The sequence below is a fragment of the Monomorium pharaonis genome, chromosome 6, assembly GCF_013373865.1.
Source record: "Monomorium pharaonis isolate MP-MQ-018 chromosome 6, ASM1337386v2, whole genome shotgun sequence".
In the NCBI taxonomy this organism is placed as follows: Eukaryota; Metazoa; Arthropoda; class Insecta; order Hymenoptera; family Formicidae; genus Monomorium; species Monomorium pharaonis.
In genome coordinates this window covers 6966289-7038377 of record NC_050472.1, presented here as the reverse complement: position 1 = coordinate 7038377, position 72089 = coordinate 6966289, and the positions used below count along the sequence as shown (strand labels likewise).

General features: G+C 39.6%; 5 protein-coding genes across 11 annotated transcripts; 2 read left to right on the top strand and 3 right to left on the bottom strand.

Annotated features, from left to right (window-relative positions):
• The first annotated feature begins 12375 nt into the window (after positions 1-12375).
• On the top strand, positions 12376-20152 carry LOC105830065 (zinc finger protein GLIS3). Its single transcript, XM_012669208.3, has 3 exons — positions 12376-14788; positions 17913-18056; positions 18144-20152. The coding sequence occupies exons 1-3, from the start codon at positions 14415-14417 to the stop codon at positions 19387-19389; spliced, it is 1764 nt and encodes a 587-aa protein (XP_012524662.1). The 5' UTR covers positions 12376-14414; the 3' UTR covers positions 19390-20152.
• Positions 20153-24074: 3922 nt separating this feature from the next.
• On the top strand, positions 24075-26766 carry LOC105830062 (autophagy protein 5). Its single transcript, XM_012669199.3, has 4 exons — positions 24075-24391; positions 24851-25056; positions 25284-25606; positions 26440-26766. The coding sequence occupies exons 1-4, from the start codon at positions 24236-24238 to the stop codon at positions 26550-26552; spliced, it is 798 nt and encodes a 265-aa protein (XP_012524653.1). The 5' UTR covers positions 24075-24235; the 3' UTR covers positions 26553-26766.
• Positions 26767-49152, bottom strand: LOC105830063. 6 transcript variants are annotated; one of them, XM_012669202.3, is made up of 3 exons: positions 49030-49152; positions 27074-27243; positions 26767-27007 (listed from the first exon to the last, which is right to left on the bottom strand). In XM_012669202.3, exons 2-3 carry the CDS (start codon positions 27167-27169, stop codon positions 26822-26824), a joined length of 282 nt encoding a protein of 93 aa, XP_012524656.1. In that variant the 5' UTR covers positions 27170-27243; positions 49030-49152; the 3' UTR covers positions 26767-26821. The 6 variants fall into 6 exon arrangements, with proteins under 6 accessions (XP_012524656.1, XP_012524657.1, XP_012524658.1 ...); XM_012669203.3 differs by lacking the exon at positions 49030-49152 and adding an exon at positions 48544-49014; XM_012669204.3 differs by lacking the exon at positions 49030-49152 and adding an exon at positions 48548-49014.
• LOC105830061 lies at positions 38848-43832 on the bottom strand. The gene has a single exon (XM_012669198.3). The coding sequence runs from the start codon at positions 42851-42853 to the stop codon at positions 40187-40189; it is 2667 nt and encodes an 888-aa protein (XP_012524652.1). The 5' UTR covers positions 42854-43832; the 3' UTR covers positions 38848-40186.
• A 1040-nt stretch (positions 49153-50192) lies between the features above and the next one.
• LOC105830066 lies at positions 50193-64132 on the bottom strand. 2 transcript variants are annotated; one of them, XM_012669209.3, is made up of 11 exons: positions 60341-64132; positions 59909-60178; positions 55704-55970; positions 55270-55608; positions 55077-55196; positions 54823-54998; positions 54112-54400; positions 53919-54000; positions 53676-53820; positions 53408-53597; positions 50193-53139 (listed from the first exon to the last, which is right to left on the bottom strand). In XM_012669209.3, the coding sequence occupies exons 1-11, from the start codon at positions 60426-60428 to the stop codon at positions 52988-52990; spliced, it is 2118 nt and encodes a 705-aa protein (XP_012524663.1). In that variant the 5' UTR covers positions 60429-64132; the 3' UTR covers positions 50193-52987. The 2 variants fall into 2 exon arrangements, with proteins under 2 accessions (XP_012524663.1, XP_036143864.1); XM_036287971.1 differs by having other exon boundaries at positions 54112-54385.
• Between the last annotated feature and the right edge of the window lie 7957 nt (positions 64133-72089).

Sequence of the window (72089 nt, the reverse complement as noted above, 5' to 3'; positions counted from 1 at the left end):
GCGTTTAGAAACATGCAATTAATAACAATGCGGGAAGCAGCCCCCCCTGCCAAGCGTACACCAAGACGATCCTCTCTTTGGCCCGCATGAATCCTAGCCAGATCTGCCACGGTTGGTCTTTGTCACTTTTGTCGTGTATCATCGCGACAGAACCGCAGTCCGCTTTGTTAACATCGACCAACGGAGAGATTTCAGGAAAGTATTCTACCCCCCGGTAAAACCGATAGAAATCTCGTCCCCCGAAAACGAGCAGACGCATACGAATGAATAAGTGGCTCTAAGTATCTTTAATGACGCCTTCGAAAAATTGCGAGCGTATTATCTGGCTCTTTCAGAACAGTTGGTAATTGCGGCATCGCCCTTATTAATGTCGAGTAGCAATTACGTTTTCAATTACGCGCGACTCGCGACTTTCCGTGCTGATTCTGTAACGAGGCGTCACAGACGGTTGCCGGAGCTGTTCTTCTTTTTTTTTTCTTTAAGGCCCCCTTTCGAGCGTGGTTAATGGCACGACGGTTAAGTGACTCCTCTCGGTTTTCTCCTCCGCGCGTTTCTCCACCGGTGCCGCTTACCCCGTCTTTTTATTTTTCCCGGGGAACAAGGAAGAATGGCGCGGAGAGGCAAGTGGCGAGGAGAAAGAGGGGGGTGGGGAAGACGAGGGGAGGGGCGAGATCCTTCGTGTGTGGTCCTGGCCGGAGTCCTCGGTCAACTCGGTCGGCCGAGGTGTCGCGTTGTGTGTGGTATGCCACGGTGTCTTACGTCGCCGTCGTCTCTCGAGAGACGACGTCCCATGCGAAACGCCATAAGCACGAGGAGGTGGCTCGAGGAGGATTCCGTACACATGCGAGACACGAACGTGAAAACGGCGGAGACTCTCGCGAAACCCCCTAGAGAGACGGTCCGCAAGTCCCCGTGGATCGCGCGTGCATTCCCGCGTTTTTTGCTCATTCGTCCAGATATCCTCTCAGACGTCGTTACCGCTCTTGACATCTGGAATTTAGTGCGCCGCTTAAACGTGTGTCATAAATGAAACTTGACCAACCTCAAGTCAGAGTGGTTCCCTTCACGAGACATTCTTTCACATTTGTCTAAGCGATCTTACGTCTCTCTCGCGCTGACAATACGAAATTTTCAATGGACGCGAGGAATTCCACGACTTCTTTGGTTCTCCAATTCATATCGTTGGTTGTACTTTCTTTTTTATATATACGTATATATTTTATTCAGACTATAATGTCGGTCTTTCAATTATTCGGCTAATCGCTTTTGTGAATTCATTAGCTTTCTAACAGGTGACATTACGCGTTGCTCAATTGCGAGCATAATGCGGGTGCAGTGTTTGTACTATTGTTAGGAAGACGATAATCTCATTGAGACACACTTAAGAGTTATTACGCAACAATGCCGCCACTCTTGCCACGGCTTTTTTTATTCTTGTAGTTGTGTATAATTGTGTTTAAAAGGCAACCAATTTTTTAACAGCAATACGAAAATTGTATTTAACCAAGTAAAGAAACGACTAGATGTGCGCAACTGCATAAGCAATTAATTAATTAACTTAAAATTATATTAATACCATGTCCAAGTAACGCAATTATGCTTAAAAACATTTAATAAACATTAAAAATCAATTTTAAGTGTACTAGTTGAAAAAAATATGGGAGAAATAATAAAGAAACAAAATCAAAATCTTAAAATATACAGAATTTCCTAAATTTCTGATTCAAAATGCTATAAAAAGTTTTAGAAATGGTTAAATAAAAAGTTATTATTGAATAGCTATTTCAAACAGTTATTCCTAGAATAAAAAAAGATTTAAACTGATCAATTTTACAAACTATGTTTAAATTATTATCTGTCACGCGATCACTAATATTACACACATTATAAGTTTTAAACATATTTTTAAACATTTATTAAAAATTTTTTGCTAATTTATAATCTATTTTAATGATTTAAAACATGGTTTTTATTTTTTATACGTGATATTTTATATAATAATTAATACGAGATATTTTTAATAATTAAAATTTATTGGCTAAACTAAAACTCTAACATTTATCAATTAACTGCCATTAAAAGTTTAATAAAATGCATTAATCTCTTTTATTGTTCATAAAAATTTATAATCCAATATAAATCATTAATTAATACAACAAACACGTTCAAGTAAAAAGATTATTATTAAATGTTTAATACTTTTAATGCGACCAAGTAAAGAAATATATCCCTTTTTTAATCAAGAATACTAATATTTATAATGAGTCACAAGAATAGAAGAGAAAGCATTGGAAATAAAAATTTCGCGCGAGAAAGAATTGCATCTATTTTCGATCTTGATGATCGTGTGTCATCTCAGCACGGCCTTAACCTTGGAACGATAGAAAGTGTAAAAAAAAATGAAGGATGGAAGAAAGGGAGCTACGAAAACGTACAACGGCAGCGTTTATTCAATGTGGGAGGTCCTACGGTTTCCCCGACACGAAATGTTCGAATCATTTGTCAATGCAGTCCAGTTTAGCGATTGGTCTCACTAACACAGAAGTTCTACAACGATGCCATGGGTGTTGGCACGGTCTAGAGGTATCCCCCTCCCCCCCTGTCCCTCCCAATTCTTTTCATTCCAGATCTCCCTTCGAGGCCCGTGGATACGGGGTGGGGTCCTTCCGCGTCCTCCTGAAATGGTTTTTCTTTCTTGCGGTCTGCTGAAGGTGTGAAATTCGTGATTAATTATCGGTTTTCGTAAGCGGGTTGAGAATCCGTGATTCTGTGAGTTTCCAGGGAAGATCATATTGGTCCCATATGGTTACATCGTCGTATATCGCGTGTAATTCGAGAATAACGATGGTAAACTTTTGAAAGGAAAGCTTCACGAGAAATATAATTGCTCTCTTTCATTGCCGGCATTCGACGTTATCGATTCTGCAAGAATAAATCGCGTGGTACGAAGGCGATTCATTCTCCGGGGAAGAATGCGCAGCTTTCGGGCCCCTGACGTGGCCGTGTTTGCAAAAATATTCCTCCAACCTCCCGTGTAGCCATTCGCCGAGACATTCCTGCGCGTCGTACAAACAGGGGGAAGTTGGCAAATATTTTCCTTCTCCTATGTTACAGCGCGCAGCATGCTCTTTTCAGAAACTGAGAAATGTGCAAAGGTGAGATTTCCGATCTTCCCCGATGGTCGGGCATTTATACAGCGCGGCATGACCTGAGAGAGAAACCTTTGTAGATACTACGAACTGTACACTGTTCTATTTATTTTTGACCTCGTGGACCTCTTGCCTGGATTTTTCGGGGTAAGGGTACATTTGCTCGGATCAGCAACTTCCTGTGAATCCCTTTAAACAAGCTAATTCTACGCGATGGAACAATGTTTTTTGCAAAAAAAAAAGTAAGGCCCGGCTAGCTTTCAATTCCTTTTAAAAGTATTAGAGAATAAACTATCGATAATTTAAATAATCCAATAAAATAAAATAAAAACGATATGCTCACGGAAAAATATTATTCCACTACTAAGAGAAGTTACTCAGCACTCTTACTCAATGTACTTTTTATCCTTTAAATAACAATTACAATTTAACAAATAATTTTTTTATATTTAATTGTAAACTGCTTTTACCACATCTCTAAGAAACTCATTATTGTATATACTAAATATTTTGAAAAAAATTTCCATTTTTTCAAAAATTGTTATAAAATTTAAAAGAAAAATTAAAATAATAAATAAATCGAATTTTTGCTTTAATTTAATATTCTTTTTTAAAGTATTAAATTGAAAATATGTATTCTTTTTTTCATAACACAATTAAAATCGAGAAGAAATCAACAATCATACAATGTTTAGTATTTAATCATATTTCTTGTATAATTTTATATGTATATGTATCTATTTTTTGTAGCTCCTCAAACTTTGTTGTTTTTTCTACCATTATTTTCAGTCTTGAAATATAGTTCAATCTTAGAGCTTTAACCAAAATAATAATATCACAATATATTAAATTTATAATCAATAATATTGATACTAAAATACCTAAAAATTACATAAGAAATAATATTGAGCCTTATCCGATAAAAATTCTGCTATTTAATTGTTATATGTATCGCGATATTTTATCTCAATTGTTTTTAAATAAATCTATTAAATAAATATAATGTATTGTATATAATAAACTCATAATAAATTTATAAGATTTTTTGGATATATGAATTTATGAAATATTTGAAACAAATAATATTTATTTAAGTAGAATATGCATTTTTCTGTGTATATGAATTTCTATCCTTATCTTTCTTTTTTCTAACTACAGGTCAATTCTGCTATTTCAGTCGTACTGTAACGTCATTAAATCTCGTCACATCTCGTAAACTTGCAAATATAAAATCCGATAAACATAAAAATGTTGCACAAAATAAAAATGTTTTCGTATAGAAAAGATTTGTAATAAGATCGATAGTAACCGCAATATAGTTAAATCACTGATCGAGTAACTGTGTAGAAAAGCGTTTACGTTTTTAGACATACATTGTATCGTTTGATTAAGATACGATTAAAACCGTGAAAGATACACTTCCTGCAATAAAACTATCGGATCACGCAACAACACCGCTATAAAGTTATAAACAAACAAACTGCGAATCTGTCTTTTAGACTCTTATCAGCTCTGCTAAGCAGAAAGAGCATAACAATTAATCTTTCTAATTTTACGACAATATAAATAATATGTATTTAAAAAAAAATATCTCAGAATAGCGCAAAGATAAAATATTCTGTTTATAAAAATTTCTTATCGTGCATTTTATCGGTTCATTGAAATCTTCCTGGATCTGATGTCGCGCTGCGATGCGTTTTTCTAAGATAGTATTGCAAGAAAGTAACAACACTAACGACGTAATATCACCGTAAAAGATACGGTCGCGTAATCGCGAAATTATTTAATTGGCGAACATTGTGTATCGCGCGCACGCGTACGAGATCGGCTTCGCGAGGAGGATGCAGGAAGGAACGGGAGACCGGGGAGCCCCAAGGCGGGAGGATTTAATCTTCAATTCCGAAAATCAACGTAATGTATTCCACCCCGAAGGAGGTGGTCCCTCTTGTCCGGCTTAGGAGTGGACGAGAGTAGGTAAGAAAATGAGGGGGGTCAAGAGGAGGGGAGTGGATAGGGAGCCCGCAAACCTGTAATTTCAACGCGAACGGACTAAGTCGTCGGTAATATGGGAGCCCGGAGCTGGAATAACGGCTCATTTCCATAATTCGTTCTTTAAGCATCATTTTTAATAGGCCCCTGGCGCCGAGCGAGCGGGGCCTGGCCTGCGCGGCGCTCCGCCGCCGCCGCCGTCGACCCGGGGCCCGGGGGCCTGGAGGGGGTTTCGTCAGACCCCCACAGTGTTTACACGACATCGGTCAGACTTCTGTTGTCCTTCGCCCTCTCTTCGTATCTCGCCGTAATGTCTTCATATTCCCACGAACGTGAATCGTAATCTTTGGGAGATAAGCTGAGATAATTGCAGGCAATCTTATCGTTTCCCTTCCGTTCGACACAACTGGGGTGGATTGTGGAGTCATGCTGAAAAGAGGAGTACGTGCGCGATTTTACATTCGAGCCTCATTTTTCTCTTTTTTTTCTTACCGGGCCGGTCAGTAGCGCGATTATAGCTCTCGAGAGAAGAGCGGGCAGACAGAGTGCGTGATTTCCTTAAATCTCTGTCGCGGCATAATCGCGTCCTTCTCGTTCCGCTCTTTTATGATTCACGTAAAATTATATTGGCGCACATATGCTGTTCCATTGTCTCCGTTTTTGTGACCGCGTGACGGATGCCGCTCGACATAATTATTACATCCTACAGCGGGGCGACCGTGCTACGCCCGCGTTGCACCAGTACCCCGAATTTCGGTTAGTTTGGGACCCCGCAAAAAAAAAAGAGAGAGAGAGAAACGGAAGTGCGGTGCAGCTCGCGAGGCGAGGCGCGGCAAACAAGTGGCGCACCGTCTGCCGCTGCTGGCCTTATAAACCGGTCACGTGACTGTGCGGGATCGACGAATCAACGCGTGGTAGCGCCAGCGAAGATCATCGGAAGGTTGCCGCCAGCGCGAGGGGGCAACCTCGCCGAGGAGGAGAGAAGGAAGGCCGATGAATGTATACTTGTACGGGAAGAGAGACAGAGGAAGAAAGAGAGAGAAAGGGCGCGAGGGGGGACGCGTGAGGGAGAGGAGGTGGAAGACGATGCCGGACGGAGCGAGATGAAAGTTCACTTCTTCCTCGGTAGCAAGGTTTCAAGTCGGCGCGGAGGTAGAGGACCCCCGCCGTGCTCTCCCGCTGCGACCGGTAGCCATCCTCCTGTCCCGTACGTAATACGCGTTACGTGCGCGCGTGTATGTGCGAGTGCGTGCGCGACTCACGTCCGTGGGGTGCACACGCCCGAAGACCCCGAGCCCGGCGCACGCCATTGCGATATTAATATTCCGTCTTTAAGCGCGGTAAATCAACGCGGGGAATACGTCGTTCGTCCCCGTCCCCCCCAGACCACGCTTGCCGTCCACCGTCCGTGCGGGTTTCGCGTTACTCCGTCCGGAAGGAAATTCCCCGGAGGGAGCGCCGCAGCCTCGTTTGCCCGTACATATACACGCATCCCACACGCCCCTTATTTTCACGCGTAACGAAGGACCCGAGCCCTCCGCGCGTAGACAAAGTGCGAAATTAATTTTCGCACGGTGAAGGAGTAGCCACGCAATGCGAAGCGAATAATACGCACCCTATCATGTCGTCGCTCATTCGTACGGAATCGCTTCTCAGAATTTTGAAGGAGCCTCCACAAAGAAAAACCCGAGGCTCTCGCTCTCCTCCATACGCTTCTCTCACGGCACTTGAGAGAACCCGCGCGACTATCAGCGCCGCCGTCAGCGGGATTTCGAAAGATGATAAAAAATAAAAGGGCAAAGTCTCCCCCTCCCCTTCCTTCCTCTACACCCGACAGCGCGACCAAATAAAAACGTACGGCGAGGAGCACCGAGGCTCCTCGACGACGGCTGCTTCGTGGACCGCGGGAATTTCAGCCCCCGCTGCGCGGAACCTCGGTGGTGCCGGCGGCGGCTGTGTCACGGGGAGTGTACCCCCTTCCCTCCCCCTTCGACGTATTTTTGTGACGCGAACCACACGCAAAGCGCCACGCGATCTGTATACCCCTCGGTTTCCCACCTCGGGTCGCTCGGCTGAAAGTGGTCTCTCGCGTCGGGCATGGGGCGATCCAATTTTCTCCTCAAGGTTTCTCCCTCGAAACCTCGGGCTTCCCGTAGGGCTTTCTTCCCATCGAGATGGGAAGCTCTAAGGTTAATGAATGTGAATTCAACGGAAGAGCTACACACTCGCTGGCGAGGTCAGCGGGGCCGTCATCTCATCAATTCAGCGGAGAGAGAGAGAGACGAAAAAAAAGAGAGAACCTCGCGTATCTATTTTTAATTTTTATCAATTAAACTCAAACGTGCCCGATGGTTTCTCGTGGGAAAATTAATTAATTAAGAAAATTCGACGCTATAAATAACGACGGCGCTTGTAACCGGCCAGATTTTACTGCCGCGCTGCCTGCGACGTAACTTTAATTAAGGGGACGCATTCGGAATGTCGAAAGGGAAATTATTAGTTGCGGTGGCGTTAAAGACGGAACCGCCGCCGACGAAGCGGAGACCCTGTACCCCGCGAGAGGCGGTACAATTTTTCACAATCGTCGTAAACAGGCTCCAACGGACGTAACAGCTACCGAAATGGTCGTCGCCTCGCCGCTGGCGAGCCGGGGGTCTCTCCGAGGGATCCCCAGGCCCAATGGGTGGGTATCCCCCTAAGGGAAAGCACGGGAATTAAATCTAAATGAACGATCTGCGGGGGAGGAGTGAGGAGAAATAAAAATCTCTTTCGGCATGTTCCCCGGGCGCATCATAAGTAGCGGAGGCGAGGATAGTGGGAGGCGGTCGGAAGGCGAGCGGCAAGCGGGAGAGAGGAGAGAGGGGGGGAAGTTGTAAGGCTATCTTCCCCGGATCTCAATCTAAAGACTCCGAACATATTTTCTCGAGTTTAGAGTCAGACCCGGCTCCACCATTGGCCGCGTCGTGGAATCTACGTCCGTTGGGGCCGGGGCCCCGGGATCCTTCCTTCTTTTCCCTTCCCTCTTCCGCCTCCCTTTCTCTCCCTCCGTCGCGTTTTCGCTCTCGCCGTCCTCCTCTCGATTTCTTCTACCTGTTCGCCGCGTTCCCCCCGCCGGAGATCAAAGCACGCCGACGCCAGCAGCCCGGTCCGTGGGGTGTCATCCGAGATGAAGGGTGGGAACCAGCGGTTGCAGGAAGGGTCACGAGGGGGGAGGGGAGGAGGGGGGAAAAGGGCCGGATAGGACACGCAGGAAAAAGGTGGCCATACAATATTCATTAATGCGCTAAGGTCGCTGGGGGTATGCCTCTCTCGAAGGATGAATCGAGAATTGAGTGTATCGCCGGCGTGCCCAGTATAAATCATAGCGCGTCTGTGAAATCGATCGGCAAGGGGAGGGGAAGGGGAGGAGGAGCAAGGGGGGCGCGGAGAGGAAAGGGAGAAAGGAGATCTCCGTTGCCTGACCCCATAACGACATCACGTAAAAGAGCTAAAAGTCCTTCGGGAAACGAGGTCGATTCTCGAACGGATGACTTATGCGCGAGAAAGCACGTTATTATAAATGACTCGGCATAAAAAAATTATCTTTCGCGATACCATATTGTTCGAACGGACGTTTCCTCGGTAACGTATGTAACAGTTCTCTCGCCGTCGACTCTCCTCGCTATCGCCGCCGCCGTCGCGTCGGACGATGACTAAGATCGTAAGCGACACGCCATAAAATTTATAAAACGCATCCCAGATGAATGATACGATACGATCGTTTAGGGACGAATACAACCTCGCCCCGGCGAGGATCATTTTCGAAGTTAAGATCGCGGGACAATAGCGTTCGTGTTCCACCGTCAATCCTACTTTTTTTTTTTCTTCAACCGGCTATCGACCGTCTGGCATCTGGCTTGTCGTCGGGAAAGATTATATGACTCCATCCTCATCTTTTGCCTTGTCAAACGGATCGTCCAATTATTTGAATCGACTTAACGGCCGGTTTCCCAAAAGTGTAGTACAAATTTTTCGGGGAATCTAATTACCTCCTGATTACTTGTAATTGCTACTTCAGTTTGCAATTAATTCCGCGCGTTCTATCTCTTATAAAAGATACATGCGATATTAAAGCTTCGATAAAGAAAAAATACTTCTGCAAGATACGACGGCACAACGGCAACAAATAACGGTAAATACGCGATATTAAGCCGCGATACCGGGAGTAATGGATGGATGCCATTAATTTTGTGTTTATTCGGTTATCAGGCGCGGTTAATGCAAGAAGAGACCCCCTCAGTGGTGTTATCGCCGAGCCGGCGCGCAGATGATAATGCGAACTGTGTGCGCGCACTCACGTATCTCCGCGGACCCACGTTTCTTCGTATTTCTCGGGGGGGAAAAAAATAGGACAGCGCGGACGTATCCCGTGCGAGAGATCGCTCGCGCGACGAATAAATTTATTAAACCCGCTAATACGTCGGAGAACGCGAGCGATTCGACGGTCGTCTTCTTCAATCGGCTTTTCCACGAAATTGAGAACCGCTCGCGCTGCGACAGCAACAGGTGGATCTTAATCCCGATAAGCCTGAACTTGTTTACTCCGAACCGCCAGACTCGCGATGAGATTAGATTGCCGTTCAATTAGAACCCCGACGAAGAAGCTTCGTCGCCAGACGGCATTTCGCTGTCGGAATCGTCTAGACATATCGAAGGGAAAGGGAAAAAAAACCCACTTCCCGTTTCGAAAAACTCTAAACGTCAGGACTAATTAAATGAAACGGGAGGCATAGGTAAACCGGGAAAGGGGAAAACGCGATCGTTAATGACTTCTCAACTTCGTAACGCAATCGGACGATCGACGGCCGAACAAAGCGCGGCTTGCGCAGCGCGATAAAGGGAGATTTCTCACGGATCCATCGTCCCCTTGTGATCGAGGAAAATCGACGGGTTTCCCGGGAGGTTTTGTTCGCGAGGCATCGGCCGCCGCGCCGATCGGCACCGATCGTCCTCCACGGACGGGATAGAAAAGCGGGACGAAGCTTGTCTGACTTTTCATCCGTGGAGAATGGACCCATTATCTCGCCGGCGCGTGGTGCGCGTTCACGACATCTGTTGTGTCTACGACGAGGAGCGTATTTTCCACACCCGAAGTGGTCTTTGTAAGTCGCTTTTGGCGTTACGATTTACAACCGGGGAGTTAGGCATCTCGATTAATGGCGCCGTCAATTATTTACATGCGCGTTTACAGCCCGCCGATACTGCACGACAAACAGACGAAACGGAGTGAAAATTAAGCGTTCTTGATCCTCTAAATACAGCGGGATGACATTGAACTTCATATCACGTGAAGTGTGTTCAGTTTTAGAAGTCTTTGAGAAAAGGTGACGCGAAGAAAATTTTCCTCTAAAATTTATCTTCAAAATCATGATGACTGTAAAAGAACATGAACCTCGAAGAATTTTACTAATACTTTTATTAAAAATTACTGCAATATAAACTATACTTTTATATTAAACAATTACATTAAATTTTAATAAAATTCTTGTTGTGTCTCCCACGCGACCATAATTTTGAGGACAAACTCCAAGAAAAAAGAGAAGCAATGATAACATGTACTTCTACTGTATACAAGATAATGATTCTAACAGTGTCGCCGAGAGCATGAAAACAATATTACCTTGACCAGCTGTCCCAATGATTAATGGCGATGCGCCCTCCCGAGATTAGTTGGCCAAAGGACACATCGTCGTCCCTTCTCCCCCCCCCCCTTTCTTAATTAGCGTTAATTCCGAATATTTAGATAAGGTCTGGAATTGGCCGATGTTTATACGAAAGTAAGACCACAAACCACCAATCGCGTGATTGCTCGGTGCAAATGTTGTCGCGACAAATGATTCGTGGCAAATCGGGTTATATAACGCTGAGAATTTTTCCTCTGCTGCGTGACGCGATACTTCACGCCTCAACGCATAACGGAGACGCGCCAATTCCCCTTTTCTCAACATCGCGAATCTCTACGTTGGACCCCGTCCCGTGCGTCAAGGGTCCTGTTTGTAGACGTAGCCGAGGATACGCGAACCACGCGAACTGAACGTAACCACACGGTAAATTTTAAGAGAAAATTCTCTCCGTGTAGTAAAATTCTTCAAGGTTTACGTTGTCTCACGATTACCACGATTTTCAGGGTAATTTTTAAGAGAAAATTCTCTCCGTGTATACTTTTGACAAAATTTACTAAAATTTTAATAAAATTTGGCAAAATTTTGTAAATTTTACTATACTTCTAACAAAATTTACTAAAACTTTGCCAAATTTTATTAAAATTTTAGTAAATTTTATTAAAAGTATGGTAAAATTCTTAAAGGTTTACATAGTCTCATAATTACCACGATTTTCAGAGTAATTTTTAAGAGAAAATTCTCTCCGTGTACCGAATGACGTCGGTGTCACTAACGAACTTACCGCGATCTCGCCGAGAGGTCACATCGCATCTCGGATGGAGATCATCGCGGCGCGTTTCCTCGGCCAATTAGGAGAGCTCACGCCTGCGGTTACATATCGTTCGGTTCTTCATCCGCTCCGGGACGGCTTTAATCGTCGTTCCTTTTCGAGCGTCACGCGAAAACGCGAAGATCGCCCTCTCCTGCCGTTATCAATTACGTCATCGAGCCACGAAACGTGTTCTCCGGCAAGTCCACGGCGACCTTCACCGAATCACCTTTCGAAACGACCACGAGCGGTCACTTCCTGATGACGAGAGCTCCCCTATCCCCCTCCCTTCCGCGTCCGTCCCCGCGTCAGGGTCGTCATTTTCGAGAAGCGCGTGATTCCTCGGTCGCCGCCGAACAGAGAGAGAGAGAGAAAGAGAGACAGAGAGAGAGAGAGAGAGAAATTACAGCGACGGCGACGTCGCTGTTGACTCAGCTTGTATCCCGCCCATTCACACGGACGCGCTAATACGGTAGATAATACGTCGCCGCGTTGTGAAAGATACACGCAGACTTTGTTCCCACCCGCGACGCCGATGATCAGCGGCGAGTCGTATGAGCCGCGCAATCAACGATAGGGGGGGGGGGGGGGCTACGTCAATTTCGGTGGGTCGTGCTTACGACGCGGGGGGTAACCGAGCGACCTTATCTCATTGTTCACGAGATAAATCTCTATCTCTATCCTCCTTTCGCTCGCGTGGACGGCAAACACGAGCCGGCTTCTTTTTTTTCTTCTTCTTTTAATCAACAGGATGTCCACGAGGGATTTACGATTTTCGCTTGAAATGGAATCGCAAAATGCGATTCCCTTTCAAAACATCCACGCCGACAATCTAATTTACTTATTTTTTTTTTGTCACTCTGATGTTTCTAGAACGTCTAAATTATTTCTGACGATTAGTCTGAAAAAGTCAAGAGACTGTTAGCTCTTACAGTACTAATTCTTAACGTATGAATTCTTCTTAGCGATATAATAAATCTACACTCCCAGCCATATATTTCATAACGAAACGCCGTTCAATTAATTCCACGTCGACTCGGCTTGATACTGGCTCGTCTGCTGAGACGATTGTTACGAAGCTGGGGAGTACGCGACAAACTGTTATCAGTCTTGGTTCTCTGTGCTGGTGATACTCGGGGAGGGGCAGCGTAGCGATAGCGCGACTATATATAAGCCTGCGCATTCGTCTCCGCCATCAGTTTAATATTCCCTGACGTTTCGCTTTGCTGGAGTAGCGTTTGCGATTCACGACATTCTGGTCTCTTATCGTCGCGCCAAGATAATTAAAAAGAAAAAAAAAGAGAGGAGCACTGTAAATAGTTGTGGATCTTTCAGCGCGCGCAGTAAAGAGGCCAGCCAAGGTGACGCGCAACTACAGCTCGATCGGCGAAGATTCATCGCACTTCTCTTCCACGTCTTCTTCTTCCTTCTCCTCGTCGTTCCATTCCGTCAATAAGCGCGGCAAAGCAATACGCAACCAGGAAAGATGGGACTCTCTTAGCATCGACCGATGCTGGCCATTCCCGCGATTACTATCGATTGAATTGCTTCGCCGTCCTCCGAACAGATCAAACTCATCAGACTTTATCTTTACCTTTAACCATTACGTTATTAAATCCGGCGAAAATAGCACGCGCGAGAGCCGTCTCCAGAAGTGCGGCGGCAGTGTCTTATTCATTCGCGACGATCGTCCAGCCCAGTTATGTTCTCGATCAAGTACAGCAAGCAATTCCTGAGCTACCGTATACTCAAGTCCAACCGGTTCAAATATATCTGACGATACGAACTCGGACTACGTAGTAGAGGGTGTGCGCAAGGTGGTGTGTGTGTATTGTACTGCGGGCGACTTGTCGTACCTATACGGTGTTCAGGAAGACGCGTAGGAGAGACGGGTGTCCCCCCCCGGCAAGACCTGGAAAGTCTTGTGTCAGAGAGCCAATGGCCGAATCGGTTTGCACGGCGACGCGAGCTTGAGGGAGTACGTCGACGGCGACGACGCGCCGGAAAACCGGCGTCATCGAAAGTCGCTAGTAAGGCGAATCTTTCGAGGGCAAGGGACACGCGAGAGAGCCTGGAAGAGGAAGAAAAAAAAGAGAGAAGGAGAGAAATCGTTGCGAAACAAACGGAATTGGATTTTAATGAAGATTCGACGATCTCGTCGTCGATGGGATTTTTGACCAGAAATAAAAGTATTGTAAAATAATAAGTTTGCAAGGAAAGCGGTGAGAATTGATTTACAACGAATTGTTTTATTAACAAGAAACTTGAGTAAGAGAAAATTCAGATTGACAATCGGAACAAAAATTTTGTGTCAAGCTGTAAGAGATTGTGGCGGTTAATGATTTTATTATTCGGAGAATTTTTTTAAGTAGGACCTAAATTGAAAATTAGTCATTAGCGAGAAACAAAAAAAGTTCCGAAGGAGACTTCCTCCGAGGAACAGATTCATCTAGAGTAACGACATCGCTCGAGGGTAATGCGCTTGTATGTCAGCTCGTCGAAAGATCATTAGAGCGAGGATCGAGCGGCAGGATCGGAGTTGAGTGAGCGAAAAGCAAAATCACTCGGAAATTCCTTCAAGAGGAGCGCAGCTTTTCACGACCATCTAAACGTGCACGTTCACCGTATAATACATATTCGCGCGTATGTGGTGCGCATAATCGGGCCTGCATAAAACGCGAATTAAAGCGGAGTCACTAATTAAAGCGAGCGGGATCTGCACGTCTTTGGCGACGATCGGCGGAATCGGTTTGAAGTCGCGGAGGCAAAAGTAATTTAAAAACAAACCAAAAAAAAAAAAAGAAAATGATCGTTTATGTTCCGGGCAGAATGCCAACTCACGTTGGTCCCTACGGCGCCGCTCGTTACCCGGGCACCCTGCTAGGAGCCGTCCCGGGTTTTTACAGCCCGGTTTCCGGCTACTCCACCAGCCCGATCTCGAGCTACTACGGGAGCCTCCAGCAACCACCGCTGGACCTTCCGGTTTGGCCGCGGAGGATGCCGGCCGAGGAGGAATTAGGGGCCTCGCCGGCCGCTGGCCTGACCGGGCTGGGGGTGTCTCCGAGCACCCTCGGCAACGGCGGTCCCCCGAGTCCGGCGCACAGCGACTCGGATGCGTCTAGCTCGAGCTTGGAACTGGGCACCATCAGAACCGGCGAAAACGCCCAACTAAAATGCAGGTAAGAAAAAAAGAAAAGAAACGTTAAGTTATGTATGTTATTTGGATATTTGTGCAGCGAGATGTAGAAATGTTAATGAGGAATTATATTAAAAAATAATACAAACGTTATCAATTATATATACGTATAGTATATAATTATAATAATTAAAAAATTAAAATTTAGTAGAAATAATAATTCATATAATATAAATATACCAATTAGTATTATAATAATAATTGTAATAATTTTTTATTATACTCATATAATCCTTAATTAGTGAATTATTTATGTGTTAATAACAATTATATGTGTTAAATATCTTTAAGAAGTCACAGATCGCTGAATTGACCGATTGACTCGGGCATCGCTTCACGTCGAGTGCACTGCGCTCAATATTATTGTTGTTAAAAGACCAATTAAGATAGAAATGAGAAAGATAAGGTCGCGACATCACGTCATTTAAATAAATTCAGTACGTCACCAGGAAAAATCAATACTTTGGTCGGATCGAATTATTAAAACCGCAAATTGAACTTGGCGTTAGTTTAGCACTTGTTTACGGCTTAGAATGTATAATACAGATAGCTTTCCTCTCTCTCCTTCTCTCGGTTTCACGAAATATACAAAATCACGTTATCTAAATGCAACACAGATTTCTTGTATCGGACGGTATACTTGTATCCTGATTGACGTCGTCGTCGGTTATCGCAAGACAAGCAGCGTATAATCTTACCGAAGCTTTTCTATCTATTTCTCCTCTCCCCACTTTTCCATCCATTCGAACCAATTTTAATTTATCTTAATCTGCATTTTTCCCACCTGTTATCTTATCGCATTCCCACCTCTGTACCTTGACATTTTTCAATGTAAGTTCCAACAATGCGCACGACTTTATCTGATAAATCTATTATAAAGTGAAATTGTGAAGCAATGCACTCGTCCCTCGCGTCTCTGTTATCAACACATTGCCACAAATCATACGATCGAGCACGGCGTCATCTCGCTTCACTTTGCACTCCGTCGTAGACATTGTGTTCCTCTTAAACGACGCTAATTTATCTCTCTCGTTATAGATGCGCGCACGTACACACACAAGTGCCTATGCGCGTTTACACATGTCGGTTACATACCAGTTACAACCAGTTTATCGTATCTCAACTGATATCGCGGCGGTCTTTACTGTTTCTCGGATATACTCAAAGAAAATTCTGTAATTCATCTCGACAAGTGCATCCACTGTCTGAGATTAAGAGCTCGTCTCGTTTTCTTCCTCGTGCGCAGAATTCAGATCTATCCGGCGCGCTCTCTCCGGGGACGGCTTCCCTCGCGGGATGAGAATCGGGATCTCTAATGGTAAACAGGTTTGCGACCGGCTAAGCGGTTTATTTTATTCGAAGTCTATCCGCTTCCGATAAAATTTAGACTCAACACGGGGGCAAAGTGATACAGCCCTCGGATAACGAGCGACAGAAGCAAAACTATTGATTTCGTAAAGCGATGAATCGCCGAGTACTACGTGTTCAAAAAGTTTCCGCTACAATTTATTTATCTCTCGTATATGCGATATGAGACCAATTCCAGTATTATTGCCTCTCTATTGATGTTATCGCGACGCGAATAAAAAGTAACAAAGAGGGTCTTTTTATTATCGCGGAGTTTCAAAGGATGAAAGATTATCACAAAGAAATTATTTCTTTCACGCGGCGGACGCGTGAAAGCCCTCGCTATGATCACGGAATATCATTCTTTCCCATTAAGTCATTTGCCTATTACAGCAATCGTACGTTTCTAAATATAGCTTCTTTCATTAATGTATGCAATCTGTTTATCTTCAGAAACATCGGTTGATCAAAAACATTTGATAGATAAACAAATTGTTGAGATCACATTAGGTAACTGTAATTAACTACAATGGATATAATATTACATAATTGCTTAAGTGTTTGATCCTGATTTTTGTGTGTATCTCTTTTATTATGAATAAATTTTGTTTTAATTTTATATTTTATATTTACATTTAAATTTTCTACATATATATGTATATAATATCGTATAAAATTTGCTATCAAGATTATTATTACATTCAATATCTAGAAGATAAAACAGAAAGATTAATATTCACTCTTCTTCAAAATTCTTATCATTTAATTAAGAAAGGCAAAGCGCTCTCTAAATTAGTGTATTATTCACATAGATAATGAATAGTCTGATTTTAATGACATTTTTGATTTATATATACATATATCAGCAATATATGCGCACTGTCTTTCAGTAATAATACATTAATACCAATTAATAAAATTATTCCTCTTTTAATAGGAATTACAGAAAATAAATTACTGATGATCATAAGTACAGTACTACAAATTAATAAGATTTCACTGATTCAGAGAGTCGGCAAATACTTTTGTGCGGTAGTGTATACATTCCAATCCAAAGATACATTGTAGTTTGTATAATTCTCGCTACTTGTGGGTCAAATAATTAAAGGCAAAAGTCGTCCCGAGTGTTTAGCCAATCAAATCATCAGGATTACCTTGATCCACGACCTCCCGTAGACATATCCGTGCCTTTTAATTGAAAGAATTCGTTCATTGGAATAATACTCCTCTCCCCGCTCCCCCTCTACCGAACTTCAGTCTGCCTCTCGCGATAAACTGGTGTCAAACGACAGCAATTGCAATATGGAGGCAATTGGTATCAATTGAACGAGCCAGCAAATGTCCATATGACGCAAATTATATTTCGATACTTCACAGAGTAACGTCAGGCAGCTGTATCATTTACGTATCATTCTCAATTCGATTCTCAGTCCCGATTCGCGATTTCATAAAGTAATGGTTAATTAAAATAAACAGGACAATAAAGTTTATTGCGGTTTTTTTAACGTTACGTAAAAAGAAACTAATACGGAAAAAATATAATTTACATCTGATGGTGTAGCAAAGAAATTATATCTGAAAGCAATTATTTAATTAATTAGTGAATTATAAAATAATTATTTTAATAACTTAAAATCGAATCTAGTTAAATGTTATAAACTGGCGTAAACAAACTATGGCTTTGTCGGTTTTTTCGGTAATAATTTCCTACATATTTAAAAAAATTGAAATGTAATTGTAATGTAAATCCTTTTTTACAGATGGCAAGATTGTGGTCGATGGTTCACGTCCCTGGAGCAACTAGCATCACACGTTGGGAGATTGCACGCGGCACCTGGTCCGCGAGGTCTGTTTTACTGCGGATGGGAGGGATGCGCAAGAGGCGAGCGTGGGTTTAACGCGAGGTAAAATCCTTCCGGATGTAATATTGTGCGCGCATAACAGAAATCACCTTTAACCCCTTGATAAATACTCGTGTCTCTTTCGTGCAGGTACAAGATGCTAGTCCACGTACGGACGCACACGAACGAGAAGCCGCATCATTGCTTCCAGTGCGACAAAAGCTTCAGCAGAGCGGAGAATCTCAAGATCCATGCGCGTTCCCACACCGGCGAACGTCCTTACGTCTGTCCCGTCGAGGGCTGCAACAAAGCTTACTCGAACTCCTCAGACAGATTCAAGCATACCAGAACTCATGCCGTGGATAAGCCATATTACTGTAAAGTGCCCGGTTGTCCGAAAAGGTACACCGATCCGTCGTCCTTAAGGAAGCACGTCAAGACTTATCGTCACTATGTGAATAACAACGACAAGGTACAGGAGAAAAGCTTTGACGATACCAATGTCCAGGAGAAAACGAGATTTGACGCCAATTCACCCGATAAGCAGAGCAGCAGCGCGCAATCCGAGTCGGATAAGAAGGATTCGAGCATCGAGAGTAGCATGTCGGGTTGTAGCCCAAAGACCAGCAATAGCTTCGAGGAGCAGAGGAACTTCGTCGAGTGGAACAATATGTACAATCTTCAGGAACAGCAAAAGGAACAGGAACAGGTCACTCCACCGAAGCCTTACGAGGATATAAAAATCTATCCGAGGATGTATGACGATACTTACATTATACCGGATAGGATTCAAGTAAATCCCATGTACGCTTCCGGCAGTACCATAATCAAGGACAGCCCTGTCGCATCGTCGCCTCACACGAGTCCGGGTCGAGTGTCCGATACGATGCCGCGTATTGGGATGCAGTCGACGCCCATCAAGACTGAGGAGCCCATGGAGTACAGCGTTACCAAGACCACCACGGTGGACTACAGGAACATCGAGTCAATTGTCAACAGTACACCCTGCAAGAAGGAGAACATAATTAGTTGCGATCCAGTGAGACACTCGGTGATCAAGCGGGCGGAGGATCTGAAAATGGAGGTGGAGCAGACGCCGATCAAGGAGGAATTGAAGGATACCAGCGGCGATTGCTGCTGCCGGCACAAGTGTTGCGTGCACAGTAACGACAGCATCCTGCAGAAAACGAAAATCCTCTCAGACCTCATTCTCAAGACACAAAATCCGCTCTTCCGGCATCTATTGGGTTCAGTAGACTTGCAGTACGGGTTAGAGAACGTATGGACCAACATCGTAGATACTAATAACACATGTGGCCAAGATCTCAGAGTGAAGAACGAGAACGTTACCGAGATGGAGCAAGACCTGCCGCTGGACTTGACGATCAACAAATAATGAACAATTGGCTGTCAACACAAACCAAAAAGTCCATAGTCGTCAATACAAATTTTATTTTTATCTGACAAAATACGAATTAAACAAAATATCATAAATTTTAGATGCAGACAATCAATATCATAATTAATTAATCGACAAAGAATAATTAATCAATAAAATAAAAGGTTTCGATCGCATTGCAAAACCAAATATATTTTAATACCTTGTAATATGAAAAAGATGATGAAATGGTAGCAATTCAAGATACAAGAATTTGCTCAATTCATAGTTGACTAGAAATTGTTGTACTAATCGAACTGTTAATCAAAGATAAGCAAATTCTAGCTTATAAATGCAACGTGACAATTTTAATTAACTTTATCGATTACTCAGAGAGACAACGTTCCCACTTTCGAATTGGCTATCAAAACTCAGATAGGTGGCTAAAATAATAATGAAAAAAGAGTTAAATTGGGAACTTATGGTAAGGCTGTAAATATATCTGAAAAATATACACAAAAATACAAAATAATTGGTTTTTGATCAATAATTTATCTATTAGAATTGAATTTCAAGAGTTATAGTTTTTATAATGTGAGAATTATATCTCAAAACTCTATGTAAACAATAAACATATGTATCATATGTATATAGAAATTTATATGTATGTATATGTATGTGTGGTGAATCAAATGATTGATAATATGGAGTAAAGTGCCCAGAGAACATTAAGAGACGTCTTACAAGACATCTAAAAGACATCTTATAAAATTATCAAAAAGATGACTTTATAATTTTAAGACGTCTTTTTTATTTCTCCCCATGACAATTTTAGAATATTATGCTAAAATGTAAATATTAACGATGCGTTAACTAGACAAAAAATATGAAATAAAAGCAAATATTGATTTATATATAAATAATTTAATATTTACATAACTTTGTTAATGATATATTTCTTATTTTGCATATATGTATGAACACCCACACACACACACACACACACACACACACACACACACACACACACACACACACACACACACACACACACACACACACACACACACACACACACACACACACACACACACACACACACGTATGAACGTAATTAATATTCATATATATTATACATAGATATGTATAAATTATATTATATTATGTAAATCGTTAACTAAAATTATGTAAATATTAAATCATTGATATATCAATTTATCAAGTAATTCCAGCTTCTCTTATGTTCTTCTTTTTAATCGTTTTCGAAAAATTTTATTTTAATTGTATCGTTATAACACCAATATAAAATATTGGTGCCAGAATTTGATTGACACTAAACATTTTTATAAACTCTTTATATTCAGATTGGCCATGTCTTATATTTTAATTAATAAATGATACAATTGATAATGTATATAGTTGTACATGCTTCAAAAAAGTCATAAAAAGTAAGATTTAGATGTCTTCTCAGGAAATTTTAAAGGGATGCTGGAACAAATTACCAACTTTTTTTTTTAAACAAAATATTAAATTAACTTTACAGAATTCCAAAATTTTTTATAATTAAATTACACACAAAAATGAATAGGGTAAAAGGCAATGTCATTATAATAATGAAGTGTTACTATATTAAAAATTTGTTTAATTACAGAAATTTTCTCTTATTATCAAGAAATCGTTCTTTGCTCTATTCATTTTTTTGTGTAGATTTTAATTGTAATAAAAAATAACTAAAAAAACTTGGAATTTTGTAAAGCAAATTCAAAAATATTTTATTTTTTAAGAATAAAGTAATTTGCTCCAGCATCCTCTCAAAGACATTTTTTAAATGTCTTTTAAACATATGTGTTATCTGAGGTGCCTTTCTCTACTAGCAAAACATATTTAACAATATGAATTAAATAAACAGAAAAACATTATTTATGTTTATTGTTGTCTTTTTCCTCCCTTTTACGATACATTGTGTGCATAATTAATCGCAATTGCTTATAGTGTAATTATACAAATACAATGTGCATACGCAATAATGTAAAAATGTTTAAATTTCATAAACGCAATATGGTCTGAAGCTTGGTCTGAAGTGGATCGTGTAGAGGCAAACTATTTGTAAAACAAGTCATTGAATTATTCAATTTACTAACCAAAAAGATTTTTCCATAATAATTTGTAAATTGCGGATAATTAACGGCTTATTATTAATAAGCTGAAAATAATGGGATTCATATTCGCAGTTTATTTTCGATCAAATACACAATTTTTGCGATTTAGCCGCCATTTTTCAATAAAAATGACAATTTTGACAAATTCTACAAATATACTCTTAAGTACAAATATTTTGTGCACTGATGGTTGCAAAAAGAGTTGAAGTTTCATACTATTTTGATGTGAAAAAAATATTGAAAAAAAAGTTGCGATTTTTTCATATTTTTTTAGTTAAAACCCGCCATAACTTTTTTGGACTATTTTTTACACAACTTTTGACGATGGATTCTGAAAGAGCATAAAATTTTACGTAAGAAATAATACTTTTCAAATTTTTTATAGACCTATAACGTTGCAAATAAAATCGCTAAAAATTATGTTGAAAACGCGTGTGCTTGGACGTTAAGGGGTTAAATCAGTTCTCGAATAAAAAACTTACTCTATTTTGTTGAAGCATAATCATCAGTTATAGCAAAATAAAGCGCGATCGACTATTTCTTCATTTATCACTGCTTTTTCAATTTTGTTTTCACAATATTCTATGATAGTCTTCTTGTACGTTACACCACTGTAATAGCTCCATCATTACGTAATTATGTTTATTAAGTTTATGTTATATTTTTGTACAAATGTACTTACTTAATTAGAGGAAAAATTTTCACTAGGAGAAATATTAAATTAAATCATCAAGTATTTAAATGTCGTTTAACATTGCTCAGATAACAGAAAAAAGCGTTGCTAAATATTAAGGATATTGTGTTAAAAATGATAAAGAGATTTATTTGAGAGAGTTTTCAAAATAATTACTAGACAATATGCTGATAAAGTGTGACCGCTTCTTTCCAATACCTTGTAATTAAATAATCAATATACCTTATTCTATAAAGGCTATTCTGCAATTGCGTAAGCGTAAGGTTGTAGGAGTAGTAGTCGTAAATTTTGTACAACGGATCAATCTACAATAGAGTAAAGATACGTTGTAAACTTGATTACAGAAACCGATCAGAGTGCAGTATATATTTCGGTGTGCGGCATGATGACGTAAACAGCACTCTGATTGCTTGGCTCTTACGTTCACATCTGTTGTAGTCGTGAAAGATGAAGTTCAACCATCTTCCACAACACACTCTACACCCGGAAGTACCACTTTACAACCATGCCTTACAACACTTTCACAACCACTTACAATCACGCTTTTACGCAATTGTAGAATAACAATAAATTGTAGAATAAAATTGTAGAAAATTATTTAGATTTTTAACAAATTTTTACCAAATTTCACAATTTTTGAGAATTACTGTATAATTTTTTAACTATTTAGAAAAACTTTTAATTTAAATCTTAAAATATTTAGACTTGACATATACAATTTTTTTTAAAAATTTTTAACCAAGGTTTCTTAATGTATATATACAATTTTTGTGTTTGTAACTTTAGAAAAATAATTATTAAAAAAAAAATATTTATATAACTGTAAACAATATTACTAATTTATTTTGAGAAATAACTTGTTTTAATAATTAATATTGTATTTTATATTACATTTATAATGTGTTCAATTCCAGACCTTCAAGTAGATCTTCTTACAATGATAGAGATCGTGAATACTACGAGTACGAGAGATCCTAAAGTAGATATTTTCCGCATAGATAACTTGCTCTCGCATGATCCTATCGCACGCAATTTACAATTATATTCAAGACCTCTAATTAAGTGTAGTACATTTGTGCAAAAATATAACATGAACTTAATAAACATAATTACGTAATGATGGATCCATTACAGTGGTGTGACGAACAAGAAGACTATCATAGATTATTGTAAAAACAAAATTGAAAAAGCAGTGATAAATGAATAAATAGTCGATGGCGCTTCATTTTGCTATATGAACTGATGATTATGCTTCAACAAAATGGAGTAAGTTTTTTATTCAGGAACTGATTTAAGAAATCTGTTATTCAACTGAATTAATATCACTTCACATTTGTAGAATGTTGTTGACGTCAATATTACCGGGGTCTTATTACGTAATAAGGATGCTTATCCTTATATGACACGAATAAATTCAAGTCTCAGGATGAGGGACGCAGAGAATCACAAATATCGCAACTATCAGGAGGGACGGACAGTAACGTAACGGGAGTACCCAGGATATTTTTCAACGCTAGCTGAGAAAATTGAAACTCACTCTGTCTCTTCTACGATCATCCAGTCTCCTCCTACCGTCCCTCTCATCCATATCTAGTCATGCACACCTACGGGATTCATAGATATTTGACTACATAGTTCAATGTGCACATTTTGTGCACATAGAGGCGCTGATGGATGAAAACACCTAAAAAACGACGCGATGATCGCTCTCAGGTTCCTCTTTGTAAACACACACCAAACAACGATTATTTTATCGACAGTAGATGAGGCTACGTAGTTCCACATCCACGGCGCTGATGCTATCTCCATTTCGATCCCACCGGAAAAGGCCATTTTTAAGTTTCTCTCTGATCATTAGAGGTCTCCACAGTCAGAGTTGATATTCCTCTCGTTTGTCGGTTAGTTTACTTACAACGAAAATATAACCTAACGGTGATTCTCTTGGACTAATTTGTTATTAAGCAGTTTTAATTGACAAATGTGTTAAGGTGAGCGCAATATTTTTTATGCAATGGCAAACGACAGGGAGGTACTTCGAGAAATCTGGGATGGCAAGATCCCAATCTGTTTTACTCTCAACTCTGAGGAAATTAGCGATTTACAAGGACCAGATCCATTTTATCTGATGGTATCTAGATTAAGTTATTTTCCACTTTGTACAGAGAAGGTAAGAGACTGTTTGTGACACGTTTTATTATGTGCATAAACTCTAAGAACTAATAACTGATTAATCTTTATTTTTGTGAATTTTTCTTTTAAGTTAAACTTCTTGGATTTCTTTTTTTTTCTCTTTAAAGGAAAACGAAAAGAGGAAGAATAAAATGCAAGAAGTTTAGCTAAAAAAATAACTATTATAAAGCGAATTTTTTTGATTAATGATCACATATTATATAAAACTGCTTTATGAAAACTACTTTTGCTCATAAGACAATTAATCAGTTGATAAATTAAAAGCTTGCTTGTAAGTTAACTTCAATTTTGATTAAATTTATATCTTTTTCTAATTGTAAGAATTAGAAAGATAGAAAGGAAGTAAGATTAAAATGTTAATCTACATTGGTATAAATAAACATAAATAATTTTATGTGTAATATTATGTAATATTGTTTGAATATTGTTGCTCCAGGTTCGGAAACATTTCATACGACATATACAAAGCGACAGTAAACAGGAGCACGAGATGTGGCTAGAATTCAATGGAATACCATTAAAGTGGCATTATCCAATTGGTGTTCTACTGGATATTTATTTCAATGACATTCAGTTACCTTGGAACATTGTCGTCCACTTTGATAAGTTTCCAGAGAATGTTCTAATGCACTGTCAAAACAAGTACGCAATGAGTTTTATACATTCATGGACACAGAGATTGTAGTCTTACTTGTGGAATAATTGAATATAAATTATTGAATATGATTTATAGGTAAGAATCAATCGCTGAGTGAGCAAACTGTATTCCAAAATCTATGGAAAAAATATTGCAATCTCTGTGTCCACAACGTCAGTGCAATTTATTGGATGGATAATGTATATATAAATGCAACATTATATAATTTTAGAGAAGTTGTAGAGGCACATTTTCTCTCTTGTATAAAAGAAGCTGATGTTTTGAAACATAGAGGCCAAATTGTCTCTAGTATGCAGAAAAAGGATCACACCCAGTTATGGAATGGTATTATGAATGATAAATTCGATCAGTTCTGGTCGGTGAATGGTAGGCTTATGGAAACCAATACTGAAGAGGGATTTAAATATATACCTTTTCGTTGCTATACAAGTGAAGATAAATACATACAAAGACTTGTAAAACCAATAAATGAAGAGGGCCAAAGAAAGACTTTGAAACATTTGTTAAATGAAGTATTCCCAGATCAAGAAAATGGTACTATTATAACGTCTAACAAAGAACATGTTACAATTATCCAAAAAACTAATTTGATTTCTCTTAAAAATTTATTAAACAAAAATCTAAGACAATTTTTAAATATGTTTATTTTGAAGGATAAGACAATTTCTCAAAGTTTGATATTTCAACATTAATGGTTATATTTAAATTTAGGCAGTTCTTGTTAAAACAGTGATATATAAAAAAAACTGAACAAAATTATGATATTTTATGACAAATTATTAGATATTTTTAAAAGCTAATATTTTGTAAAATATCTATAAAATAATTTGTTTTTGTAGAATAATGTTATCACGTATGACTAAATTTTGCAAAATTATTTGTCAACGTTTATTCATGAAAATATAAAATAGTGCAAATATCGAAAAATATTTGAGAAATGTTTAAAAACAAAATGAAAGATGTCTAAATACAAAATTGCAAAGAGAATATAAAAGAACTATGAAAGTTTATTTTTTATATATATACTTTGTGAAACTATAATACGTCTTACCATTTTTATGCAATAATATTACGCACATAGAATTAAATATATAATTATAAATATAAAAATATAAGTATTGACTTTGAAGAGTTGTTTTATCCTTTAAATTTTAAATTTGAGCATATAAATATTAAATTGTTTAATATTATAACAAATGCCAGAAAAGAGAGAGAGAAAGAGACAGACAGACAGACATGTTAATACGAAGAAAAATATTTGATAAAAATCAAATCAGTTTATACAGTTGTAACACATATCTTTTAATTTTTATGTGTGTTCTTTTCATTTATTTAACAAAATTGATATTAATTAAATGATTTTACAGTTACAGTGCGCACCCATGGCATTGTGCCACCATTAGAGACGCCGCTTCAATGGATGTCAGAACATTTAAGCTATCCAGATAACTTCCTACACTTAATCGTAGTTACATTGTAATATATATTGAGGAACGGAATGAAATTCATTATGAAGAAGGAAATTCATTATGAATAATAATATAATTTTTCTGTGATTACCATGTACATTTTGCTTTGTTGTTTTGTGATGATGTATTTATTTTATAAAAATCTTTCATGAAAATTATGAATTGTAACAAAATTAATTGGTACCAAAGACTATGATATAAAGGGAAAGAAATATCTATCCAAAATTGACATGTTAATAACTAAATATATTGAGTAAATAATTACAATATTTTTTACTTTTTACGTTATCATACAATCGTTTGGTTTGTGATGTTCTTGTGACGTCTGCGATGAGTGAGCATTCGCATAATCTGCAGGTCTGCGTATGATAACGGGATCATTTCCATTGTTACTATATACTATTGTTTTGCGACTGTTACCAATACTAAGGTAGTTGACGAGTTCTTTCTTTCTGTCTTGTTCCTCCTGCAATTAAAAAATTTTTTTGATTAAAAGTTTACTTACGTTAAAAGTTTACAAGTTTTGTTTTACCTGAAATATAATCTTCGCGGTATCTTGGAATCTCTTATGAATCTCTTCCTTGCTCAAAGTAGTGTTCACCTCTGGAGATTTATAAGGCACAGCCATTTATATCCTGCATAATTTTGCTTGCATTTTAAACGTGTACTTTCTCCATGATACTTAAGTTGCCTTCTTTTTATCTGTAATTATAGATTCGATTAGCAGCAGTTCTTCAAATCCGACATTTATTTATTAAGATTTTTTATAAATACGAACAGTTTTAATCCTTCATTGTCACATAGGATTCATCCACTGAAATATAGGTATATTTCAACTGAAAATGTCACTGGCATTCATATGCCATAAACGGAATGCGAGGGAAGGACAGACTTCTATCAAAAGAGTATTTCTCTTTTTTTTTTTAATTTTCTATGCATGCGTACAATGATGAGAAATAAAGATTGAAAAGACATCAAATCAATGTCAATCGACATCGAATGCATCAAAAACACTGGGGCTCAATTCTGTACCGCCTACCGACAAGTATCGGTATCGTTGCGCAGATATTTTATATGGCAAAAAATCTGCGCAACGACACCGATAGTTGTCGGTATGCGGTACTGATGCGGTACAGAATTGGGGCCCTGGTCAAAAAGCCATCAAATCGATGTCGTCCGACATTTTTTTCGAACATCATGTGTGCTTTCCAGCAAGACACAGCTAGTGTAACACAGTGCCTACTAGTGTGAGTGAGACACTGATATGTTCTTTCTCACACTAGTGGACACTGTTACACTGTGTCTTGCTAGAAAGCACACTATTTCTCACTGAGTTAAAACTACATGCTCTATGACGAAATGTGAGTCATTATATGACATTATATGACATATCAGATGTGATGCAAGAGTCTGAACTTTTGTTTTAAGCTTTTTAACTAGACTGTACGACAAGGAGAAGTGTATACCCTTTTAATCGTTTATCCTTCTCTCGCGTTTAGACCGTCAGTGCAGTATACGTATTTCAGTGGGTCCAGTGGACCCTGTATTTCACTTTGATAAAGCATATCTTTTATGGAAAATAGAAAATGATACTTATGAAGCCATCTTTTGAAGTATTCTCTTAGCATTAAAACTAACTCTAAAAATAAAAAAAACGATTTTTTTTTTTTCGAAAAAATTACAAATTTCTAAATTTTTCATTTTTTTTACTATTTAATCTAATACTAAATAATCAAATTTTACCATGTGAATAATTGAAATACATTCTCTAAATCGTAAAGTATATTGTTAAATTTTTTAACATTAATATCTCTGATCCTTTGAACTACTACGTACAACGAACTTCATACAGGGTCCACTGGATCCAGTATTGACAATCGTATTATGTGACAGAGGTGTGACAACGAAGAGTCAATAAAGAAAAAAAAAGTACAAGTCGGCAAAGATAAATCTAGTGTTTAATACCATTGTAATATAAGAGCAATAGATAAAGACAAGACGTGAAGGAGGAATGATGAGAAAAAAAGACGTGAGATCTCGCTGAGATAAAAATATGGAAAGGTCCCGTTAGCACACATCTCGATCATATCAGCAACGCTCAATCATATCAATTAATGCCTAGAGATTTTCTGGTAAACTATCAATTAGAAGATTTTATATTAAATTGGCCAATTGGCATTATGGGCTATCGGGTTCCTCTCAAAATATGCATGGCCTTTCACATATGGTAATTTTCTTGCCATTTATGGGAATTACACGACACAAACGACACAAGACTTCCTTTCCTTTTTCTTCCGTGCCGTACGACGTCGAGAGAACACGTGTATCGTGGAAGCTTTTCGAGTGGAAACGCGAGTGCGCTTTGTAATTAGCGCGAAAATGAGCATCTCTCCCGCTCGAGCGTCTTATATGCCTGAAGGTCTCTCAGCCCGAATTACCATTCGAACGTTTTGATGTCACGTTGTGAAGATTATTCTTGTCTCTCTCGGTACTCGATCTCGATTTGCATATCTTCATCTCTGCGTATCAACTTGCGTATCAATTACGCTAGCCAGATAGAACGGTTCATTTTAAAAGTTTTCATAAAGTTTTCTTTCTTTCTGAATTATGATTCGTAGAATTCGGGAATTCGTAGAAAAATAGTTAAAAAATAACGTAGAAAGTTACATACCCCTCATTAGAATTCCTCAGAACTTGTCAAATTCATACAGAAATATTTTTTATGTCAACAATATATGCTTTATGAATGCAATAAGAAAAACATTCGTGAACAAAGAGAGAATTAATAATAACTGATAATTTTTTAAATATAAAAAAATTCGAACTCGATAGTATCTTAGAGTCCCTTTTTCTCAGTTTCTTTTATATAAATAACATTTCAGAAAGAAGAATTAAAAAAGAGAATCTTTTTTAGAATTCTTTACGTAAGATTTTTAAGTAATATTAAATAAAACACACTTAATTTATTTGATTTTTAAAAACTTTTTTTTCTTAATAAACATATTTTTAAATCATTTTTATCGATAAAATAGAGATGAAAAGTATTGAAACAAACTCAGTAAATCAATAAATTTTTACTTTGACCTCAAGAGTTTTTTTATTTAAATACATATTTTCTTTGGACATTTAATGACATATTATTATCCTACAATTCAATTTTTATATTTATTTAAAAAATATTTCCGTGTAAAAAATGTAAATGCAAAGACCGAATTCGCTATTAGTGCACACTTAGTGCGAGCACCCGAATTCATTATTAAGCATTTTTATAAATTTTTATAAATTATCTGAAAAAATTAAAGTATTTTGTTTCAAAAATCTTTATAAATATAAAATTCATATGAGAAATTTTTTCAAATATTAAGATATGAGAATTTTTTCACCGAGAGACTCGCCAATAAAGTCGAGAGCATATTTATCGAGAGTTAAACTGTAGTAAATTGTACTCTTGATTGACTGTAGTAAATTGTACGCTTTTCGATACAGGATATGAGGCGAACGATCAAGAGAAGAAGTTGGACTTTAAACTGTTTAGATGTCGAGCAACATAGGTACGAAGGAACCGTTAAGTCGCGAGGGAAAGCCGGAGATCGACACTCGTCGCGATTCGATCTTCATAATATTACACGCTCGGAATGTTACATTCCAACGGAGTCTTTTTTTTTATCGTGCCACTGCACCCTTCCTAATTGCGTTGCAACAGCCGGTGACATTTATTGGCGTTGATTGGCGCGTTGCAACAGTCATGTTTCGATTCAAGGTCCGCTCGGCGCACACGCGGTGGCCGTAATAAAAACGGATAATGTCGTTATTACATATCATGATTTAATCATGAGACTTCGACGGGTAGATCCTCCCAAAAAATGCACTGTTAATTTTTCTCTTTAAATGAAATTATATGTCGCTTTATTAAAATATGTACAACAATGCGGACTTCTTCAGATAAAAAAAAACATTTTTGTTTAAAAAAATATCTATTTGTGATACATAAATATTGAAATGAGATTATATATTGCGATAAACAGACGTAATAATTGCTTACATGAAAAAATTTTGTGTAGTTTTATCAAGAAAAATATTATCATTATTCAATGATAGTTTCATGAATTGAGAGAAAAAATATAGAAAATAAAAATCTCTTCTAGAATAGATATTTGTGTTACAAGTACGAGAAGTACGACTATTTCCTTCGAGTGCGGGGAGTGGACGCACGAACCGAAAGCGAGCTGTAGGCGAGTGCGTCCACCCGCACGAGTAGGAAATAACTGATTCGCACATGTGTCACACACACAATATTTTTTATTACCTATGTGCCGAAGTGTAGTCTTTGAATGTGAATTGACAAGTTAGCCAAGACTAGTCGCAAAAGCGACGAAGTGTCAAAAAAGTTGCCTTCTCCTTTTTTTTTTAAATATAGTATCCATCCCTCCCATAGAAAACTAGGATGATACAGCCTAGAGACAAATGTGATTTGAAAGCAGAATAAAACAGAGAAAAATGTTATTACACAACAAAAATACTAGAACAAAAGATGGATGAAATATGTGGCTTGTTCTTTTTCGCTGCACTGCTGCACTGATGCAACAGGTTAGAGCAAGACAAATATATTTTTTCTCATTCTAACTTATTGCACCAGTGCAGCAGCCAGTGCAGTGAAAAAGAACAGGCCTAATATACACGCTCGTGTCCGCCCAGAGACTTTTCGAGATTTGTGGCCTGTGCTTGTTGCGAGATGACGTGGCATAGTTGTAGTTGGACTTCTGTCACATACATTAGCCGCACCTATGGTGAAGAACTGAGGGCAAAAAGACCAATCACATTAAAAAATCAGAAAGTGCTCGATGTATAATTGGTTTTTGCTCTTAGTTTTTCATTTTTTCTCTCTGCAGCCGTGGCTATGTGACAGAAGTCCAAAATCTTCATCGCTGTGGTTTGTGATACAACGCGAATATTAAAATGGAGGAAAAAGTATGAAAAAATGATCAAGCGTGCAGAATTGGGGGGAATAGTGATTCCTGCACGATTGTTTCCACATGCTTAATTGGTGGAGAAATGAGTTACTTGTGTGAGAAAACTATGAGGAAAGGACCACTTCTGACGCACATGTAACAAAAATAGAATTTTTTAACGCTATTATTATCAAAACAATCATATTATACTCTTCATAGATAATTATTGTTATATTTATTAAAATTATAATATTGAAAGAAAAATATATATCCTTTAAAAACTATTAATTTTACCAAATCCTACAAAAGAGATTATAGGCAAGATATTATTTCATGAAAGTATATTTTTGCTTATATATCACAAAAATTTTTGTTAAATAGAATATTAGTTTTAATTTGATACTAATGCTTCTCTGAGCATATTTATATCGAAGAAATTATGTTAGTTTGGAAATTGACACGCAGTTGAAAAACTTGTGTGTTTAATTTAATATTTTATGTCCCAAATGGTTCACACAGAAATCTTTGTTATTAAGCAATATAAATATTATTGCTTTCTGTTAAAAGCAACATAAATATTATATTTTTACATAAAAGTAAATGTAAATTTTTTAATTTGACATAATTTTTATGCAACAATTTAATGAGAAAAATAACACACATTATTTTAATACTATTATTTTAATACTATTAGAAATGTTAATATAACGTATATCATGAGATCACATCGTGAAATAATAGTTGTTCCTATATTATAAAATAAACTCAATTTCTGTCAATTTTAACAGATAAATTTTGTTACTAATATAATAATAAGCAACGTATTTATTGTGTAAAATTAAAAATACGTGCGCATTGTGTTACTTTTACACTTTTTTCAGTTATTCTAATAATTTAACATTTTACTTGAATTAACACAACAGCAATATGTTAAAATAACAAGCAATGTTACTAATTTTTAACATAAAAATTTTAATCAGTATATTTTTTAATAAAAAAACACAAATGTTCTAATTGTGCAATAATTTACAAAATTTTATAAAAAAATTAAATGCTCTTTTTGTTACATGATAACAACTTCGAGATACAAGTTGCTAAAATCAATTATCCCACTGACGTTAAAGTAGCAATCTGTGAAACTGAACTTTAGCTCCCATTCTTTTTTCGCTACTGCACACTGTAACGATTGCTTAACTCGCTCAGGTGCATTGGAACCAAGTCACTTATATTTCAAAACGCGCGAGAAATTATTTATTATTATATTTGCTAGTCCGTACAATTACTAATTACGTTTATATAATATATAAATTCAAGATATTTTTCATTAAATCAATCATTAATCAATGCGCAAAAATTTATCATATCTGCCATAAATAACAAATAAAAATCCTACGCAAATATAACTAGTAATTAGAAACTACCTTCATTAATTCTTTTGTTTACTTTTTTACCGTATAATAAGGATTATAAGTTCATTAACGTTTTATTACTTTCTTACGGGATAAATGACATTTACTGGTTAATCATCATTACCATTAGCTGCAGAGAGCCGGCGCGCGAGTATGGAAATGTGTGTATCATTCAGTCCATATTTTCCTTTCCTTTTAATAGCGAGCGTTTTATTCCCTGTTACCAGACTCGCAACGATAAACATCGGTGATAAATCATACATTTGCATAGCAGGAATTCACTGTGCGGTATGCATTCTACGTTGTCTACGGGAGATTTCAACTACCGCGTGCGAAACAGCTATGATATAAACTACGCACACACACACACACACATCACAATTTTCAAAAAAAATATTGAGATTGTGCTTGAGAGATCAAAAATTACAGAAATCCACAGATGGACTTGTACAAAACCGTGACTCCAAAGATCGGGAATCGAAGCGCGAGAAACAAAGCAATGCGAGGAGCGCTCTTTACACGTGCAACGTGTACGTATGTGTGCACAATACGTGCGTACGCGTGTGCATGCGTGTGCCGCCGCGTTACGCGAAATCGTGCGCGCCCGGAGAAGCTGACGCATCGTGAGGCCCGGCGCGGTTGCGCGAGCTGCCAATCCAATATCGGACGCGATAACGGAAACAATGCAATCGGTGCATCGACGCGCGGGGTATCGGTGCATGGGGGACCAAAGCCGATGTGCGTGAGCTTCCATGACTTGGCTCACGCTTATCTCCATCGCGTCTCTAATCCGCGCGGCCCGGCGGGAGCCGGGGAGGCGAGAGATATCGGGGCGAGCGGGCGAGCGAGCGAGCGCGTTCCTCCTCGGGAAACGTGCAGTCTGTGCAGTTCGCAAGTGCTCGCTCGCTCCGCGCCGTTCGTGCGCGAAATTACGTAAATCGCTAATTGCGAGAGGAGTGCGCAGCTCCAACTTGATGTCTCTTGCTTGAGAACTGATTTCCTTTCTCCCTCCATTTCTATGCTACAAGGAGTAGTTTTATGCAGTTGCCAAAAACGCGGAATTCCCTGAAATACGCCTTTTGTTAAAAAAAAAAAAAAATTAATGATATAAAAATGACAATTCCTTTAATCGCTCTCGAATAGAGACATCTTTAATGTAGCTATTTATTCATGAAATTTATGTATGAAACGTTTGTGAAAACAGAATTAATTTAACTGAACAGATGACCTCGATACTATGCGACAGAAATTGACGCGTAGCTGTTTACCAATATTATAATAAAAATAATTTCGAAGGCGAGAGGTTAGAGCGACGATAATGAATAAAATTTAATTTGGAACATTACGAAATATGTCGTCACTGCTCGTCATTGCCTCGCGATCCGAGCGTAAATACGGGAATCGATGTAACGAGAGAACGTAACTTTTCTCTCCCATATACTACGTCACGCGTAACTACTGAAATGCTCCTGGTAGGAAGATAAATGCTTGTAAGGTTTGTAGAATTGCGTGAGAGGAAAACCTCGTGAATCATATCAATAGAAGAAAGGACTATTGCGTCAAATGTGCTAATGCAATACACGCTTTCTTCGAGCCATTCGATAAAGTCATGTGTCTTTCCAGAGAGGGGAAAAAAAATGCGCGCACACGTACACACACATGGTATCTCCGAGTCTCAGGAAAGATTAATGAATGTCGCATATGGATATATAGTGACAGATTACACTCATCGCCGTAATGTTATAATTTTGTGCAAAATGTAATAGCTTACAGTCTATTAAAACTTCTTTTAAATTTATTTATAAAAACCTGTAATTCCATTTTAAACCTGTCCTTTTAAATATCCATTAAATAATTGATCTTACATATTATTCTATCAGTTTATCTACAAAATAATCTCAAAGCAATCGATTTGATCTCTAAGCAAAGTTTGAAGGATCGAACGTATCTCAACTTGTATTTTGATTATTTCAAATTAATGGCCGTATCGTTAAGATAAGAGTATTTCTCCAGTTCACATTTCTCCGCGATAAGCAATATCCTATAATATATTCGTATCAGATAACAAATGAGTGAGCATCCTGAAAAAAGTAATTTTGATGAGAGTATAGGGACAATAATAACGGAGAAAGATATTCTTTTAAAATAATCTCTTATATTTTCTTTCAAATTCGGTAAAGATTCTATATTATATAAAGCGTGTCAAAAAGTTGTGAGTGCCAAAATGGGCATTTTCGTGTCATTTGGCGCGCTTCATACAATCTATAGGCATTATGTGTATATGATACAATATTTAATACAATAATTCTTACATTTCTTATCGTACAAAAAAAAAAGGATTTGTATCTCGATACCTTTCTCTTACATTCTTTAGACATTACATATTTTCACTCTCATTCTTCGATACTCTACTGTAGATACGCGCACATACACACTCTCACACTCACTCTCTCACTCTATTTTTTTTTTTTCGTTTGTTTCCTCTCGATAAATCACAATGACGGATGTGGTCATTCCAGGCGAAACTCGATAATAATAATAATAATAATAATAATAGGGAAAAAGGCGTGTATAATAAAATACAGAGTTACTGCTATCGTAATCATTTGCAACATGAAAATAAACCGATAAACCGTTCGATTCAATGACTATTCGCGTTTTTAAGCTGCACGTCGAAAGAACCGCGTTTGTTTCCTTTCTTTCTTTTTTTTTTTCTCAACGTTGACCACGTACGTGCCAATAAACGTAAAATAATACATTGATAAGCAACGCCGGATAATCGTAAAGTTTTTTCGGCCGTGTGGAAATTACATCGATTGCACGCAAGAGTGTGACAAGAGAAACACAACATTTTGAAGCATGTGATAGGAAGGCATAGGGATGACGGCGCATACACCAGAGTCTAACAAGTCCCGTTGTGGGGAACTTCAATGAACCTTCATGTCATCGCGACACAAGAGAACAATAAATAAGGAATAGAAATACTGATATTGCGCGCGAGAGGGATATCGATCGACATATCATTTTCGCACAGATTCCGTACAAATACAATACAATAAATATATGTACGCTCATCGGCGAAGGATACTTGGTGACGCGCTTTTGGTTCTGGATTCCTCTTCACGCGAGAAACCGTAAGGCACGAGCAATTCGAAGGCACCTGACGAATTAGAGGCGCGTTTGTCGTTGTAAAATGTAAGTTGATCATATCAAAATATAATTTTCGATATATATATATATATATATATATATATATATATATATGTATGTATATATAGAAAGATAAATTTATGTGCTTTCTCTCTCTGTGTATATGCATGTATATATACATGTCCATCTAAATTCATTTATAAATTTTTCATTTATATACATATACATATACATAGGTATATAAACTTTTTTTTTGTACACGTACAATACGAACATTATGCATACAACATATTTACTTGTGTGTTGTGCGGACTATAAAACGCGGGGGCTCGCCCACGAGACTCCCCCTTTTATGCACTTAAAAAATATTGCTTGTATACGCTTTATGCCTCTCGTTAACAGACTCTTGTGGGCTCCGGTGTGTACGTATGTGACATACGTACTACAACACACAAATACAGACGCACTCAAATCCACTCGAATACGTACACGCACGCAAGAAGACACTCTCCGGTGACGACTTATTTTTCGCAATCAAAAAAATTTTTTTTGTCGTGCGGTACCTTATTAGAAAATGTATTATGGCATTATGTCATTTATTATGGCTTATAATTACGCTAAATCTTTTTTTTTATATTGTACACTGCCGCCGTGACCGCTATTAGCGATCGCGAGCAAGGCACGAACCCACTTCCTTTGTTCTGTCTTTCGATCCTCGGACTTGGTTGGCGAATTGTTCTACGATGAGAGAAAATAATATTATTCCTCTATACACAATAACAAATTAACGAGTAGAAAATTATGTACTTTTTTTGAAACACGTAACATTAAGTAAGATAAGATTAAGTAGAATTTATAATTCATATTTTTTTCTATTCAAAAAGAAATATAGAAATTTTTTTTATCACATGGATATATTGCTCCACAAAAGTAATTATTATGATTATGTCGTGAATTTATTACTCGTGAGACAATAAATTAGAGCTCGGTACGAAGCGATCGCGCGGGCAATCGCGTTGGATAATGCCGTGCCATGAATGAGCTCGATTAAGCGTGAATATTGAAACATTAACGTAACTGCCCTGTCTGCAGCAGTGATTTACAAAATTGCCCTTCTTGCCTGTTGCTTGGCAACCGCTTGATTGTTTAGAAATTTGCCCAGTTCATCAATTTCCTCGAATCGATAATTAAAATATTTAATAATCTCTGTAAAATCACATTATCATGATTTCTTCTGTTTTAAACATTTACTTTAAGTGCGACGTTATTATTTTAGAATTTGATTGATACGAGGAAATTGAGGAAAACCTGCGTTGTACTATGATCAATATCGCAATACTTTTTCCCCGGTCTAAGGAAGATATCTCTTGTAATCTATTACAAGTTACTTTACGATCAACTAATGATGATTCATAAAAGTTTCCTTTCTGATAATTCGCCAGCAAAGTCATGAAGAACTCGCTTATCTACTCGAGGATCGTAATGCATCTCGATCTCAGTGCATGGGAAAGAGAGTTCATACATACCAAGAAAGAAATTTATCAACGATTGTCACATATCTTTATGATGCAAAAATAAAAAAATAATCAGTTCAAAATTATAAACCTGAGCTTTCTAATTTTACAAGTTGTGAATCTTGTGATAGCCAGAAATTATTATACAGAGATATTAATATTTAAAAAATTTATTAGAATTAATTATGCAGTATATAAAAGAATAAAGGACACTTATTTTTTAAATATTTTCTTCTCAAAAGTTTTTAAGTAAAATAAATAATAAAGTTTAATAATTAAATAACATTAATTTAAAAAATCGTAAACAGTTTCTGTTTTTATGAAAAATGAAATATTATTAATTGTCAAAATGCAAGCACTTAGATATTTCAAATGACAATATTCACCATGCTCGTTATTTATTACTCATATTTAACGTTGGAATTGATTCGATATAAACTTTCTTTTTTATCTGAATTACTCGACGGAGATTATCGGCATTAAATGCAACGGAAACTTTTATAATTTGAACATGAATTGTATATAGGTAATAAGAATAATCATCGTTAGAACAATCACCTTTTTAAGTTGATCTATGCTTGATCCTAATATCTATTTCAGATAACATTATTCTACAATATATTCAACATTATATAATAGATGTGTGCGTGTGTATACCTATTGTATTGTATATACACATCCACATCAGCTTGTTTTATTACGCACGAATTTCGACGCACGATATCTCGCACTCGCAATTATACAATTAAAATATAAATATATTACATAAGGCACGTAAAAATCTTTAAGAGCCGCTCTCGTGTCTTTTTAATCCCTTTTGTTTACCTCGTCCGATTTTACCGTCAACTAGCAAATTATTTAGTATTTTATGTTAGGCAAATATATATAATGATATCCTGTCATTAATACTGAGAAAAAAAAGTTATTGATTTGACTAAATTTTTCAACTTAATTAAATTTCCTTAATTTAACTATTTGTGTATTTCAGTCAAATATAAAAATACTTAAATTGAAGTTCAAGTATTTCATGTATTTAAGTTAATTACATGAATACTTGAACTAAAAAAAAATTAATCTAGTTGAAAAATTTAGTCAAATTAACAACATTTTTTTCTCAGTGTACGTTTAATCATATGAAATTTTTGTCATCATTCGGCAAATCAATTCGCAGAGAGCGAGATGACAAGCGAATTGACAAAAAGAAGGCACGAGAAGTGATCTCTGCGGAAGTGATTTTATTTTGTTTCGAATTCTCATCTTCTCTCAGTTTTTTTTACCTTTTTATTTTTTTTCAGAATTGGAGTCATACAAAAATAGATTATTTCTTCCAAATGAAAGAATCAATTAAACTCTAAACGCTTTAAAATAACATTATAATACATATATTATAATATATCTATCCACTGAACACATGAATATCCAGTAGAAATTTAATGTCGCATTTTATCTGTTTCTCTTGATATTTACATATTTACATATTTACAGATAGACAATTTAAGAGAGAACAATGAAAATACGAAAGCAAGAAAGAACAACTATCAAATAATGAGAAGGGATGTGACAAAGTTTTATCGTATAATAATATGGTACGCGTGTGTGATATGTGCGCACATGGAAGAAATGATTGTTTGAGCAATTAAGTGATTTCTGCAGATCGAATACATGTACACGACCGGGTGATAAATGCGATCGTGCGACCAGTTCGCGGAAAGCTATGGGTGGCGTGCTACCAAGAAATCATGCGATCAACGCCCGTCGGCAGATAACTTTCCGTAGAAAATAGACACATTTAAAGAAACATGACTTAAAAATTGTACTTGTCTGCATCCCTTAATAGGCAATATGCAATATTTTGTTGTAAAAAAAAGACCAAACTAAAAATTTTTAACAAATACTAAAAATATTTCTTGTATATAGCATTGCCTTTTTTTTTTACTTACTACATCATGCTAAAAGAACAGATTTATTACATTTCATGGTACTTTGGTTCAAACATTTCTTTCCGCGAACCTTCTCTCGATGCGACGCAATGTTTGCGTTCTCTGATATAATCCTATAATTATAGCAAACGAATTCGACCTCTAAACGGCCTAGCCGATAACCACCGGTCTCTAATCTCGACGATAAAGCGGTGGAAAAAGATCTGTTAGGATATCTGCACAATTTTTCGAGAGGAGCGAGCGAATGATGGAGGGGTAAAAAGTCGAGCAGGTCTGATGAAATTAGAAGAAGACGCCAGTCGAGGACGCGACCATATATAATCTCCTTCCACGCCTCGGGTCGTCCAATGGCCGATTAAAACTTTATCGCGATGTATACCGCAGTACCGACGATCTGTGGAAACGATAAGTGCTTACGTGGTCTACTACGTGTAGTAAATCACGCACGAATCGATCTTTCGTCAATACGTTCTAACCCGAAAAACCTGCAAGTCGAATTTTTACACCCTCAAGTTAATTGAATGTAATGCAATATGATTGTATCGTGTTTTTTTCTTACGTTTAAAAAAATGTGTCTATATGGAACGAAACGAAAGAAATATAAACACAGTCGACGGTTGTTCTGAATGAACATCTAACGATTTTCTGTTGTCAATTTACTCAATAGGGATTCGAAATGGAAACTACATATAGTATGAGGACACGCTGACAAACGTACTCTTCTGCGGGAATCCTACAGTTCTATACACATCTAAATCGGGTCTCCAAGGCACTCGCAAATTAAGCTCAAAATCATAATCGCGATTTTGATCCTCGTTGAAATTACAAATTATCTGACAATTACTATCAATGTTATTGTTGATATTATGACTATTGACAGGAGATAAACGTTGAACGGCGCATTTCTTTATGGGTTTACTCACGGGATTATCTAAGTAAGGCTTGAAAGTGATGGCATCAGGATTATTCGAAGTCGATACGGTACTGATTGATTTCGTAATTAATTCCGTTCGCGCGAGTTCCTGTGCCAACTTCGGCTTTACGAGGCAAAGAGGCTCATCTTGAGAAGGTATATCGTAGGAGTCGTCCACATCCGAAGATCTTTCGCAGAATCTCTTCGGCGATGGTATCATGTCGTAGCAGCAAGAAAGTATACAATGATGTCTCTTCAAAGGTGAAAATCTTTGCTCACATCCTTCAGAAAAGTTAGAAATCACGGAATTTGCTCTTGAGGAAGAATACGTTTTAATCGAAGGCTCTGTGTAACATGATTCTCTTATAGGTAATTCTTGATAAGAAAATGTCGACATTGTAGTATGACTGTCTGCAGAGCAAGATAGGCTGCAAGGCGCTACGTATTCTACCTCAGAAGATGATTCCATTCCAGTACAGTGTCGATAATTTAAGGGATGCTGAGAAGAAATAAAACCAACATCACAGCTAAAATGCGACGGCAATTGCTCATGTTCCGTCCCAGGTCGATCAAACGACGATGAAACATCCGAAAAATTCGAAACTTGTCGTAACGAAGCGGAACTTGTCGTCGTCAGATCCAACGGTGAATCACCGGAAGTGACATCCTGAATGGAGTCCAGCGAATTTCCTCGAAGTTTGACTTCTTTTCTGATATCCTCCTCTTGTTCCAACCATTTCTGTACTTGACGACGATTTATGTTAAATTTTCTTGCGGTAGCTCGTTGATTTTCTTTTACTTCCTCATCTCGATGGAAAGCATTAAGGACGTTGAGTTTAAAACGCAGGGGAAACGATCGCCTGCGAGTAAAATTGCCGGACGAATTTAAACTGTTGGAAGGAATGAGAGGGTCCACCTCACTGTCCGACCAGTTATTCCTGGATCTTCCGGCAGAATCAGGAGGACTCGAAGGTAAAGAGTAACCATTGCAATCGTACGCAGGGCTTACCGATCCTGAATTGGTCCTGAATTGATCTGGTGACGTCTCGCCAACAGGTGGTCGTTGATAATCGACGCACGAAGATGCAATTGCTTCTTCCCTTTCATCAAGTGCACTTGCGTCTTCCTCATCCAAGTGCACTTCTTCTTTGATCAATGTCCTGCAACATTCTGTCTTCTCCTGTATTTCTTCCTCCCTCTTCTCTTCGATATGCTGCGTTGTCTCTTCTGATTTTCTCTCCTGCTTATGCAGAAGCGATGGGATCGGCTTCTCGGAATCCAGTGGCGGGCACGTGTGTGCGTGCTCATGCGCGTGCACGTGCAAGTACGCGTTCGCAGGAGCTCGTGAAGAATCAACAAAGTGAACGGACGACGAGGAGCCACCGCTATCGGCACTTCGATACGATACCGGCGAGAGTGGGGCCCGTAGGCCATCGGGAGAGCCCGTCGATTCGTACGGCCCTGACGTCGCCGTTGTGTCTGGACTCGCTGGCTCTGTCTTTATCATCGACGGCGCTAGCAGCAGGCTGTACGATCTCCCGTCGAATGAATCGACGTTCCCATAATTCTGTTCTCGTTGCTGCGGATGATGATTCGGCGAATGATTACGCGTGCTATTATTGATATCGTTCACGTTGTATTGAGGCTCCTGATGTGGTGAATGGTAACTCGTTAAAGTTTGATATACCTTTACCTCATTTCTGCCACTGAACGTTGAAGCTGCTTCTGCATCTCGCTGTCCGTCTTTATTCAATACGTAATAACTACGGTCCTGATCCACTTGCGTGTCCGAGTATCCATGAGTCTTTGATACATGAACTCTGTCATCGAGTTCCTCGTATAAGCGAAGACGTTGTTCTGATGAATATTCTTGATAATTCACAGATGTTAAACATAAGGGCAAAACCGTGCCGGCAGTAGTAGTCTGAAGACTAAATTGGGGCGAGGAGGGTGCACTACCATGCGGAGGATGAGAAGGTGGGGGCCCTTGCTGTGTAGTCAGCTCGTCGCCGTGCTGTCTGTCGAGGTTGAGGTTCAAGGCCGGCGTCACGCTATACCTTGCTGGAGTCACGGTATTCCCTGTGGCTTCCGTCACAGTACTATCCGATTTAGAAACACTCGCAGGGGAAACAGTTGTCGATGAGACGGTCCCTGTATTCCCATTTTCAACGCTGCTTCGGAGCTGCTCTTCACATTGCAACCATTTTTGTATCTGACGACGATGAATATTATACTTCCTTGCAGTAGCACGCTGATTTTGCCGACAATCCTTGTCATGCCTATAGGAATCCAAAACTTGGATCTTAAAGCCTGTTGTAAAGATACGTCTAGTACCTATAGCGCCCACAGATTTTCGTATATTCTGCTGCTGGTGTTGTTGTTGAGCTGATTTTGGCATTATCGTTGGTGTAACTAACTGATGCTTCGAGTGAATCATTTTCACTGAGTTCTTCACTGAGCATTTCACTCACGTTATAGAGTTTCCGTTTCAAATATTACACACATAACTTTTTCGCACCTGTAGCAATGGCTGTCACGTTGACCACAAGTCCAAGTACAACGATGCAGTTAACAGCTACTACGAATTTCGAAACCGGCACTGTCAATAACGCACGAGGCTACCTTAACGCTTAACATTGCACGATGCGATCTGACCGTGCGGCGCCGAAGTTCCTTTTAGGTCTTGGATGCCGTAACTAATTTCATCCCCACCGGCGAGTCTGCCGCTGCTTCTCACTGGTCTTTCCCCTCCGCTGAATCGCCATCTCTTTCTCTCTCGTTCGCTCGAGCCTCTTTCCTCGCACTCCCGGCCTCTCCTCTATGTACCCCCACTCGCTCGTCACTTCGCTTAGCGCTATCTTCGTTCAACGTATCGCTTTCGTCGCTTTCCTTCTTTCTATCCAATGGGCGCCCCCTCGACACATCGTTGCTCCATTCGTACAGCACGCTAGTCTACCGCCGAAGGCGGCTACCAGTCATTCTTCTTTCTCTATGCCACCGACCTAACCTCCTCTCTTTCTACAGGATCTCTCGTCATTCTGCCTCGATCGCCTACCTAACTGCCTGCAGGCATAGACATCCTCCCCGTCCTCTCCTTTCTCTCTTCCCTTTCACACCTCAGCGCCGTAAAACTCCGCCATTTTGTGGGCTCACTTCCGTTAATGACGCGCGCGGGAAACGTCACGCCGGCGTGACGACGACGCTCTCGGCGCCATGTTGTCTGCTCCGAACGTCTGACTGCCTGCTTGCGTGCCGCTTAGCAGTTCGCCGTGGCAGCCAGCATGGAGCCCCGATTTTTGCTCGCCTTTCTCTTCAGGCTGATCTCCGTTCGACTTCTCAAAACACGAGGTCGAACACACGCGAAATGTAACATTTCAGATTTTTTAAATAATTCATTATATGGTATTATGTTGCATCTGTAAATATAAAAATAAACGAAAACTATAGCACATAAAATTTAAACAGATTGTAATTAACTTTAAAATCTATTCTTCGAAGATCTAGATATGTAATTTAGATCAGGTCACTAACATATGTCGAGATATGAACATTATGATATATGTATTGTACGCGTATTCGACCCGGCAGTAACACAGGAACTTTTACAGTCAGGTAAAGCGGCTAGTGGGTGAGGGGATTTTGCCTTCCAGGAAAAACGCTTATGGCTTACAGCTAATGTTAGGCTTATTGAATTAGAAATCGCTATGTCTTACAACTCGACGGTAAACTAGAGTTGAAATTATTTTCTCTAGTTGAAACTAGTCTTTAGTTTAGCATTAGATATCATTTATTATTATTACTATGTTCATATTTATAATCTGTTTTTAACGAAAGAAATTTTATTTTTTTTTTATTTTTTTTCCTATGCTTTTTTTTCTTTTTCATGGTGTTGAAGTTACTTTTGAATGAAATTTCGAGATACACGATAGCCTCTTGCATATGCGCCGTGGAATGAGATCATGTTGTTTTTGTGGCGTGAGCCGACAGTTAATATGTTTAGCTTCACGCGCCGTTGCCATGTCTCTTCTTAGCCACACGTAGGCCGCAGCGCATACGAACGCGCGGAGAGACCCGCGAGGCAATGACGCAAGCCGTACGCTCGCATATACTTCGATGAACGAGCACGTGAGCAAGATAGACCGATAAAAAGAAGCGGACGAGGTCTCGTAAATTTCCACGATTCGCGCCACCGGCAGAAACCAAGGATGCCGACGAATCTTCTCGCAGTTCTCTGAAGAGGCACCCTACTCTATTTCCAAGAATCACGGCGGCTATTCTTGTGCCTGCTCATCACGATGAGGCCTGCTTTTGAACACGTCCGCCGTGCAGCAAGAAGGCACCTGCCTTCTCGCACAGATCGGCCTTCGTATAGTTATATAGGCACGACTCATCGCTTAAGTATTTCACTACCTGCGTCCGTGAAACAGAGATCTTCCTGTCGATTTGCTACATGAACAATTGATAATATCAACTGCGCTCGTAATAGCATTGGGCGTTTTATCAAATCGCGCTTTATAAAATCTTTTGTTTGATTTATTCTGCGACTATAATTGGAGCAATCACATGTAACTTCCTTAAATATTTTTTTGCATTTTTTATCCATCTCTTCTCATGCCTTATCTTTCGCATTGTATCTAAGTAAAAATATTTGCTGAGAATATTAGCGACAAGTATCATAAGGAAAACATTGAGGTAGCAGCAGACCGGCAGTCGCCTAGTGCGGCACGACGGCTGGCACAACTCGTCGGATTTGTCCTTGGGGCCGAAGGTAGGCGCAGCACGAAGACAGAGGACGTGGCAACATAGCAGGCGCCCCCTCTTTTGTCCGCCGGCCGGTCTTGCCAGACAGGGTGTCGCCAGTTCGGTCGGCCTGGTCGTCCGGGTTAGCGCGAGGGACGAGGAAAGGGAGAGCATGACGGAGAAGGAAGAAGGGAGAATTTATGTGTATGTATACGCGCCTGTGTGTGCGATAGAGCAGCACTAAGAGGGAAGAGACGCGCCATGGGGGGAATCGTTCGAGCGATGAACGTAGGAGAGACGAGGGACGAGAGACGAATGCAACTCGCAGCTCGCAACCCATAAGAGATCGTTGTGTGCGTATTATAGGATCGGTCATGGACCTACATTCACGCAGGCCAGGCATGTTTGAAAACTCGCGTTCTTCTGGAATGTGGCCTGCGGAGTCCCCTTCGGCAGCCTCCCTCTTTCCTCCTCATTCGCCGGCCCTGCAAGTCTCTCCTCAACGCAGTGGACGTTGCTCGGACGCCTACCTACGCCCTTTCCTTGCCCCACCGTCCTTCCATGATCCCCGTTTACCCGTCGCATCGCCGCGGCCACCAGCTTGGCGCCCCAAATAGTCGCGTAACCAAAGACGCGCCTCTGGCTTGGCTTGGTCGCGCCAGACTTCTCGACGCCCAAATGATGTACATCGACCATTTCTGTCTCTCTTCTTTCCTCGCGCCCGCCTCACGGCTGTTATAGCCTTCGCTTTCCGCGGTCTCTTTCCACGTACTTATGCACGGATGATAGGAATAAGGTTCTATATAAATAATAAAAAATAACGAAAAAAAAAAGATAGATGGACCATGTTTCTATTTACCCCAGTATCTTATACTTTGCCTCCAATCCAATACCCGTGTGACTATTATCTGTCTTACTCAGACAACAAAAATTAGTTAAAAATTCATTTAAAAATTAGTTAAAAAATTAGTGTAAATAAAAATTGCAAAATAAGAAAAAAATGTAGATTTGTAATTCACAGAAAATTATATTAGGTAGCGTTTCAACTTTCTCGTTTAACGTGTAGATAAAAGAATCTAGCTTGCGTTGGCAAAACGAGACAGGCGGTCGCCTACAAATGCTCAACGTGTGGGCGATAGATTAAATCTAATCTCGGAATCGTGTTAGATTTTGGTGAAGTTGGCCATCGTTCAAAAATTCGCGTTATTCTACCCTGTACCTTTCATGTTGGTAGATGTTGCCAGAACTTGTTTCGCGCATTTAGACTTTCATTATTTCTCACGTCAAATTCTACTTGTAATATATGTTACTAATTCGTCTTAAATTTCATAATCTTTCAGCTATTTCTTGTCGAAATATATAGCAGAGGTCGCAAAACAGACAGTCTGCGTTTCTAATTTAATGATTGATATCTGGCACTCTGTCGCACGTTTTCGTCATAAGTAAAATTTCCGCATATTACACTTTATATTCAGTAATAAAAATTTAAATAATTTTACGAATATTTGCGTTTTGAATTGGCATCCTGCATGTAACTCAAAGAGTAAAATCGCTCGATAACAGCGGATTGGTCGTGGAAAGAATTCGTGAACTATGACATGTTGCGAATGTAAGTGCGATAAGCAACCATGGCCATTGGGGAACAACTGTATATGTGCACACTCATCTTTTATCCAGAATAAAGAGCGGCACTCGTTGAAATTGTAGTCGTTGCAGTTTATAAGAGCTACACTTATTTATGTGCATACTAACTGGAAAAGCGATACGTAAACGCCGTACACATACAGTTGCGTTAATGCATGCAGTGTATATTACGTGTCATGTATGCGTGCAGAGCGTCGAATCTAATCACATAGCAGGGACGGATTAACTAAATGTTTGTGCAATTTTTAAACTTTTAAAAATAGAAGGAAGTCATGACTTTTTTCAATCATACATATCTTATATAATGAAAGGGTGTTTGACATTGATATTTATTCTAAATAACCAGTAATAAAAATTTAAATGATCAAAATAAGAATTAAAAAATTTTTTATAAACACTATTTTTATAACAAATACTTTTCTTATAATATTAATATATATCAATCTAAAAAGTTTATAATAATTTAAATATAATCATAACAACATTGCTCTATTTTCATTAGCATGATGTCATATTTAGAAAAAAAGAATTGTATAATTCACGGACATTTTATACTCTTATATAAAAATGATATAGTAAAACTTTGTTTTTTTTATTTCTAAAATGTTCTTTATAAACTCCATTCTTTTTTTATAAATACATGAATAGTTTTTCAAATTTCTTATATTTTGTGTTTGGGATTTTATGCACAATATATGTTATATTTATATTACTTAAAACTCTTTCTCATAAGATTCAATGCTATTTTAATAGGTTATTTAATGAAAATTCTATTCACAATTTTATTCACAAAATTTTAAATAAATTTAAAAATGCCTAAATATTAATTCTAAAGGAAAATGTCCAAAATATAAGAATAAGGTCTCCCGTGGACAGCAATCTATGCCAAATCATAATTCTTAACCTATAGTTCAATTTTGTCAATGGGCACTTTTATCTGCTAGTCTCCCCAAAATATACAGGGTGTTCCATTTTAATGTCAAATATGCTAAATTATAAATAGAAATTTTTTCCAGATAAAAGTTTTTAGACTTTAAACTTGGACTTTGGAAAACTGAGGTGAGGTCGATACAACTTTAGGTGGCATTGCAAATAAGATGTTATAATACGGTCATGTTGATTTTTTTACTAATTTTTTTATTGATTTTTTTTACTACTCTCAAAGCAAAAATGGTTGGAAAACAAACCTGCTAAACTAATTAGATAATTAGATTTATATCCTGATTTGAGCGTTTAGGAATGTTAATGTTAGCAAGATAGCAGCCTAGTAACGATGGATATTTGCCAATTCTTTCGCTATGTTAGAATAACGACAATATTTATCTCCATTAATGTAGATTAACTTTAATCTCACTTCAACTTTTTTTTTTCTAGCTTTAGGAATGAAGAAAGAAAAAAAGAATAAATTGGGCGAAATTTATTAAAGTTAATTTTGAGTAGTAGAAATATAAAACAATTAAAAATTCGCGAACTTTTTACAATTCACATTCCATTTTTTCTAACAGCGTACGTTAGCTCTATGATAAAAAAAAAAAAAAAAAAAAAAAACGTAAAGGAAACCGATCTAATTCATAGAATGTGTACGTACGTTAAAGAACTAGCATTCGCGATTATGCAACACGCGTACGGACTAAATGCTGCGCGTTCGTCGAGTCAGTCCGCAATGTTGAATGTGCCAGTGTGTAGAAATACACCTCCTCCGTAGGCGGTCATGCGATGGCGCCTACTCGCGCGCATACCTACCTACCTGTAGCGGTGTAGCCCCCAAACGGCTAACCTCACAACAGGCGGAGGCCGCTCTCCGCAGCGGCGTACGAAACTCTCGTTTCACCGAGATTCCGCCGTCCGTGCGTCACGAGGGAGAGAGAGAAAGAGAGAGAGAGAGAGAGAGAGAGAGAAACGCCGCCCGTCTCTCTACGCGTATCCGTTCGTCGCGCTGCTGCTGCGAAAGCGGACATTCGAGAGAAGCGAGCGTACGAAACCAGCGGAAAAAAATTTGAATGATGGACGGACGGACGGACGGTCGGATGGACGGACGATCAGTCGATGCGACCCGCGGAAGAAATTCCGCAAACGTTATCACGCAAGTGTGTTGGGGGCACAGATGCGACACGCGCGCACGTACGCATATGTGGGAGCGCGCCGCGGTGCAACGTCGATGATAGCTTTTTATTACAAGCCTGACGCACACTCGCGCACACATGTGCGCGCGCACGCACACGCACTAACCTTTATCTTATCATTGGCGAAGGCGGATCGAGGCTGACTGGTTGTTTGCTATAGTATCAAGAGTCGACGTATCAATGCGCATTGACCAACACTCTCGCTCTCCCTTTCTCTCTCTTTCCTATCCCTCTAGGATGCGAGAAAAAGAGAGGGAGAGTAGAATTCCACGAGGGTGAAGCATATCAGCCCGCAATTTCGATCGAATGCAGTTCACGACGGCGCGGCGCGAAGCGCGCCACAAATCCCTCCAGATGGCGATTCGCCTTTATCGACCGAGTAGTTAAAAAAAAAAAAAAAAGATACGCGCGGTAAAAAGATGCTGTTTTATCCGCGGGACGCGTTATCGATGATGCCTCTGAAACTGGGATCGGTCGATCAATATTCTCGTACAGAGATAGACCCATTTCTACCAACGTAGATTAACTTTAATCTTGGATTAAGTTACTCTTTATCTCTTTCTAATTTTTGGAACTAGAATGAGATAACAAGTAAATTAAACCAAGATTAAAATTAATCTACATTGGTAAATAGGCCATAGTCTAACGGCTTAAAATAGAAAATAGCGTAAATAGAAAAAAAAAGATTTTACATTGGCGAAACGTTAGCAAAAAAATGTTAGCTTAATAAAATCGCCTTTTTTCGTATTTGTATACGAAATCTGTAATTTTTATGTGAGAGTTTTAAATGTGATTTATAAGGACTCGCGTTTCTCGAAAGTGTCATTTAAACACGTTTGCTCTATCTTTAAGTAAGTATATCAAACGATATCAGTCTATAATTAGTCATTGTAATAATAAACGTTTACACGTGCACCGTCAATGTTTCTATATTTGGATCGATTAGTCACTAGTTCAGTGTGATGGTTTGTTGGCGTTCGACCAGGCCGTTGATTTATTTATGTGGGAGAAGTTGTAAAACACTGCAGTTACGTTTGATCGACAATCGGATCCATGTTTAACGGATTAATTTTTGAAACAATTCGAACGATTCTCGTGTATTTTCTGGAGTCTTCAAAGTTTTTACAAATATTATTTTACTCGCGAAAGACAATTTTCGGGTCTTTTTTTTAAATTTTTATTTTTTATCTATCTTATAAGTTAGAAGTCAACTTGACGATTCTGCAGGCAGGCTACAAATAAATAATGGGTACAAAAGAAGAAAGAAGATTCTGTCAAAACTGATCTGAGTTTAATTACTGAAACATTCGCGTATATAAATAGGGTACAAATATATGTGATTGATGCGTATGTGTGTTTATTTTTCTGAATGTCTACTGCACAGTCCGACTTAATAATAATAATAACATATATATATATATATAAATATATACATTTTGTAAATTGTTTTGTATACCATAAGGAGTCACACTCATTTTAAATAAATAAATATATTTTTAACACATATGTAAGATGTAAACCTATTATGAATTTCAATAATTTCGATAAGCATTTCAAACGTATTTTGTAAATCAAAAAATAATTTCATGAAATTTAATTGTCAATTCTTTCCCATTGTTTTTTTAATTTTGAATAATAAGTTTGTGACTCCTTTAGAGCAAGCACCTTAACCGGAAGTCTTAATTTACTCCACCCAATTGCGTGCTATAATATGAATTGCCTAACATTTCTAAGATAGGAAAAAATTCACCCGTAACACCAAATCGACATCGTTGCCATATTTCAAACAAATAGATACATATTTATATAAATTTATTAATTTATTAATAATTAACTGTAAATAAATAATTTGAAAATTTACTTTTATAAGGAATAAATTTTTGAATGGAATTCTTACTCTCATGTTCTCACGTTAACATGTCTCTCGTCTCAACATTTACGCCATAAATTAACAAAATACAATATAATGAAATATTTATTTACATATTCTTTTTATTGGAAAGCTTTTCAAAATGGATACTCTTGCGTATACGTATTTATTATGGCAGTATTTGAGGAAACGAGAAGAGTATTTAGTAAGATATTTTATAGTGAGTTAACTAATTGAGTGGAGTTGATAAACTGCGAAAAGATATCATTGTCCTTATTGAATTATTCGGCCATTTATCCCGCCGACCGTACATTGTACCTCGAGTATTTCTTGCTTTAACACTCTGAACGCGCACGGCTAAAAATTTCTGAGGAAGCTCTCGAGCTTCGGAAACACGCAGAAGACTATCTACACCTCAGTAACCGAATGCTCGAGTGCTTCTCTACTTTCCTCCAGTTTCAGTACCAGTACGAGTTTCACGAGTAGAGGTACTCTTGCTTGCAAGTTTCGAAAGAACTTTAGCGGCTTCGAACGCAAAAGGTTCATATTGGAGACTTTTTCCTTGACTCGACTATTAATATCACCGTTATTCAGCTAATTACGACACCAATTCATCACTATAATGTCGATATTCATATTGAAACTCGTATATGTGAACAAAGTTCATCGGTTTTTTTTTCCTTCGACAATTCATTCCTTCTTTTTTCGCTTTTAAAAAAGTATGAATCGCTTCGCGAAACCGCTAAATCCGAGAAAATATTTCCTCAGCCATTATCTCTTTTTTTTCCCCTTCTTTCGTCTATGCTTACACGCTTAATTGCTATCTTAACGCTACTTGTATCATTAAAGACGTTAGTGAAGCGTGAACCTTTAAATACCGCTAGTCTTGATACGGGTTACAAATCGATCTCCGTTAACTATAAAAACCGGGGCCGTGTATCGATCGTCCAGACAATACCGAAAATTTCACTGTCGAACGACACGAAAAAAAATAATAAATTCGCCGCTCGCTCCTGTTCTCTTTGCAACCCGATCAGAAGTAGCCACTAGAGGACACAGTTAGCTGTTTCTAAAAATATTCTTAAATAATCTACTCATTGCATTTTCAAGGTGGTCCTTAGTCGCGAGTGAGCTCCGCGAAGTATGTCGTATGTGTAATGTATACGTAATGCGTGTGTCTGTATATGTATGCGTGCGGAAGAGTCGGTCGCCAACTTTTCAACAAACACCTCCGGAGTCCGACATGCGCAAGCCATCATTCAAATTTCAATCACAGTCGCTGATGTAGCATTGTGTAGCTTTCCTCATACGTAAAGACAATTTGCGTCAGCAGAATTCAGTCGCGATTGTTATTTCAACGGTTATTTCGGCACATTTTTTTTTGGCGGCCAGAAACGAGTAGCTTACGTTACAAGTACACGCACGAAGTAGCGTGCGAGCGATTAAATCCCGACGGTCATCTAATATATATTTAGCGTTTAACGAAAATGTAATATTGCACTGTTTCAATTTGAGTTACATAATCGGTGACTGTCTTGAAACACGTCACCTCCGTAAAAAGTTACGATATTCACGTGTTGCTCGTTACTAAATATTACTTCGGACGAGAGGAGCCGAGTCATCCTCTCCGTTCGAGACCTCGGGTTCGTGTAGGTGTTTGCATTTCAATACGTAGTACAAGAGATCCGCGCGCGATGATCCTCATCATCGTGTCGGTCAAAGCAATTTTTAATGTTTGTGTAAGCTTATTTTCGCGCGTCCCATTATTGACGTCTTTTAAATAATCCCTTTGAAAATGTTGATCTATACTAATGAGCATCAGTGTATTATCGATAATATTATTCACTCGGGCATTATACGTATAATCGCTTCTTATGATGGTCATCAATGATATGTTGTTGAGTACTAAATGCATTAAGGGCAGTTCAGACGCGCGTTACGATAGTATACGATTGCCACTTTTGGATAGCGATCTTTAATCTTTCATCTTCCTTCGCATGGGCTTCATCCGTTGCAGATATAATGAAAATGAACGTACAATAGAAATGAGAGGGCGAAGTATGAATCTTTTGATAACTTATGAGTATGTGTGTGCGTGTGAATGTATGTGTGAACTCTCGCACTCCTCCGTTATCGTTCCTCCTTATTTACTTTTACGAATGCGCGTTTGGCAGACGAAAATTCTTCTTGTCCTTTAAGGCATCATTTTGCGAGGTGTCAGCCACTTCTTCATGTAGTAACAGAAGATTGTGGAGATATAGATGAGCACTAAAAGAGCGCACGTTACCCCGAGCGCCAGCACCGAGGTTTTCGTTGGACACGGCTCCACGATGGTTACTGTTTTATCTGGAAGTAAAATGTTTCATTAATGTGCACAGAGAGAAAAAATATCAATGTTAAATTAAAACTAATATATTATAATTATTTAATAATCATTGTCTTATACGTAAACTAAAGAGACTTTCTCATGTAAGCAAATTCCAAGTGCTCTCAATACTTGTATAATCTTATTTTAATATTTCGAAAATAAAGATACTGTTAAAACAAAAATATCTTTACAATTCTTTTTTTTTCTATAAAAGATTAGATGTTATTCGTTCCTTTATGATCCTACCTGCTTCATTGAAGTCTATGCTGGCATCGTTCTTCAGGAATTCAGATTGCTTCTCATCACCAAAGTCGAGCACTAGAATCTCTTGAGATAAAGTCATATCCTCGCCTTTCTCCTCCGTCGAGTTCGCGACACTTCTTCTACGTCTCTTGCCCCAGGACTCCACGGATTCACGTCCCCACTCGCAAACGGCCTGAAACGAAAGAAATTGTTGTAGGCTTTCTTCTTCCACAATAAGAAAAATGAAAAAAAAAAAGAAACAATTAATTACCGGTTCACAAGGTCCCAGACAGTACTTCACATTACACTGGAAGATTACGCCGTAAGATTCGGTGAACCTAAAGGCCTCATATATAGATTGCAGAGCGTTACCGTCAGGGGTGAAACTGGGAAAGATGGAAGGATCGACAGGACATCTGAAAATTTCCATATTTCAAATATTAATATTTTTATCATTTTTTTATTACTTATTTAGAATCGGAAAACGTTTATAAATGAAATAAAATTAATTTACCCTTCGTCGTCGATAATTTGAAACGTGCTTTTCGAATCCTTAGCCATAGCTACGCAACTACGAGCGAAAATGCCGTAAGGAGCTACGTATAAAATAATAATATTAATTGTTGTGAATTATTGTCAATCGCGAATCGATTGTATTATGATTGAGATTTCTTTAAGAAAGATTTTCTCGTTGGAAGCAAACTTACTGTCTTCCGGGATTTCGATTCTAAATGTCAATTTATCACCAATCCGTACAGTTTCAACCTCTCGCGTTCGGCTATCAAGAATACGAATCCTCGGTGGAGGCGCCTCCGGTGCACTGGTGATACTGATCATTTCCGGATCTCTGATCGGCATCATGCCGAATGTAATATTCTTTGAGGACATATCGTACGTGCATTTGACTTTGTAGATTTTGTCGGCTTTTGTCATTACCACGGAATGGTGTTGCAGTACAACCGTGTTTGAATATATTCCAGTCTGAAAACCGTCACGCTGCCATGGTGAAAAGAAAGTACAAACAGAGATTATGTTCTCAAGGAGAGAAGGATGTGCTGTTATTGTAAATTTTCTATCAATTTTGTAAAAAAATTATATAGACGTGTGAGAAAAAAATTCTTCAAATTGCGCATTTTATAATATATGATTGTGCAATGTTAGTCAATGATAAATGTGACAGGTTCAGGTGTAAGAATATTGGACACGTGATAAAGTGTATGTAACAATAGTGCAATTACTTCTAGACATGCATACTTTTTAAAGATATTAAATAAATATTATAGTTACAAAACTCTAATTTTTGTCATGTACGAAAAGAAAAATAAAATATCGAAAAATAACTGTAATTGGAAAAGAAGCTGTGAAAAATTACAGTACTTTTCAATATTACTGTTATCGTCATTTTATGTATCACTTACCACGCTCTGAGTATTGCAATCTTGTCCGGTCATCGTGAGATCGAGCCTGAAGAGATCGCTATTAATAACATCAATATTGCAAGTCTCAGATCGTCCAAGAGCATAAATACGTCCGTTGAAAGGTTTATTTGTACGAACTTGAACAGCTATACGAGTGTCTTTGCAGTCGACCGATACTGCAACATTATTCATAAGATAATTAATAAATCATATTATATATTATTAGAGTATTAATGAGAATATTAATTTCGTACCATCGTAGCAAGTTCCTGTTTTGTCGCAATTAATGTCATTTCGAGTGAGATTGTTTATCGTAGAATCTTCCGTGGTTTCAAAAACGACCGGCAACGGGTCTGATAGTGGTCCAGCGCCCTCTAAAATAATAAAACGATATATTAATATATCGCGCATACACATTCGACCTCTTTTAACTCTAGCAATCCTTACTTTCGCAGAAGTTCTCGAAATAGGTGCCAACTCGTTCGCCATTGTCGATCAAAGGCCTCTCTGCGTTGAGATACGTCGAGGGCCCATCCGGAAGAGTCCAGTGATCCAAATGGAAGAGCTGACAGTTGTAAGCCGACCCCTGTGGCGCGCCGCGATAAAGGAAGGATCTGCAGAGGAATTCGTTCTCGATTTCGCAGGCTAATCTGCAAGCGGACTCGCTTTGGACCTGCAGCTCCTTATCGGTGTAATAATGCAGCCCTGCGTACTGCGCGACCTTGTCGTCCGCCACGCCGATTCTGGGCATCTGGAAGATCCTCTGAGCTTTGCAGGCCTCCTTTCCTGTCAGCGCCCGATTAAACACACAGGTTTTATTTTATCTCCTTCGAGAATGTGGAATAATTTTCCCATCACTCGCCCCAAGACCGGAACCTTACCTTTCAAGCATAAATTTTCGAAGTAGTCCACTCCTTGCGCGTCCACGAACTGAACGTACTGACCCGTTGTACGACGATCTGAATCGCTCAGGTGACACTGGAGCGTCACGTAATTATACTCCACGGAACGACAGGTAAAGCGATGCTCGTTCAGGCAGGCCGCGAGACAAGCCTCCTTTGTGGACGTGTAAATTAATGCGTTGTCCAATCCGCGTATCATCTTGTTCGGGATGCGCTCGAAGGCCCACGGTCGCAGACAAACGTTTTCTAAGATAATATATATCTATAGAGATTATTTTATTTCTCTTTTTTTTGCATTATATGTACATTCTCGTTATATTTGTGACACGATTTGCGCTCTACTCGCAGATAAACGCGCAAGCGAAATTCATACCTACACTAACGTTCTAATCGGCGCGCATATTTATTTTTTAAAAACTTGGTTATGTATAAAAAAATTTTTTTTAATAAAATAAATTCAATCTATTTAGCCTAGGTAGGTTATACAATATACATATCTTACATATATTTTTTAATGATTCAATAATAAATAATATTCAAATCCGAGTTGCTATTTTTCTTCAGTTTTCTCAACAAAAGGCGATAACTAAATAGAAAATTAAATCCCCGAATAAAAAGCTGGGAAAATCACAATCCTGATACAAGTAAATTTACAGTTTATACTTAATATTATATAAGAAAACGTCGTATAAAAGAGCAACTGATGTTAACAATTTGATATTAAATCTACTGCTTCCTCCTAAGTAATAAAACATTTATCAAGACACGCGGGGTATGCCGTAATGAAAGACAAGAGCTACCAAGCCCACCGTTGAAGATTCTGCGCTGAAAAATCATAAGACGCTCGCATGTGACTTGGCATCGCGATCGACGCTGACGCACATAGCTAGGCTCCTTGGCACACGGATCCCGGAATGTATTTCGGCCGAGCCCCGTTCGGCGTTCCAATTTCTTTTGTTCCGCCCTCAAAACCGGCGCTAGAGAGTTGCCGCCGCCAATGACGGAAGCAGTGCCAACGAACCGCCGCGAATACGCGTGACTATTTCACAGATGAATCATCGTCGGCCGTGCAAATTCCCGGCCACGGCCGCTGACAAATCGCTCGTCCTGAACGGGACTTCATCAGATTAATAAGACAGCAATAATTATAATAATTAGTTAATTGAAATATTTGTTGGCATTGTGCATTTAATTTTAAAGAAATTCTTATGAAAAATGACTCTCCACAAAATTTAATTGTAACTTCGCTACTTTACATAGTGCCAAAGTTATAATAATATTGCCACGATGTTTTCTTTTCCAGAATTAAAGTACACATATTAATATCAATCTGTGAATTGAATTTTATATTGAGAACGAAAAATTTTTTTCTCATATTGCTCTACTTATCGACTTTTTACGTGTGCATAACTTAAATTTTCGTTTTTTTATTTTCCAATTTGCGGAATGCGAATCTTTTTTTCTAGGCTTCTAATCTTATTTCTAATTGCACGATATTATTCCTGAGAGTTTTTTCTAGGGGGGAGCGACGTGATTATTTTATACATATAAACTGTAGATTTTTGGTATAAAGCAAATATTGTCGTTAGGTGATCAATAAATAACATTTTTTTTTATTTACCAGAACAAATCATACGTCGTCCCCTTCATTTTTGTGCGTACTTTAATCCTGTAAAAGGATTTTGCATTCTATATTATTCTAATTCGAAAATCCAAGCTCCCCAAAAAATGTCGGTAACTCTGTCACTCCCGGATCGCCTTAACTTAAATATTATCACAACTACCAATGGAGGAAAGGAGTATATTAATTTAGAGAATTATTTTATAAAATTAAAAATTATAGAAAAATATTTTGATATTAAAAAAGTTTCGGATGTATGCTAACAGGAAGATGTTCAGCGTAACGATTATAATGAATTTATGTGGAACGTACTATTATGTTTGATTAGCTATAAGCTGCTTACGTAAAATTCTGCAGCTTGTAACAAGCTGGCTTGTAACGATCAGAAACAAAACCCGTTGTTTCTCGAAATTTTCATTTACCCTCTTCACACAAATTGCAAGCGGTTTTATGACGAACAACTAAGTGCCTCACGGCCTGGAACAACTCGCCAAGAAAATCGCTCTACTCGTTAAATTGATAACACGCAATTTCTTGAAGCGCACAAAATTTTTCTCCGGAAATAAGTAAATACATTTTCTTGAAACCGATTTCTTTAATACTTACTTTGATAAGTAAATACTTCTTTCATAACAATAAATAATGTATGCTTGTGAATAAATATTTCGTGCTTTTAAGTAAATAATTTTGTATGTCTCGATTTTATTCTCCTAAGCAATAATTTAATGATATTAATGGTATTATTACTAAAATGTAATAATATCATTTCTTTGCAATAAAAAACTTGACTTTCTTAAATGAGTGAAATCACATAAAAACGAATATCTTATTGAACAAAGAAAACTATTTATTTATAAAAAACCTAATATTTTTGAATGAATAAAAATATTTTCAATTAAAAATTTTGTTAAATAAAAGAAATATTTATAATAAGAAATCTAATACATTTGAATAAAAAAGTACTTTTAAATAAATTTCTTATTGAATAAAGAAAATTCTAAAAACCTTAGAAATGTGTTTAGAAAAAATACGCCAAGTACATAAATACATTCAAATATGAATACAAGATCAATAAAATTAGCCAAATATATTTTTAATAAAATTTTGAAAAATCTTATAAAAATTTACTTAAAAATTATCTGAATATTAGAAATAATAATAGATAGTGAAGTAAAAACTTGGCGTGTTTCACTCGCATTAGTTGCATTCTTGTATATACATTTATCCATAGTAATAACATGGAGTCTTGAAAGTACAAAAATGCAAGCCAGGCCAAGTTTTTGCTGAGACAGTTAAATTAAATTCTGATACAATTAAATTTCGTATGCACGCACACGTATACACATAAAATTTCCAGTGAGAAATAATGATCGAATTAACGTCAAACGTTTTAAAAAAACATCTATTCGACAATGTTTCGATGAGCCATTTTCTTACCGAGTCGGGAACTTCACAAAAATAAACATAAATTTCTTAAAAATCCTTCCGTTAGCATTCTAAGTAGATAAAACGCTTCCGTAAATAATAAAAGCGGCATACATCTAAAGCCGTTAAACAGGATTAAACTAATATTGAAACCTTTTTTTTTAAACTCCATGAATTTTCAATACTTCTGCAGGTAGCTGGATTTGTGACAGCCTTTCTGTTTAAATGCGTTCGGTAGGTTTACTTGTACGAGCGGTCGATTCTCCGTCCAAATTTCTCGGACCAAATTTTTTTCGCCGGCGAAGAAAATTTCTTCTGTAAAGTAAAACCTATTCTACACAGCTAGGAAGGGTCGAAAAGTGAACAAAAGGCCGACTACCTGACCTCCTTTGTGAGAGTGTCTTATATCTTCCTTCGACAAAAATTGCTGAAGGTATCAACATTTAATTTAAATGTGGTGTTGTAATATATTTGCTGTAATATAATCATGTTTATTATATTACAATATATTATATTTTCTCTTTATATTATAAAAATGTTAATGGTAAATAATTTTGAACAGATATACCAAAAGAGAGGGAACAAGAGCGAAGAATCACGCGACGATTTTCATTTGGGAAAACACGTGACACTTTCAAGAGCAAGTCGAATCGTTCTTTAAGTCTTCTCACTAGCCACACTTAACAGTTGTATTGTTTGCCTTAGCCTAGGCGATCCTTTTTTTTTCTGTTCTACGAAATGCCGCCAGTTAAACGTTTGTTTTGTGAAAGCGGCTATATACGGCCGATACTGTTGAATCCGCCCGCTTTAAGAGTTTAAAACTCACATTATCGTATTTCACGGTCTATTCTTGGTGCTATTTTGCCGCGCATATAAATAACGTAACGATCTCTTCTATCGTAAGAATTTCTGTCTTGCGTAAATTATTTTTTATTCATTTCTGCTCATTCAATCTTTTTCTCTCTTCCGTTTATTACGCTTTCATCTGCCGCTTCCTAGGCAGTGGACATTAAACGAGAACATTAACAAAAGCGGGACATCGGTATGCAGGGGGGGATATCTTAATCTAAAACGTTCAAGTATCAGACGCGAGAACGAATGTAGATGTCAAAATGCTTAACGGAGCGCGAGCCCTCACCGGATCTTATCTGCAGCTTCGTCATGTAGTACATATTGGCGGCTCTCTGGGGCTGCGCGGCCGGATTCGTGGCGGCCGTTTCGTTCTGCAGCTGGCAGAGGGTGTCCTGCATCGGCGCCAGGGGATTCACGACGAACGAGAACGCGGCGGACAGGCATTCCGCCTCCTCTCTGCACCATCCCTGGCACTCGTACAACGACAGATTCCTCACGCTGTAATAGGTAGTGCCGCGGTAATCGTAGTCGGTGAGCTTCTCGAACGCCGTCCTGGCTGAAAACGTGGAAGCAATTTTCAAGCCTTCGCAGCCTAGACCGGCATCCCACTTCCATTTACAATCGGAGAGGGCCTGTCTTATAGAATTCTATTCAACGCGAATCCCAACGCGCGTGTAATGACGTAAAAGGCCCCTCTAATTTTAGAAGGAAGACTTACCTAACGCGGCGTCGCCGCTCGCCAACAGCGCCGTGAATATCAGGCTGGCTGCGGTGGCTGCCACCGTTCCGATCGCAAACGAGCCCATCTGCAATGAGAATGAGGAAAACCTCGGTTACAGAATTGCCTCGCAATTAAAGCCAGCCTGACCGAGGCTATTGTTCCCCGGGCGTGGGGATGCCCGCTAACTCCCTACGAGCGTCGAGTTTCTTCCACGGGGAGAATAATCGCGTCGCGCTCCCTCTCTGTATAAACAATTTAAAATGATAACGCGCACGGACGTAACACGGAAATGAGGCGCGTTGCTTCTCCGGCGAAGCAAATCGGGTACTAATGTAAGCAATCGCGCGCGCGCGCGCGCGCGGAAATCTCATCGCTTCCAAGCGGATCGGATACACGCTAATCCGGCATAATTCCCGGAGAGATATTCCGATAGGAGGGTAGAGTTAATAACTCCAGTTACACGGCTCATCAGCGTGTAGGGGAGTCCGCTCGCTGAACGAGCGAGTTTAACGCTCGCGGGAAGCTCGGGAGGAAGACGATTCCGCGCGGGGGAAAAACCGGTGCGAGTGCCTCGCGCGATTTCCTCGCGTTTCACTCGCTTCCTGGTTTCCCCCGTGTTCGTCCGTCCGTCCGTCCGGCTGGCTGTTTCTCCTCTCTCGTTTCTTTCCCGCGTGTGACTCTATCCTGCTCCCCCCGCGTCGCGCTTCTCGTGCGGGAAGACAGGTTCCATCATCCCTCTGGCTCTCGCGGAGATCGGCTTTTCACGCTCTCTCCTTAATATCGCGAACAATTCATCTCGCGGTAATGACAGCGCCGCGCAAGAAATAAATTTGACCGTCATGCGTCGAAAATGGAACGCGCGCGCGCGCGTCTTTCCGTTACCTCACAATCAATCTTTCCCTCGCCCGTGGCGCGGGACGCGTCACGCTAATGCAGGTAATTTCTGAAACCCGGCCGTTTTCGTTGTGTCGCCCTTAATTTCATCGCGCGCGTGAAGAGCATTAATTCCGCGAGAGGCATTCTGGAACAAGAGAGTCCAATCCGCCGCGGTGCTAAGCCGCGTGCTCAATCGTATTTGTATTTTTCATTTTGTTTTTCTAGGTCTTTCGGCTTTCCACAAGAGCCAATGGAAATTCCATTCCGGACTTCTTTTATCCCCCTTTGACGGTCAGACCGGCACGGTCTCCGCTCCGAGAATCCGAGCGATGCCATTATTACGTAAATCCGCGCGCGCGCGCGCGCAACTGTAATTCACTCGGTTTCACAACCGAGCCGAGGGTTTGCTGACCAACTTTCTTCCCGCTCAGGCGCGTCCGATTTGCCCAGCCTACATCACGATAATGCGATAACAGGGATGCAGGCATCGTATATATACGGCCGAGCGGAGCCCGAGATCAGCCCGCGCGTATAGTTTCGTGGGGTTCGAGGTCACCGAGTATAATAGAGCTCCATTGGGAGATCGCCAGGGGGAAGGAGAGCTACGTCGTGGCCTGCACCGAGGCCAAAGGTTCATCCTCCCCTCTCCGTCACCGCGGCCCCGTGGCCTCGCCACGGCGATCTCTCCCGCACCCACGAGATGCACACGTCGTGGCAAAGTCGCGCGCGCTAACAATGAGGAATGCGCTTAGGCGCGCTCGGTAGGCAGGTTGATGCACTGTTACGAAGATTAATGCGACTGCCAAGGTGAAAGAAATGCGCCCGTGCGCACGCGCGCGGAAGGAGGACGGATTTCTTCGTCTCGCTGGGAGGTCACGGGCTACCTGAGAAACTCGGATTTCCGGGGACTACGTGGTGGTGTCTTTATATCCGCGAGCGGGACAAAGGGCACGAAAACAGGGTTTCTCAGACTCGTGTAGGCCGCGCGACCCATTTTTTTTTTTTTTTTTTTTTTTTTTTTTTTTGAAATGGCACGAACATCTGCGAGCCGTCTGGCTTCAGTAAAATATGAAAAAGCACGGGAGATGGTGGTAAATTGATAATTCATTAACGCTATTTTATTTATACTCCTTCCACATTTAATATTTTTACCGAGCATAATTTTGATTCTATCGCTGAAAAATTTGTCAGCCCGCCGTCTGAGGATTAAAAAATTTATTGAAGTTGAGAAATTATTTTAGAACGAGACGAAGAACGTTGAGAATAGTACTCATTTCATAAAACAGCGATGCAAATTTATGATCGATAATGTTTAATATAATTTAAAAAATTGGCCATAGTTTATGTGAGATGAGAATATTAAATTAATAGAAAAATTATATTCATCGCCAAGATCCGACGCAGATCGTACAGATGAGCTACTTCATCGATATGTTCAAAAACAAATTGGATTGTCACGGTAAAATAAGCATGCGCAAGGACGGTACTAGTCAACGCTGGATTACTGTACTTCGTGAAATGAAAAAAAAAGGGGTCATAAACATAACGTTGAATAAAGAAGTAATCATCTCCAATCTTTCGTATCGCGTTGATAGCCCAAGGTCCAAAACGAGACTCATGCTACGAAATCGAATAGCTTCGGCCGAAGGATAAGCTCTCCCCGTTATCTCAATCTACGATCGCGGCGCATATTCTCGTGTTCCAATTCGCGTCGATTTATATCGAGCGGCCGATCAAGATATGCAATATGGGTAGCACGAACGACCTTAACGATCTCACGGTACGCGCACGTCGGTCGTGTCTCCGCGGAGGCGCGGGAAAAAATTATTCCGCATACGCGCGCGCGATGCCCCTGACCTTTACGTCACAACCGGTCCCGAGGCCCCTGGTCGACGGCCCTTCGCAGGCCGGTGATGTACCGCAGGCGCCCAAGGCGCGTTTCGCCACGCGAGATCGACACTTCCGGTAATCGTCGATGCGCCCGTGCGAACCGCGCGCCTACCGCGCTTCACGAGAGAGAAAGAGAGAGAGAGAGAGAGAGAGAGAGAGAGAGAGAGAGACAGAGAGTCTTTTTTCTCTTTTCCAGAAACGCGCCTTCCCCGATGGCCAGGGAATTTGATTACTTCCTGCCGCCGCGACCGAAAGTCAATTATGACATGTGGATACATGATTAAGTACCAATTACGGGAGATTGTTAAGAGAGACCAGCGATTGGCGATGGAGGGAAGTGGGACTTTTACAGGCTCGACGCGATCGTGCGCCACGCTCGTCCCTAATATAAAACGGCATCGTTCAAGGATTAAACGAGAGAAAAGTATCATAAATTTCTGCAAATTTTTCAACACACACATCATGTCTGAACGCTTGACAAAACGATTAAGCAATTTTATACTAGCGATTATTATGGTTAAATACCGCAGGCTCGTAGGGTTCATCAGAATCCTCCTTCTAGAAATTCTAGTGGCCGATTAATTACCGAGTCACGACCGTCATCCTTGGATAATGCAGTGCCGTGGAGGTCTTGTACTACATAATTATGACAGGCTCTCTCCCTCTCTCTCTCTCTCTCTCTCTCTCTCTCTCTCTCTCTCTCTCTCTCTCTCTCTCTCTCTCTCTCGAGGGAGTCTATGAAGATTCAATTACGCCGTCACAAGTCAAGCCGTCCTTTCGAGAACGAATTGAGCGTTTATGGGGTCGTTTACGATTCTCGCAAATACGCGCCGCGTACATTAAGGAGATACATTACCGTGACGGAGAACCGCGGGAAAATGCATTAAAACCGCCTCTCGCAATTTTATTTACTGCTTCTTTCGGGATGATAATAAAATAATTTACACCGCATGAATCTGTTTTCTCACAGAGTCTTCTCGCGTCGCGTCGGGAGGGGGGAAACGCCGTAGACGACTTGCGGCGTAAGATAAATTGCCTAGGAGTGCGATCGTAATCGTTGCGTCATGCACCAGGAAGGGATGCGTCTTAACGCACCCTTCGGCTACCGAAGCATGCAGATTTATGCCTCTCTCGCGACGTCAATGCCGTTCGAATTAATAGCTTCACCGGGGAATCTCTCTCTCTCTCTCTCTCTCTCTCTCTCTCTCTCTCTCTCTCTCGGAGGAGGAGGAGGAGGAGAATACTACAGACGCGTTCCTCCTATTATTATTTCCTATATTTGCAGAGGATCGCGAATAGAACGCGTTTGTAGTTCCGAGAGGGGGGGGGGAGAGGGAAGAAAACTCGACGGCTGGAAAATGTCCATGTTTTCATACATGCGTGCATGAGGCCCGATAGCAATTGCCCGGTAAAAAGAAAACAACAACATTGTGAATGGAGTTAACAATTATCTCGATTAAGGCATCGACCGAATGTAAATCGACGCTCGCCGGCTCCGACCTACGTGGTTACCTAGGTGGAACTGATTAGACGGTGGAGAAAATTGTTTACTCGCCGCTGCATCCCTGGCTTCGGCGAAAGGGAAAGGGGAAAAGTTTTACGTGAAAAGGCAGGATTGTTATTTCTGCTATATAAGATGCGCACACGTACATCGTTGCCTGTTGCGCCCGCGCAACACACACACCAGTCTAACGCTTCGTCTTGTACCTCGCTCTTTTTCCTTCCCCTCCGTAAATGATGCTGCGATAGGGCGAGGGCCAACGTTCCGAGGAGAGGAATCATCGGCCCTTCTTCTTCTTCTTCTTCTTCTTCGTTTGGGATCGCTTCACACCCTCTCGGCGCGCGAAGCGCTTCCCGTCACGAAACTACATCCGCTTTCGTGATGAACGGACTGCTCACGACTCAGGAATTTACATGAAAGCGAAAAGCAGCGTGTGTATTGTGCGAAGCACAACGAGAAACGTAAAGCTCGCCTCGATGAACAACGATGTACGCGTGACTCAACGAGGCAATGCAATGTACACGGCGCGTTTGGATAATTAGATAATTCGTTCGCAAATACATGTATAAATGTATAAAAGTATATAAATAATATATATATTTTTTCTTTAAACTATCCCGCGTGAAAAACATGTTACTTCATTTCAAGGCCGGGAGGCATGAAAGAGGCGCTGGAAGTGGAATCGACCGAAAGCCAACAGTTCTCTGGGAATTGATTCCGGCTTTTTCGTCACATATATCTTCGCGGTTCCCGAGTCGCTGAATATTTTCGCGCACAGCGCCGGGTTACTCGGCGATGAACTCGATGAACTATCGTGCTTATCCCCACGGGCCGGCGTAGGCCAGTAGCAGCGCCAGTGTGGATTCATAAATAATGAGTTCGCAGGAACGCGAGAATAGGAGGAAGGAAGCGAAAGAATGATAGAGGAAAGAAAGAAGACCGGGAACGAAAACCGGCGCGGAAAGACGGATTCATAAACAATGAAGGCACGTAAATCGCGCGCGCGCGCACGGAGGCCACTCGCTGGGATCTCTCTCGTTTGCGAAGGATTTTTCACAGACCCGGCGCGAATACCTGCGTTTCTTTTCTCGATATTTTATCCGCCGTATGGACCGTGAAATTGACGAGGAATTCGTTCTTCCGTGAGAAAGAGCCGGCAAATTTACACCTCGACGTAATGGCGCGCGCGCGAGAGATTTCTAAAATCTCTTTCCTCCCTCATTTTTATTAATCAAACGAGAATCACGTTGATTTCAGATACAAAAAGGTATGTCGTTGCACGACGTGTTGTTACGATTCTAGATAGCGTGGGACTGGCCACGACGTTCCGTGAGAAGCGTGATGGGCGCAGAAAACCCGAGGGATCCGTTGCCTTTCAGCGATCAAGGCGAATGATAACTTGGGGGATCGGTCGGCCGATCGATCGACAGATCGATCGATCCGACATACCGTACGCTGGAACGCACACCGAGCGATCTCGATAAATCCTCCAAGTAATTAGCAGCTAGATCGTCGTCGTCGGTGTACCATGCAGAAGAGACGGCGGCAGACAGGCGAACCGAAGACGGAACGAGGAGGGGGGAGGGGGAGGTAAAGAGGAAAAAAAGGGGGGGAAAAATATGATTACGCCGCTATGCTCCCCCGTGGCGGAAGGCTTCGTCCTAGTGCAACGACCTACGCGGCGTAGGAGCCCTTTCCCTCTTCGCGCTATCACAGCGCGGGAATAATAATCAAGGAGACGAGAGTGAGAGAGAGAGAGAGAAGGCCGACCTTTCGCATTCTCATCTCCATCCATCCGGGATTATTATCCAAGGTAGATGCCATAAATGTAGTATTCCAGCGCGGCGAGACTTGCCTCCCTCCCCCCCCCCCCCCCCAACGGCAAATATTAAAATGATGTATCGTCGTTGTAACGAGCCCTATAAATCAGTGGACTAAAATAGCGCTTGCCCGCGGGCAGCGCGTTTCTTCTCTCGTTCTTCTAGCGGGTCCGCGCGCGAAAAATTAAGAGACACCGAGCCGCGTCTCGCGTCAAGTTCACGCGCGCAACACAGCCAGGCGCGCTAACTAAGAGAGGTTGGGAAAATGTTACCTTGCGAAGGCGGCTGCCTCACGAAGGTATGAAGAGATCATTCTGCTGATACACGGGAAGATAGAGAGAGAGAGAGAGGGAGCCGGACTTTTATTAAGGCGCCGTGTATTCCGCTAGGAGCCACGTTATCATGGAAAACTCTGACATTTAACGATGGGAGGAAACGTTTGAGTTGAAGCCCGCGAAGATAGACGCGTACACAGAAACCTACCTACGGTCCGTACTTTAAGGTTTCATATCAGGGAAGCGGTAATCATATACGCAGCTCATAAACGGCCTTTCAACTCGCATCTTCATCTTCGTCTTCATTTTCCGCGGAGATTATTCGAGGGTTTTATCGCACGTAAAGCGGACGATTGGCGAGAAGCCCGCCTCTCGAGAGGCATCGGAGAAACGTTAACGAGATAAATTGCCGTTTCGAAGAATCTCATATATTCTTAGCGCCAACGCGCTAACAAGGAAGGCCATCTCGACAAAAGTTTTCGGGGCTCTCCCTCCCCTCCCCCGCAACTTACAGCGTTGTCCCGACATAGACACGTAGATCACGAGGTAATCGTGGCAGAAACGTTCTCAAAAACTTGATCTTCGATATTTTCTCACAGAGTGGGAAGGGAAGAGGCAATACGATGACCTTCGAGTCGTGCCACCCGTAGCCTCCTTGGATCCGACACTTCTTTGCGTCTAGACCGGTCATTTCGCATTAGGGGGATTTCATGATTGACGATCTTGCGCATTATTCAAACGAGATTGCTCCCTTCATCCTTCGGCGGCGAGCACAGGTCGACGGCGTCGTGATGCATCGACAATGGTAATATCGCGTTTTAAGCAGAAGGCGAATTAATTACCGCGGCCGAGAGCCGCGGGAAAGGCGACGGTCAGGAAGGATGTCCACGTTTATCTCAAATTGAGGGTTTCGCGTAGCTGAAGAAGTTACCGAGCCGACAACTTCATCATCATCTCGCATCAGGCACGGCTGTTTTCTTCGTCCCCGACGGAATTAACCTCGTGGCGAATTACGGTCGGACGAGGAGCGTGTAAGAAAGAGAGAGAGAGAGAGAGAGAGAGAGAGAGAGAGAGAGAGAGAGAGAGAGAGAGAGAGAGAGAGAGAGAGAGAGAGAGAGAGAGAGAGAGAGAGGCGGACGAAAAGCACGGATATGTCCCACGTTTAAAAGTGGCGGTTTGCACGTAAACCGGAATAAGTAAACGTCGACTCGCGTGAGACAGCGATACGGGGATAGGCATCTGCGGCAAGGTAATGGAGAGACACGAAAGGGAGAGATTACTTTTCTGCGGTCACACGAGTCGGATCGCGCGTGTAAATCACTCCTGTCCCGTGCGTGGACAACGTGGTTGCCAAACGCGCGCGGACTACCGCGAGGAAATGCCAGGCAGAGGAAAAAGATAATCGTAAAAAGTATAAAACAAAATGCAGGACTTGTACCCTGACCGCGAACACCGCGCCTTGAACCACCCAGCGGCGATGGGATAGACTTAACGACTTAAAAAGTAGAAATAGCGGATTAAGGAGTAATTATACCTGGTCGTGATCGTGGTATAACATTTTAAAGTGATCAAAAATAAAGGTAACAGCAAGATTATGAAACGCGATAACTGTAAATTAATAATAAAGTTATCTTTCCCTCATGATCGCCTAGGGTAGTAAAGGGAAACGTATTCTGCACGGAGGATCGATAAACGCCCGAGCCATTAGACATCTTGTCAAGAACATCAGGCCGGGATGAAATATTAAATCCACCGGCGAGCACTCCACCGGCGTACTTGGAAATAAAATTCCGAGCGAATGGATTTCAGGAAGTACCTATCAATTTCATCCGTTTGATGTTAGCTTGGCGGATATGCATGAATTATCGTGCGCTCGATAACAGTGTTTAGCTCGCGGAAAGGGGAAAATAAGGTAGAAAGGAGGAGGAGAAGAGGTAGAAGGAAACTAGCGGGGATAGGAAAAAGAGAACAAGGAGTCCTTCCGCAATGAGGCCGCGCGCTTATCTTCCCCGTAAAACAAAGTGGCCCGCGGCAACTCCTCGCTCCATTTGCACGAGATAATCTTAATATCCGCAGAGCAAGGGAAGGAAGAAGCAGACGCGCCACGATGATGGAACGATGATGCAGCCCGGACCCTACGAAAGCTAGATCTCGCGCGGGGGGGAAAAAAATCTTGCTCTCTCGCGAGAGAGCGTTTTCGTGTTTGGGGGTCTTCGCGACGTTCCTCGATAGTCGAGTGCCGGGACACGGGGAGAACGCGGAGAAGAACCGCCAATGGAAAAACTTGCAGCCGCGTCGGGCGAACATAATGAATCGTTCGGTTAATTAACCAGTCGGCATCGCGCGGATGGGAATGTTCCGTTACGTCGTTTCTCCGGTTTACGAGGAAAGAATTTGTCAGGAACTTGTCTTACGAGCTACACGGAAGCGGCGACCTTGAAGATATCATACCCTGTAGCGACGAGAAAAGCAGGGGCCGACGGAGGAAATTTCTCACATCTGGAGACCGGACTGATAATTAAGCGACGACCGTTACCTCTATCTCAATCCTGTGTCGAAGGATCTCGTAATAAGCTACATTATACGAGTTTCCGAGAAAAACGGCCTTGAGGCAACGAGACTCCGCTTCCTGGATGGAAAAGTCGACAGACTTTGCATCGACAGCTTAACGATTCCGCTAATCTTGAAGAATTTCATTGATAGCGAGAACTGGTTGCCTCGATCGACGCTAAATATATACTTCTTTGAAGACATATGAAATAAAAATAATCAGTCCGCGTTTGAAAATGTAGATAAGATACAAACGGATAAATTTTTACTTTATCTTAACGGGCTCTGATATCTTCGTGCGTAATTAATAAATATACACAAAAAATACACTATAATAATAAAATTTTGCATATTTAGAAATAATTTGATTTTTCAAGCCGATTTTCCATAACTAAAAATCGTGGTCTCCATTTGAATCAACGATGCTCATGCACATTTCGCAGTGATACTCAGTTTTAACGATACTCTCGGTGGTTTGCCATTACTTTCGGAGGTCAATTAAAAATTGCATATTTTGAGTAGATTTGAGTCTGGATTCTTGACACAGAGAGCAGATACTCAACTTAGCTGCGCCAGTTTTTTTTTATTCTGCAGTTACGGAAACGTCAGAGGAGAGATAGAGTAAGAGAAAGAGAGAAATGAATGTTACAAACGCGCGGGCAAAGCGTTTACATTTCTCGAAAACAGGATTGATCATTAACCGAGATGACGGTCACTGTGTATGCCGTTACTCCGTATTATAATGAGGCAAAGTGCGAAACTCGAGGACGGCGCGGTGCTGAAGGATGCCGGGATACGATGTGCGTCCTCGCGTTTACAGTTAAGTCGCTATATGTCGTAGCGGATCCGTTTAATCCTACCACGGCGTTTCCCCAGTGTGATGTGCCTCGCCACGAAGGAGTCGCAAGAAATTTATCCCGAAGAAGAAGAAGAAGGGAATAATGTGGAGATACAGAAGCGAGGTGGCATCGCGCGCCGACCGTTACCGTTGCCGACGTACGCCAGCGATCTAACGTAACTTACGGACGTGAGTCGCATGTTGAAACCGCCACACGGTATCACATTCGCTTATAAAGAGTGGGTGCAGTTTGCGTGCAGCTCTTGAGAAAAGAATCCCGAAAAATGCGTCAGACTTAATAATGTCCAAACACGAAAACATCAATTTGATCGCACTTAAAACTTACACTGATAGAAAAATATATGATATTTACGACTATAATTGCATAGTAAAATAATTATAGTTAGGAATATCATTTATATAGAAATTATTACTATAATATTGGTAATAATAACTATAATTTACATTGTTGAACAACTATAAAATATGGTTGGGGTCCCCAATGGACCATAAATTTATAGTTGGTTTAAACTATATCATAGTTCTCATAATATTAGTTTATGCAACTTGTGATATGGTTGCAATAACTAAAATGAAGATTTTTATACAGTTAGTTGTACCATAAAATGCTAATTATAAGCATTTACCATAAATACATAGTTATTATTACCAATATTACAGTAATAATTACTATAAAAATGATATTCCTAACTATAATTATTATACTATGCAATTATAGTCGTATCATATATTTTTCTATTAGTGTAGCTATATATACAGATTAGACAATAATTTTATATTGGCGAGACTACACAGTAAAACACATTTTGTATTTATTTTAAAAACGATTTTTGTTAAAATTTTTATATTAAAATTTAACGTATTTGCTTGTTACAACATATTACTGTTGTGTTAATTTAAGTAAAGTGTTAAGTTATTAGAATTACACTGAAAAAAGTGTAAAAGTAACACAATGGGCACGTGTTTTTAATTTTACACAATAAATATGTTTCTTGTTATCAGTGGCAAAATTTATCTGTTGAAATTAACAAAAAAATGTTGAATTTATTCTATAATATAAGAACGACTGTTATTTCTCGACTTGATCTCGTAATATGTTACATTAATGTTATAATAGTGTTAAAGTAATATGTTTACTTTGACATAATTTTCTCGTTAAATTGTTACATTAAAATTATCAAATCATAAAATTTACATTTGTTTTTATGTTAAAATATAACAATAATATTTACGCTATTTAACATATGCTTAATATGTTAAATATTAATAAAAAAATTTCTGTAGACCGCTTGAGGCAAGCAACGTCTATTAAATTTAACACGAACTTTTTTTACTGTGTATTAAAATAATTGTGTAAGACAAGCATGATAGCAATGTGCTATAAAAAGATTGATATTTTAACACTACACAGCTTAAATATCCAATATAACTTTTTTAATAATCCAATATAATTATTTGCGAATCTGTATTTCAGCAAAACAATTTTTTTCCGCGTAGCGATATTGTTCGATGTTATTTTATCACTATTTTTAAGCAAAATGTTCGATTACTTCGGAGCGCTAGAGCGAAATTCGTCCGGAAATTTAATTTTCAAAAAAAAAGTCAAAGAAAAAAAGGAGAGTCCATTCAGCAATTTTAAATTCAATGAACTTCTAACCCACTTAGCACCGGACTCGGCACCGCGGTCTCGTGTCGCGGTGTCATATAAATTTAATTACGCTGGAAACACCGGTTTGCAAACTGCCGACGACACGACAACTGCCGGCAAACGATACACGCTACCGAGAGAGAGTAGAGCCGGTAGCCGCCGATCCTGCCCATCCTCCGCCGAGGACATTACCTGGTCGTGCGCATGCAAAGTCTCGAGTGGCTGCTGCGGGGACAACTTGTCCCCTCGTCCCGTCGTCGTCGTCGTCGTCGTTGGGCGCCGTTGCAGCCGGCGTGTTCCGCGATTTTTGCATCCCGGCATCCTAAG

Excerpts from the sequence above, each read along its gene's own strand:
- LOC105830065 (XM_012669208.3), top strand. The coding sequence starts at position 14,415 with ATGATCGTTTATGTTCCGGGCAGAATGCCAACTCACGTTGGTCCCTAC. Across the intron at positions 14,789-17,912 it reads AACGCCCAACTAAAATGCAG|ATGGCAAGATTGTGGTCGAT; the intron begins GTAAGAAAAAAA and ends CCTTTTTTACAG. Across the intron at positions 18,057-18,143 it reads GAGCGTGGGTTTAACGCGAG|GTACAAGATGCTAGTCCACG; the intron begins GTAAAATCCTTC and ends TCTTTCGTGCAG.
- LOC105830062 (XM_012669199.3), top strand. The coding sequence starts at position 24,236 with ATGGCAAACGACAGGGAGGTACTTCGAGAAATCTGGGATGGCAAGATC. Across the intron at positions 24,392-24,850 it reads TTCCACTTTGTACAGAGAAG|GTTCGGAAACATTTCATACG; the intron begins GTAAGAGACTGT and ends TTGTTGCTCCAG. Across the intron at positions 25,607-26,439 it reads ATTCCCAGATCAAGAAAATG|TTACAGTGCGCACCCATGGC; the intron begins GTACTATTATAA and ends ATGATTTTACAG.
- LOC105830063 (XM_012669202.3), bottom strand. The coding sequence starts at position 27,169 with ATGGCTGTGCCTTATAAATCTCCAGAGGTGAACACTACTTTGAGCAAG. Across the intron at positions 27,008-27,073 it reads CCGCGAAGATTATATTTCAG|GAGGAACAAGACAGAAAGAA; the intron begins GTAAAACAAAAC and ends TTTTAATTGCAG.
- LOC105830061 (XM_012669198.3), bottom strand. The coding sequence starts at position 42,853 with ATGATTCACTCGAAGCATCAGTTAGTTACACCAACGATAATGCCAAAA.
- LOC105830066 (XM_012669209.3), bottom strand. The coding sequence starts at position 60,428 with ATGGGCTCGTTTGCGATCGGAACGGTGGCAGCCACCGCAGCCAGCCTG. Across the intron at positions 55,971-59,908 it reads GAAGCTGCAGATAAGATCCG|AAAACGTTTGTCTGCGACCG; the intron begins GTGAGGGCTCGC and ends ATATTATCTTAG. Across the intron at positions 53,598-53,675 it reads GTCTGGGACCTTGTGAACCG|GCCGTTTGCGAGTGGGGACG; the intron begins GTAATTAATTGT and ends CTTTCGTTTCAG.